The sequence below is a fragment of the Aquarana catesbeiana genome, linkage group LG07 (genome assembly GCF_042186555.1).
Source record: "Aquarana catesbeiana isolate 2022-GZ linkage group LG07, ASM4218655v1, whole genome shotgun sequence".
NCBI lineage: Eukaryota > Metazoa > Chordata > Amphibia > Anura > Ranidae > Aquarana > Aquarana catesbeiana.
Genome location: NC_133330.1, coordinates 317,788,922 through 317,861,010, shown reverse-complemented (window position 1 = coordinate 317,861,010; position 72,089 = coordinate 317,788,922). Strand labels below are relative to the sequence as shown.

The 72,089-nt window shown below is 43.4% G+C and overlaps 1 long non-coding RNA gene and 1 other non-coding gene across 3 annotated transcripts; one reads left to right on the top strand and one right to left on the bottom strand.

The window, feature by feature from the left end:
* The first annotated feature begins 19,861 nt into the window (after window positions 1-19,861).
* Window positions 19,862-19,943, top strand: TRNAL-CAA (transfer RNA leucine (anticodon CAA)). The gene has a single exon. It is a non-coding gene; the product is annotated as a tRNA-Leu (tRNA).
* Window positions 19,944-20,582: 639 nt separating this feature from the next.
* LOC141102579 (uncharacterized) lies at window positions 20,583-62,448 on the bottom strand. Of its 2 annotated transcripts, XR_012235163.1 has the most exons (3): window positions 60,179-62,448; window positions 52,511-52,651; window positions 20,583-20,741 (listed from the first exon to the last, which is right to left on the bottom strand). It is a non-coding gene; the product is annotated as an uncharacterized lncRNA (long non-coding RNA). The 2 variants fall into 2 exon arrangements; XR_012235162.1 differs by lacking the exon at window positions 20,583-20,741 and having other exon boundaries at window positions 52,017-52,651.
* Window positions 62,449-72,089: the final 9,641 nt, after the last annotated feature.

Sequence of the window (72,089 nt, the reverse complement as noted above, 5' to 3'; positions counted from 1 at the left end):
GATAGAACAGGGGCACTCTGCACATGCTCAGTTTGGTGTGTGGTGTGTGAGAATTTCGTTTTTTCTTTTTTTGGAGGAGGGCAGGTGCATGGTGCAGGCCAGGTACATGTGAACAGCGCAGGGCCAATCAGCACTGTCCAGACAGAGGGTCGGGAGTCATGCAGCCTCATGGGACAGTCAGAGGAGAATGAAGACTCCTCCTACAAGCTTTAGCCAGTGCTGGGCCGGACACAGGGAGAAGTCTCAGGACTGCTATATACTGCTGATGAGAAAAGGTATTTAGCAGTTTATATTTACTAAAATAATTGCATTTCCATGTTCTGTGTACTGTGGGAGACCAGATATAGTGAATGCAGGGTCCTGGGAATTAGTAACACTTTAAGACACCAATATCAATACAAGCCCAATGCCTTTTTTTTCCACTGTCCTCAACAATTCTTTGGGCTGGTACCATTGTACCAGCCCAAAGATGGTATGATGGTGAACCATTCCCCTAATGCCCCAGATGAGCGCTCTTATACTTCAGTAACCCGGTTAACCAATCATACCTTGGGAAATATGCTTAGAAGCTAATCCCGGCACTTTTCTTTGTGCTTTTCTTGCTACTTGTACCGTATGTAAATACATACTTTTTATATATCTGCAATGCACATTAATCTTTAAATAGCTCATGGGGATTTGAAAGCTTAAAGCAGCGGGGAACTCTGGTTGGTATACATAATGTTCTAACCAGGCTTCACATACATCTATTCATAGTATGTGTTTTAAAGCCATTTATTTACCCATGAATTCTTGATTTAAGACCTTTTTTTCATAAATAATCTAAAAACACTGAAGCAGAAGTAAAATAGAAAAAAAAAAAAAAAAAAAAACAACAACAGATTATTCTACTACATAGCGTATAAAATGATTAGTAAAATGGAACGGCACTGTATACAGATTGGTAATTGGTGAATCAATCACTCCTGTCAGGGCGGCAATAAGATAAACAGCATTATCTGTATGATGCCTTGCTATAGGAAACAACTGAGAGAAAAGCATGACACCCAGTCATTTGTTATAATTGTTTGTCACTTTCTCACTATGGATATAAAAGAGAAGGATAGTGGCAGGAACAACAACAGGAAATAAATAATGGTAATTTCATGTAAAATTATTAAATTAAAGCTGAACTCTGGGCAGATGTTGCCTAAACAAATGCATCTCTCATTAACACATTCTTAACCACTTGCCGGCTGCCTAACTGCGAAAATACGTCTTGACTTTGACGTTTTTGGCTGCAGCTAGATGCCAAAACCGCGGTATTCATTTATCCCGCAGGCGCCGGTCTTTCTCTTAAAAGCGATCCAAGCGGCGGATTCACTGCTGGATCACTTATAGAAGTGACAGGAGGTGTCGCTCCCCCCCCTCCCTCCAGCCACTTTCAGGTGGTTCCCGGGCTTACCTGGCTGATCGGTAGCTCCGGGAATTCCGGCGCTGGCAGCGGCTGGTCACAGAGATCAGGACCGCTGATAAGGCAGTACAACCGGTCCTGTTGTACTGGGCCCAGGACTCATCCGCTAAACAGGGGGGATCTGGGCAGATTTACATAGCTCCCAACTATCTCTGATTTGGAGGGACTGTCCCTAATTTGGAGCAATGTCCCTCTGTCCCTCTTTCCCCCTCATTTTGGTCTGATCTATATAGTTGTATATAAAATGCACTTTTTTATCTTTCAAAAAGTGTTTCCCAGTGCTAAACCTTTCATCCAAAATCTAAATTGCTGCATTTGTAAATTTTAAAAGCCAATATAAAAGAATAGTAGTGGTAAAAAAAAAGCCTTTGTGGATTTAATTAGCCTTTTTTTTTTTTGGGTTAATTCTCCTTTAAGGGGGTGTGGCAGGGGGCGTGTCCTATGCCTACATACATTTACTAATAGGTGTCCCTCATTCCTATCTCAAAATGTTGGGAGGTATGGATTTATTGTTCATTTCTGCCTAAATGAATACATTGATTTTTACTCGACCACTACCCTCACTCCTACTTTCTTACCAGGACTTAAATTACATTTGCCCCATCAGGTCAACAGAGGGGCCCAGGAGGTGGGAGCAGAGGAGGAACTTTTTTTTTCATTTTTTTGGGCATAGACAGATAAAGTAAGTGCCTCTATTCTGCTGCACCTCGGGGTGGGGGTGGAGGCAAGGTTGGAGGGGGCCTCGTCAGGAAGGCTGTACGGGGCCCGTGAATTTCTACAGCAGCCCTGACAGAGAGGAGAGAAGGAAAGATGGCCCTCCACTCGTCTCTATGGCCTTGGAGGACCAGAACGACATCATGACGTCACTTCCAGTTCCGGCCCAACAAAGGCTTTTTTTTCTTTTGCTTTTAACGATAGAGGAGGAATCTGGGGTCTTATAGACCCCAGATGTCTCCGTAAAGAGACCTGTCATGCTGTATTGTTATTGTTTACATTTCTTGCGATAGCAATAAAAGTGGGCAATTTTTTTTTTTTTAATGGGACAGTGTAAAAAAAAAAAAATGTTTTTAAAGCGCTCTATCCCTCCCGTGCTCGCACGCAGTGGTGAACGCATACGTAGGTCACGCCCACATATGTAAACGGTGTTCACACCACACATGTGAGGTATCGCCGCAAACGTCAGAGTGAGAGCAATAATTCTAGCCCAATAATTCTAGCCCAAAAGCTCCTCTGCAACTGCAAACTGGTAACCTGTAAGTGTCGCCTATGGAGATTTTTAAGTATCGTCGTTTTTGCCATTCCACGACTGTGCGCAATTTTAAAGCGTTAGGTATCTATTTACTCGGCATAACATCATCTTTTATACCTTACAAAAATATTGGGGTATAAATTGTATTTTGTTTAGTTTTTTTCATTTCATGAAAGTGTATTTTTTCCCCAAAAAAATGTGTTTGAAAACCCCTGCGCAAAAACCACGTGACATAAAAAATTGCAACGATCGCCATTTTATTCTCTAGGGCGAAAAATGTACAGGAATGCACTTCTGAGGGCAGTAATCCAGCAATTTTATTAGAACAAATTGTTAAAAACACAGACTGATGTGGTAAAACAGGCTCATGGATTGCGTTCAGTGCTCCTGACATCCCATGTCTCTGTGCCGACCAGCGGCTGCAGGGAAGGAAGGTCCATGGGAGCAAGACGGTTGCCGCTCTTCCGGAACCACTGCGGAACGCACATGGGCCGCGTGGAATGCAACCACTGGAAGAGACATCAGGCAGCGGGCGGTGACGCATTTGTGCGAAAGCTCCTGCCCCGAAAAGGCATCACCGCCCCCTGCCTGACGTCATTTCCGGTGCTTGCGTTCCATGCAACCTACGTGCGCTCCACAACAGACTTACTGGCAGGATCATCAAGTAAAAATAAAAGAAAGAAAGACCAAAAAAGAAAACGAATGCAGCCACCACATCTAAGGATTGGTAAACTGCAATGTAATACATGTTTGCTTTTGGGTTTAATACCATTTTAATCAGTTTATGGAGTGTGCTGATAGGAGGAAATAGCAGAATGACGGAGAATGACTGAGCCTATTAGGTCATTGCTACTCTTTTCACAGTCCAATCACAGGCTGGGGGAGGAATAAGACCTGTAAGTGTTCCTGAAAAGCAACAAAGAAAAATGAGGTCTTCTGTCTTGCCGGACAAGACTGTGCTGTGCAAGGCAGGTAAAAATCACACCCGTCCAGTATTCTATTCCATCTGTGTATTTATCTCGGAGTTCAGCTTTAATGGGAATTTCCATCTTTCTGAATCTATTATAGTTACAGTATAATTAAAATTCAATACATTTAAATTTTTGGGAGTTTCATTTGTTGTCTTTATAATTATTGCCGCTTAGATTATTTAATAAATGCTCTGAATCCTGACCTTTATTTTTTTTTATTGGCTGTGCTGATGGCTGACCTTTACTTACTTGAAATTGCAGAAGAGAAGTCGATCCCTTTAATGTGAACCTTAAAGGAAACCTGTACTTAGTGATTCTGTGGACAGATTTTGCTGGCCTTTCCTTTTGCAAAGGGCCAGTCAGCTGGTTAATATCTTAAATAGTACCTAGCGCCAAAGAATTGTGATATCAAACATACAAATTTAAATAAACCAGCTGCAGTGTAAATAAGCTAAATAGCAAACTACAATCACTGGGTGCATAAATAAATGCACCCTAATACCAACCAGTGCATTTTGTTTAGCAAGTCATGGTGCAGAAAATGGAACTTAAGGGATTGGCATAGTAACCAGCTGCAATCACAATAATACATACCTCCCAACATTTTGAGATGGGAATGAGGGACACCTACTAGCAAATGTATGTAGGCATAGGGCACGCCCCCTGTCACACCCCCTTAAAGGAGAATTCATAAAAAAAAAAAAGTTAATAAAATCCAGAAGGGCTTTTTTTACCACTACTATTCCTTTATATTGGCTTTTAAATTTTACAAATGCAGCCATTTAGAATTTGGATGAAAGGTTTAGCACTGGGAAACACTTTTTGAAAGACAAAAAGTGCATTTTATATACAACTATATAGATCAGACCAAAGTGAGGGACAAATGATGGGGAAAGAGGGACAGAGGGACTTTTCTCCAAATCAGGCACAGTCCCTCGAAACCAGGGACAGTTGGGAGCTATGATAATATAAGTCACTGCACTAGTTGACAAACAATAGTAAGTCCTTGAAAAACGTGTAATTCTGCGTACACACGGGCGGACTTTTCGACCGGACTGGTCCGACGGACTTTCAAAGGACTTTTGAATGAATGGACTTGCCTACACACGATCACACCAAAGTCCGATGGATTCATACGTGATGACGTACAACCGGACTAAAATAAGGAAGTTGATAGCCAGTAGCCAATAGCTGCCCTAGCATGGGTTTTCGTCCGTCGGACTAGAATACAGACGAGCGGATTAGAGTCCGTTGGACAAATTTGAAACATGTTCCAAATCTAAAGTCCATCAGATTTTTGACCGAAAAAGTCAGCTGAAGGTCTGATGGAGCCCATATACGGTCGGATTGCCTGCCGAATTCGGTCCGTCGGACCAGTCGGGTCGAAAAGTCTGCCCATGTGTACACGGCATGAGTCCCTCAACAGTAAATATACAGTTCCAAAGTGCTTGTAAACATTAAAGTGCTCCTGCTCAAATACCGTATTTATCAACGTATAACACACACAGGCTTATAACACGCACATTCATTTTAAGAGGGAAGTTTCAGGAAAAAACCTGAAATTTTAAATAAGGAACTTTGAAGCAAAATAAGGGTCAGTGCCCATCTGCAGCCTCTCCATTGCCATCAATGCAGCCTGATCAATGCCCATCTGCAGCCTCACAAGTGTCATCAATGCAGCCTCATCCGTCCACATCAATTCAGCCTCACAAGTGCCATCAATGCAGAAGCCTCACAATTGCCATCAATGCAGCAGCCTCACCATTGAAACCAATGCAGCAGCCTCACCATTGCCATCAATGCAGCAGCCTCACCATTGCCATCAATGCAGCAGCCTCACCATTGCCTTCAATGCAGAAGCCTCACCATTGCCATCAATGCAGCAGCCTCACCATTGCCATCAATGCAGCAGCCACACCATTGCCTTCAATGCAGAAGCCTCACCATTGCCATCAATGCAGCAGCCACACCATTGCCACCAATGCAGCAGCCTCACCATTGCCTTCAATGCAGAAGCCTCACCATTGCCATCACTGCAGCCTGATCGATGCCCATCTGCAGCCTAGAGGGGACAGGGAGGGGGGCGGGACAAGCGGATTACATATAGTGAGAATTTCCTATGAAAGAAAGAGTCCAATGGCGGCCCAGGAGATGGGACTTCCTATTGCAGAGGTAAACAGGAGATTCTCACTGTATGTAATCTGATGTCCCTCATCCCGCCCCCCTCCCTGTCCCCTCAGAGGCAGCTAAAATTGAAGTATTGGCGTATAACACGCACGCTATTTACACCCGATTTTCAGGGTGAAAAAGTGCATGTTATATGCCAATAAATACAGTAATTAGACAGCCAGTGCTCTGTTTGTCTTGTGCTCAGACCAGGTACCCCACATGGATGTACACTCACCCCTAGATATTGACTAACTATCTCTAGTATGGTCACTTGCGCTGGTTGCGGCACCTGATAACTTCCGGGAACTGAGCCGAACCGCGAGCGGGGGTATTTAGCACATTGCGGCCCGAGTTCCCCGTTACCAGCACATGCTGTACACACTGGGTGCCAGGCTATCAGGCACCGCAACATGTGAGTGAAATTTTAATCGTTGTCAAATCATTAAATCTTATGGTTTTGCGCGATGAGGTTCTTTTCTTGTCATTTCCATTCGCTCATCTGAGGTTTTATCTATTGTAAGAGCTGCCAGCGAAAGATCTTATCCAGGGGTCTCCCCATAAGCGCAAGTGACCATACTAGAGATAGTTGGTCAATATCTAGGGGTGAGTGTACATCCATGTGGGGCACCTGGTCTGAGCACAAAACAAAAACGGAGCACTGGCTGTCTAATTATTTGAGCACAAGCACTTTACAATCATTACAAGCATTTTGGGACCGTATATATACTGTTAAAGGACTTGTTATTCAAGGACTTACTATTGTTTATCACCTAGCGCGGTGACTTACATTATTGTGATTGCAGTTGGTTATTATGCCAATCCCTTGATTTCAATTCTCTGCACCTGATTTGCTAAATAAAATGCACTGGTTGCTATTGGGGTGCATTTATTTATGCACCCAGTGATTGCAATCCCCTTACTGATTTGATAAAGTGTATGTAAGGGTGGTTTGCGAATGGCTAGAATTGGGGACCAAGAGCAAAAGTCCCTGCCCTGCTTCACCTTCTGCTAGAACAGTGGCCCTGCTGAGGCTTTAACCCTCCACAATCTTGTGCCCACTCCATACCAGAGGCCTCCTCCTGACATTCCCAGTCATTAACCTTTATATCCCTAAAGGAAGGAATGTCCACACAAAGTTGCTGCATTTTACTGATAGAACTTGGCATAGTTGTCAACATTCCCGATCTTCCCCGGCAGAATCCCAAATAATAGGCTTTGTCACGGAGAGGGGCAGGCTGGGCCAGGGGAGTCTGATCCTCCATAAAAAGGCTGCACTGCTCCACCGTCACCCTGTGCGGCCTGCCGATGGCCAGCAAAGGTGTTATCCCGGTCCGCCACATAGTAAGCTGGGTGGGGTGGGAGTCAGGAGATTATGGGTGATGTAAACAGGGAGTGATGTAACAGCAAAGTCTCTCTTTTCTCCTCTTCTTCCTCCCTCCCTCCCTTTTCATGTTTCTTTCTCTTTTTTTTTCGCTATATACAGTGAGGGTAAAAAGTATTTGATCCTCTGCTGATTTTGTACGTTTGCCCCACTGACAAACAAATAATCAGTCTATAATTTTAATGGTAGGTTTATTTTAACAGTGAGAGACAGAATAACAACAAAAATATTATTAATAGATTTGCATTTTAATGAGTGAAATAAGTATTCGACTCCTTCGCAAAACATGACTTAGTACTTGGTGGCAAAACCCTTGTTGGCAATCACAGAGGTCAGACGTTTCTTGTAGTTGGCCACCAGGTTTGCACACATCTCAGGAGGGATTTTGTCCCACTCCTCTTGGTAGATCCTCTCCAAGTCTTTAAGGTTTCGAGGCCGACGTTTGGCAACTTAAACCTTCAGCTCTCTCCATATATTTTCTATGGGATTAAGGTCTGAAGACTGGCTAGGCCACTCCAGGACCTTAATGTGCTTCTTCTTGAGCCACTCCTTTGTTGCCTTGGCCATGTGTTTTGGGTCATTGTCATGCTAGAATACCCATCCACTACCCATTTTCAATGCCCTGGCTGAGGGAAGGAGGTTCTTACCCAAGATCTGACGGTACATGGCCCTGTCCATCGTCCCTTTGATGCGGTGAAGTTGTCCTGTCCCCTTAGCAGAAAAACACCCCCAAAGAATAAGGTTTCCACCTCCATGTTTTACAGTGGGGATGGTGTTCTTAGGGTCATTCCTCCTCCTCCAAACACGGTGAGTTGAGTTGATGCCAAAGAGCTCGATTTTGGTCTCATCTGACCACAACACTTTCATCCAGTTCTTCTCTGAATCATTCAGATGTTCATTAGCAAACGTCAGATGGGCCCGTACATGAGCTTTCTTGAGCAGGGGGACCTTGAGGGCACTGCAGGATTTCAGTCCTTCATGGCGTAGTGTGTTACCAATTGTTTTCTTGGTGACTATGGTCCCAGCTTTCCTTGAGATCATTGATAAGATTCTCCTGTGTAGTTCTAGACTGATTCCTCACCGTTCACATGATCACTGAAACTCCATGAGGTGAGATCTTGCATGGAGCCCCAGACTGAGGGAGATTGACAGTTATTTTGTGTTTCTTCCATTTGCGAATAATTGTACCAACTGCTGCCGAACATTTTGAAAAAAAAAAGGTTTTCTTTGTTTCTGTTATAAAACTTTGTAAATACAGTAAGTACGTTTTCTCCTTTACTGATGAGCACTGATGAGGCGGCACTGATGATGAGGCACTTATAAGCAGCACTGATGGGCACTGATAGATGGCACTGATATGCAACACTGATGGGCACTGATAGGCGGCACTGATGAGCTCTGATAGGCGGCACTGATGGGCACTGATAGGCAGCACTGATGGGGACTGATAGGCGGCACTAATATGTGGCACTGATGGGCATTGATGGGCATCACAGATGGCCACTGACAGGCAGCGCTGACAGACACCTATAAGCGGCCCTGATGGGCACTGATAGGTGACACTGATAGGCGGCACTGATGGGTGGCACTGATTGACGGTACTGATAGCTAGCCCTGATTGGCAGCACTGATGAGGAGGTACTGACAGGCATCACTGATGGGCACAGATTGGCATCCCTAATGGGCACTGATTGGCACCCCTGGTGGGCTCTAGTGGGCATCCCTGGTGGGTCTGCACTAAAAATCAATACGCTGATTCACAGCGCAGACCCCCCTGTAAGCAGAGCCACTGATCGGCTCTCCTCTACCCGCACATTGTCAGCGCGAGTAGAGGAAAAGCCGATGAACAGCACTTCCTGGTTACCATGTGATTAGCTGTGATTGGACACAGCTGATGGGCACAAGAAAAGAGGAAAGTGCACCAAAAATGAGCCACGTCCATAAATCATTGAGGATACAAAATAAGGTAGTACTGAGTATTACCAGGGAGGCGGACTTTTTAGGCTAAGAAACAGTGGAGAAGATATAGCAGTATAAAAAATATAAATTTATTGAAAAATACTAATATCTAAAAAACAATGACAATTGTAACATATAGCATCTATGATTATTGTGCAGTGACCCTTGTATGTCTACGTGTTTCACCGTTGGACTTCCTCAGGACACGGCCAAGGTTCACAGATGAGACAGAGAAGGGAATATGTCTCTCTATCTAAAATGAGATATAATGTCATTAGACACACACAACTAACACATAAACAAATTGTTAATGATAGAAAATCATGCGCTAAGCAACTGCGAGCATAGGAAAGAACACCAAGCCAGTACCTTAAATTGGAATGCAAAATCATGCAGGACACGGTAGCATGAGAAAGTTCAATCAGCAGTGAGAAAGCTGAAATTAAAGCAAACGCAACCAGCGTCAATCAGCGAGAATATGCATTTGGGCAGAGAAAACTTTATAGGTTTATTAAAGAATGAGACTTACTATATTAGATATAGCTAAATATCTCGGCAGGGGCATGTAAACAATATTCCTAATTAAGGGAGCAGCCATTAGAGACACAGCTGATCACATGGTAAAGAGCCTACATCATAGGCTCTTTATCGGGACCAGAGGGACGGTGTGTCAGAGCGTCACACCACACTACCGATATCCGCTTATCCTCATGGACGTCATATGATGCCCAATCAGGATTCCGGCTGTCATTCTGCTATATGGCTGGCGGGAAGTGGTTAAATTGTATGTAGATAAAGAATGTCTCTTATTCGTTTCTTTTTGGTCTGAAAGTGTTTTGTTAAGCTAGTTCAATAAATGAAGAGAGGGGAGGTTTTCTGATGTCCAGTCCTTGGGCGGCAATACTGCTCTCCCAAAACAAATGCAGCCACCACATCTAAGGACTGGTAAGTAGGCATGTGCAATTCGTTTTGCAACTAAACGAAATTCAGACGAATTTTGCATCTTTCAGACATTCGGATGCATCCGAGTGTTCGAAGAAAAAACATAAGGAACTTCAACTAATACGAAATAAATTATAACGAAAATAACGAATGAATTCGGCATGATTCTTCAATTTGTTAGGGTCTAATGAAACAGCAGGTCGACTCGTAATGGCATAACGAACGATTTCAATCTTATCAATTCATTTTTATTCTATTAGTGAGCAAGTGGAAAGGAATTGAACCATCCGAGTTACAATTTTCTAGTCCAATCAGTTTATTCCTTTTGTGTTGGGGGCTTGGTTACTGGCACGGAGTAAGTCAAACTTTCCAAATTGTGAATCGGTATCACATATATACACACATAAATAATGAATTACCCTTCAATTAAACAATAAAACAAATCAATTCGTTATAACGAATATCTACATTCTACAGAAATAGCGAATTTTCCCGGAAAAGGAATTTATGTAACATAGCGAATATAACAGAATGAAATTATGTATTTTACGAATGAAAACTAAACAAAATTTTCTGTCATGCTCAAGTCTACTGGTAAGCTGCAATATATTTGATTTTTGTTCCTGGGTTTATATAATAAAGAGCATCCACCAATGTTCAACCAGCATGGAGGACCACACTTTATCAGAGATGTCCTATCACCGGACTGACAGGTTTTTTGTATGGTTTCTCTCATGTTGTACCAGCAATCTGAGCATTGCAATATCAGGCACCAGATTTATTTCTTAAAAGAGCAAATCAAACAGATTACAGAAAAATCAATAGAACAACTTTTAGGGTCAGTTCTAGCATTATGGCAAACTTGTGTCTTGCAACAGCAAGTTGTATAATTAAAATGTTGTCCATGTATAGAGCATTGTCAGGAAAGGAAGTATGATACAACCCAGGACACAGTTATAAGGGTGTAAAAAAAAAAATGTCTGAGATTTACTGTCCCTTGCAGAACTTATTGTAGCAGCCTTGAGTAAAGAACCGTCGGAACAGAATCCATCCTGAGAGGGTGTTATCATTTTTTAGGCCAGCCTTACCAATAAATTATACAAGAAGGGAGGCCATTAACTGGCAGCTAACACATTTTAACTGCATGAGATGAAAAATGGCCATCTCAAGGAGGGCTATACATCCATGGGCAGCCAACGGTAGAAAATCTATTAACTTGTACATGTGTGATTAAGGACAAGGATTAAGGGAGGAAAATGATACTCTCCACATTAGATGCCATAGCTCTTGTATGACACGGTGTAGCCAGTTTCATTCACAAAGCTGAATACATTAAGGCATTGATTTTGTGGTTAGAGATGTCATGAAAACAAGAAAGAATGCTTCCGTAGAGTCTAGTGGCAAAGTTTTCCCTGATAATGGGTCTAGGTACTACTGGATTGTCTAATAATGGATACTATAGACTATTTAAAGACCCAATTCCAGGCATAACATTTTCATTCATTTTATGATAAAAGAGAGAATGGTTAGAGCCCTTGTGGTGGTTTTTTTTTTTTTCTGTTGGTGTCCTCATTGGCCAGATTTTTCCCTCTCTTTCTGTCAGGACAGAAAGTGACAACAATATATTATATTTAGTGGATTGAGGAGGGATTTGGACGAATAATCCCTCCTCCACTCTCATGTCGATTACATAGAGTTCTTTTAAGGGAAGAAAAAGAAAGGATATAAAGTAAGGTACTCCTCCCACACATTACGAGACCGCCCTCATGATGACCTAGGAAGTCACAAGGGCCGGTGACGTAACAAGTGGGAGGAGCCGGGTGACGCTGATGCCACAAGAGCTGGATTGAGGCTGTAATACTTAGTTTAAAAAAGCATTTATCTGTTTTAAATGTAAGTACATTTCTTTAAATAAATTAATCCGGAATTGTTTTACATACTACACTATGGGTACCCACCTTGTGTTTCTTTGAGTGTTTGGGAGCAAAGGAAAAGGGACGGAGGGCCTCTTAAAGAGATACAAGCCCATTATTGCCACCAGGAATATCGTAACCCCATGAAGATACCTGTATTGAAGGAATACTTATCTATTCACCCCCCTGAGGGGTCCAAGTGCATCTGACCTAATAAATGTATGTTGTTTAGGGCCATCCCTTAAGGTGAGCATATTGGAGTGAAGGTGGTTGGATCACACCTGCATGGCGGTGGCGATACATTGTTATTATCTAAATATCTCAGGGTCTCATCTGGGCATTCATGCAAAGTTCTGTGTCAGTTGCTCTTCCATAAACGCTGGCGTTTCCCTCCTGGCAGAGCATCTGACATAGAACCTTGCAGGAATGCCCAGGCGAGACCCTGAGGTGCTCTATTGCCCGTGTTTGACCTACCACATGTGAGTGGTTTTTTACTTGTTTTAGTAACCACTTCCGGACTGCCGCACGTCCATATACATCCTAACTGTGAAGAGGGATATCTTTGTTATGGCAGCAGCTTGCTGCCATAACCCTGGTATCCTCTTCTTCAGTGGGTGGTCCAGTTTCCAATAATAGTGGTCTCTGTGGCTTACCGGAGCCGTCGGTAGCAGTGGAGGCGATCGGATCCTCTTCCTTGCTGGGTATGGAGACGAGTGAGGGGAAGATGGCCCCCGCCCGTCTCCATACTATTGCAGGGCGAAAGTACATTTCTGCCCATAGCTCTTAAAGGGACCTTTTTTTTTTTTTTTTTCTATTATAGCATTTTAGTGTAAATATGAGATCTGAGATCTTTTTGACACCAGATTTCATATTTAAGAGGTCCTGTCACGCTTTTTTTCTATTACAAGGGATGTTTACATTCCTTGTAATAGGAATAAAAGTGACACATTTTTTTTTAAAAAGAACAGTGTAAAAATAAAGAATAAAAGGTAAAATAATAATATATATATATATATATTTTTTTTTAAACGCGCCCCATCCCGCCGAATTCGCACGCAGAAGCGAACGCATACGTGAGTAGTGCTCCCATATGAAAATGGATTTTCAACCCACATGTGTGAGGTATCGCCGCGATCGGTAGAGCGAAAGCAATAATTCTAGCCCTAGACCTCCTCTGTAACTCAAAACAGGCAACCTGTAGAATTTTTTAAACGTCGCCTATGGAGATTTTTAAGGGTAAAGGTTTGTCACCATTCCACGAATGGGCGCAATTTTGAAGCGTGACATGTTGGGTATCAATTTACTTGCCGTAACATTATCTTTTACAATATAAAAAAAATGGGCTAACTTTACAGTTGTCTTATTTTTTAATTTTAAAAAAAGTGTATTTTTTCCAAAAAAATTGCACTTGTAAGACTGCTGCGCAAATACGGCGGGACAGAGTGTATTGCAACGACCGCCATTTTATTCTCTAGGGTGTTAGAAAAAAATGTATAATGTTTGGGGGTTCTAAGTAATTTTCTAGCAAAAAAATATGTTTTTAACTTGTAAACAACAAATCACAGAAAGAGGCTTGGTCCTTAAGTTGTTAAACCTATGATATATTGAACTTAGAGGCGCTCTCCCGTTTCTTTCTTAAGAATGCACAAGACTATTGTACTTTGGTTATCCCAGTGTTCAGCTTTAACCTTTATCATTTTTATTACCGCCTTCACTCCATCGCTGCGCCTTTGTTTTACCATTTTGAATTTGTAATACAGAGTTAAAGAGCACTATGGAAACAATATCTGCATCTTCTACAAGCATGCAATTGAACGTAGTTGGCAAGATTTAAAGCTGTGCAGGGAAACCTCAATGGATTTCCAGTCCATCGCCTTAACCACTCGGCCACAACTACTCAATTGGCTGGTTTTGTTTGCTTGTTTGCTTTGAAGCAAACTAGAAAGCACTTGGCTGTGCAAAGATTTTTCTATCAAAAAACTGACTGGTAGAAGATTCCACTGATATGAACTCAAATCACTAAATTAAGTCTTAGCTTTTACACCATGCCCCCCATATTTTCCTTGTATCTGATGTATCCTGCGATCTTGAGTAGCATTGAGTGTAGTTAAGACACATACAAAAAAATCTGGTTTCCACAGTCTTTACTTAAATCAAGAGCCAACTGTCCATAAAGCCTTTCTATTACCTTGAATTACGTTCCTTTTTTTTTTCATTTTCATTAGTGCTGTCCCTTTCTTGTGTGTTGCTTGTGATTATAGATTTAAAGAAGTTATTGGGGATGTTAAAGTGGAGTTCCACCCACTTTTACAACTCTTCAGCATCCCTCACTAAACTGTGCACTGTAAACAAATTGGATATTTTTTTATTTTTTTTCTCAGCACCTACTGTATATCTGCTGTATTCATTTTTCACTTCCTCCTCCCTGGCCGCGGCCCATCGCATCATTTCCTGCTTGCAATGCCTTCTGGGAAGGGGCGGCAACTTCCTCTGAAACTGCTGTTGCTATGGAAACCTGATCTGAAACCTATTACACTGCTTGTGCTGCACTGAGCATGTGCGAGATCTGCAAGGATGAGATCCAGGAAGAAATACAATCTGGCTTCAGATGCCCACACTTAAGATGGCCACGGCCTGCTGTAAGTTTATAAAATAACAAACTACTGCTATAAACTAACAAAACAGACCTTAGTTTACAGACTAACTTTACTAGAATACATTAAGCTTGTGTATGATAGGGGTATTTTTATTTAAAAAGTATAATTTCGGCCGGAACACCACTTTAAGATCCACAACCTCACATAAACACAAGAGCTGATTTTGAAATGAACTGAATTTTTCTTGACACCTAATTTTTTCTTGTCTGGACACTTATTATTTGGGGTGACATTGAGAAAGGTGACTTCTCCTTCCCACACCAAGACATTTTTTTTGCAGTTTGAGATTATTCTCATATATTGGGAGATCTTTCGCTCTGTAACTGTGAAAATCGCCACTCCATTTATTAATTCTAAATTTTAATCTTTACAGATTAAAGATGTTTTTTCACAAAGATCGATCTACAGCCATGCTGACCTAAAACATAAACTTGTTGGTGACATGCCAGACACTTTATTTTACACCCTTGGTCCCTTAAAGCTCTAAGGCAGCATGTTGTAATTGGTTAGCTGGTTTGGCTGTTAACAAGAAGGGTGCCTTTTAGAAGGCATTAAAGGGTCTTTAGGAGAATTGACCATACTTTCTCACCATAGAATGGTTGGAATCCCTGATTAATGGAAACTTTACCACAATCAGGAGACCGGGCACCAATTGTGGAGGTCATTCTGCAGAGGCAGGAAAAGAACCACGTACATTCCAGGTAAGTAGAGGCTGGATATTCAATACTATGGAAAGATTTTTAAAATTGTGTATTCTGCAAAATTTAACTTTTAGTTTGACAGCTTGGGTTCTGCTCTGCCCTACCCTCATTTATGAGGCAGCATAGTGGCTAAGTGGTTAGCACTTCTGCCTAGCAGCACTAGGATCATTCATTTAAATCCCAACCACGGCACTACCTGCTTGCAGTTTTCATGTTCTCCTTGTGCCTGTGTGGCTGGTAGGTTAATTTGCCCTAGTATGTATAAATCTTAGTTAGGGATTTTAGCTTTTAAGCTCCTTAAGGGCAGGGGCAATTGTAAATGCAGTGATGTATTTAGGTTTTGTGCTTCCCTAGGCCTGACTTAACTCACGCCCCCTCATTTAAATATGGCCCACCCCTTCCTGTCAAGGCCACACCCCTTCCTATTTAAGACACGCCCTGTAAACCACACATCTTCCTCTTTCAATTGATGGGCACAGTGGCGGCATTTGATGGGAACAGTGGTGGCACTTGATAGCACAGTGGCAGCAATTGATGGGCACAGTGGCTGCATTTGATGGGCACAGTGGCAGCAATTAATGGGCACAGTGGCTGCGTTTGATGGTCACAGTGGCCGCGTTTGATGGCACAGTGACTGCATTTTATGGGCACAGTGGCTGCGTTTGATGGGCGCAATGGCTACATTTGATGGGCACAGTGGTGCGTTTGATGGGCAGTGACTGCATTTGATGGCACAGTGGTGGCAATTGATGGGCATAGTGGTGCGTTTGATGTGCACAGTGGCAGCTATTGATGGGCACAGTGGCTGTGTTTGGGCGCACAGTAGCTGCATTTGGAGGCACAGTAGCTGCATTTGGGGGCACAGTGGATGTGTTTGAGGGCACAGTGGCTGCGTTTGAGGGCCCAGTGGCTGCGTTTGGGGGCACAGTAGCTGCATTTGGGGGCACAGTAGCTGCATTTGGGGGCACAGTAGATGCGTTTGGGGGCACAGTGGATGTGTTTGAGGGCACAGTGGCTGCATTTGAGGGCACAGTGGCTGCGTTTGGGGGCACAGTAGCTGCATTTGGGGGCACAGTGGATGCGTTTGGGGCACAGTGGATGCGTTTAGGGGCACAGTGGCAGGGTTTGATGGGCACAGTGGCTGCGTTTGGGGGCACAGTGGATGTGTTTGGGGGCACAGTGGCCGCGTTTGATGGCACAGTGGTGACAATTGATGGGCAAAGTGGCTGCGTTTGATGGGCACAATGGCTACGTTTGATGTGCACAGTGGTACATTTGATGGGCACAATGGCTACGTTTGATGTGCACAGTGGTACATTTGATGGGCACAGTGGCTGCGTTTGATGGCACAGTGGTGACAATTGATGGGCACAGTGGCTGCGTTTGATGGGCACAGTGGTACATTTGATGGGCACAGTGGTACATTTGATGGGCACATTGGTTGCGTTTGATGGCACAGTGGTGACAATTGATGGGCACAGTGGCTGCGTTTGATGGGCACAATGGCTGCATTTGATGGGCACAGTGGTGGCAATTGATGGGCACAGTGGCTGCGTTTGATGTGCACAGTGGTGCATTTGATGGGCACAGTGGTGGCAATTGATGGGCATAGTGGTGCGTTTGATGTGCACAGTGGCAGCTATTGATGGGCACAGTGGCTGTGTTTGGGGGCACAGTAGCTGCGTTTGGGGGCACAGTGGCTGCATTTGGGGGCACAGTGGCTGCGTTTGGGGGCACAGTGGCAGGGTTTATGGGCACAGTGGCTGCATTTGGGGGCACAGTGGCTGCATTTGGGGGCACAGTGGATGCGTTTGCGGGCACAGTGGATGCGTTTGGGGGCACAGTGGATGCGTTTGCAGGCACAGTGGATGCGTTTGGGGGCACAGTGGATGCGTTTGGGGGCTGCCTGGGTTACAGTAGTTTTTAAATCAATTACCTGAGGGTTCCCGCCATCGTCGTCCTCCTCTCTCTCACTCCTCCTCCTCCTCTGGTAACCAGAAAGACACGTCCCGACTCCCAGGGCTGGACTGCAGAGGTGGGTAGGCGGAGCATTAGGCTCCGGCTCCATCAGTCAAGCTGACAGGATCAGTCAACGTCCGTATTATGGGGGCGGCAGTCGCTCCCTCCCTCGGCCAAAGTACGTGCCCATACTGTGCCAGTATATAACAAGGCAAGCCGGCCGCGGGAGGCTACATCAGAGCGGGAGCTGGCCGCGGGTGCTGGCCGTGGGAGGCTGAATCTATTCGGAACGTGGGGAGGACAGGTTGGGGGGGTTTTTGCGTGGGGGGCAGCAAAAAAGTCACCGCCCCCCCGCAAAGTGCCGCCCTAGGCCTAGGCCTTGTCGGCCTAGGCCAAGACACAGCACTGTGTAAATGTATAATATATATGTAAAGTGCTGTGTAAATTTATGGTGCTATATAAGTACCTGTAGTAATTATTGCAGTAACTTGTTGGGGGGGGGGGGGGGGCAGTTTGGCATCCTTGCCATGGGTACCTGAGGACCTTGTTTCAATGCTGATGAAGTTGGGTGGACGGGGGGGGGGGGGGGGGGGGGTAGCAGAGAACACAATGAAGTTAACATTCTTTATCCTTGCAGTTCAGCTCAAAGTGACAACGGATTTCTGGGAAGATCAACAGGTGTTTTCTATCCTTGCTGAAAATGTTCTTAGTTTGAAAAACAAATACTAATTCAGCCACCACAAATTATAAATGGTATGATGCATTATATTAAATTTTTGTTCTTGAATTTAGTTGTTGGCTTTAAAAAAAACAATCATTCTTACCCCGCCGCCTCTAAGCCAAATAACAGTTTTCAGTCTTAAGGAATACTTATCTATTCTCCCCCCTGAGGGGTCCAAGCGCATCTGACCTAATAAATGTATGTTGCTTATGTCCATCCCTTAAGGTGAGCATATTGGAGTGAAGGTGGTGGGATCACGCGGTGGCAATACATTGTTATTATCTAAGCACGAAGTGGATAATGAATTATTGTATTGTGGACAATTCACTGTGGAACTTGAATGGATCAATAATGGAGTCATAGATATTTATGGACATTTATCACATCATACAATTTGTGGTGATTTAATGTGGCTGTGGAGTATTACACTGTTTCTGTATTTATTTAATATTTTTGCACTTATTAATTCATTTATGGTATAAGTGATGTAAATATATATATAGATAGATGATAGATAGACGATAGATAGATAGATAGATAGATAGATAGATAGATAGATAGATAGATAGATAGATAGATAGATAGATAGATAGATCTATATATAGATATATAGATAGATATATACAGGTATATATCTATCTATATATAGATAGATATATATAGATATATATAGATATATATATCTATATATATCTATCTATCTATATATATATATATATATATATATATATAGATAGATAGATAGATATATATATATATATATATATATATATATATATATATATATATATATATATATATATATATATATCTATATACATATATAGATAGATATAGATAGATATACACACTATATTGTTAAAAGTATTGGGACGCCTGCCTTTACACGCACATTAACTTTATTGGCATCCCAGTCTTAATTGTCTGAAGGGTTCAATATTGAGATGGTCCACCCTTTGCAGCTATAACAGCTTTAACTCTTATGGGCAAGCTGTCCACAAGGTTTAGAAGTGTGTCTATGGGAATGTTTGACCATTCTTCCAGAAGCACATTTATGAGGTCAGGCGCTGATGTTGGACAAGAAGGCCTAGCTCGCAGTCTCTGCTTTATTTCATCCCAAAGGTGTTCTATCAGGTTGAGGTCAGGACTCTGTGCAGGCCGGTCAAGTTCCTCCACCCCAAACTCGCTCATCCATGTCTTTATGGACTTTGCTTTGTACACTGGTCCAAATCAGTTTGTGGAGGGGGGATTATGGTGTGGGGTTGTTTTTCAGGGGTTGGGCTTGGCCCCTTAGTTCCAGTGAAGGGAACTCTTCAGGCTTCAGCATACCAAGACATTTTGGACAATTTCATGCTCCCAACCTTTTGGGAACAGTTTTTGGGATGGTCCCTTCCTGTTCCAACAGTGCACAAAGCAAGGTCCATGAAGACATGGATGTGTGAGTTTGGGGTTGAGGAAATTGACTGGCCTGCACAGAGTCCTGACACCAACCCAATAGAACAACTTGTGTGTGGGATGCATTAGACACACCCCTAAAACTTGTGGACAGCCATCCCAGAAGAGTTGAAGCTGTTATAGCTGCAAAGGGTGGGCCAACTCAATATTGAACCCTATGGACTAAGACTAGTTTGACATTAAAGTTCATGTGCGTGTAAAGACAGGTGTCCCAATACTTTTGACAATAAAGTGTATCCTTTCATACAACACATAAGGTATCACAAGGGAGAGCTGCATAAATAGCTTTAACCATTACATCTGGAAAAGTTGCTTCAAGCAAAAAAAGCCAGTAGTTGTGGCTGAGTGGTTAAGGTGATGGACTCAAAATCCATAGGGGTTTCCCTGCACAGGTTTGAATCGTGCCAACTACATTAAATTGCATGCTTGAAGAAGATGCTGAAATTGTTTCTGTTGTGCTCTTTAATTCCGTACTACAAATTCAAAATGGTAAAACAAAGGTGCAGGGATGGAATGAAGGCGTTAATAAAAATGATAAGGTTTAAAGCTGAACATTGGGATAACCAATGTACAAGTCTTGTGTATTCTTAAGAAAGAAATAGGAGATCGCCTCTGAGTGCAATATATCATTATATAGAGCGATTTAAAAGTTTAATAGAGTGATTAAAAAGCCACTCACATGTGGTATCTCAAACACAGGCTCTATTTTACAGTGACAGTGAGCATCTCAGGGTTTCTGTCATCTGAGCATTCATGAAAGGTTCGTTATCAGTTGCTCTTCCGGGAGGCAATGCTGGCCACTCTCTTCTGGAAACGCTGGTGTTTCCCTCCCAGCAGAACCTTGCACCAATGCCTAAACGAGACCCTAAGATGCTAACTGTACAATAGAGCCTGTGTTTGACCTACCACATGTGAGTGTTTTTTTAATCGTTTCATTAAAGCGGTTGTATACCGCACATCTAAAAAAAAAGAAAAAAAAAACCCTGCAAGGCAAAGGCATAATGAGCTAGTATGCACCACATACTAGCTCATTATGTAATACTTACCTTGGATTGAAGCCCCCGTATTGCAGCCCGGTCCACGGCGAGGGAGCTGACATCTTGCCCTCGGCGCTTCTTCCAGGTTTACGGCTCCGTCGCTGTGAATGGCTGTCACTCCCACGCATACGTGCAGGAGTCTTCTTAATGGCTTCTTCTTAAAATGTTCTTAGTCTGAAAAACAAAGATTAATTCAGCCACCACAAATTATAAATGGCATGATGCAATATATTCCATTTTTGTTCTTGAATTTAGTTGTCCTTTACATTTTTAAAAGTATGGTTTTAAAAAAACAATCATACTCACTCAGATGGCTGCAGCACCAATCCCAGCTGTAGCGGTCCCCCCACCGCCTCTAAGCCAAAGAACAGTTCTCAGTCTTCTGCCTGCAGAGAGCCAGTAACTGTCAGTAACCAGCTCTCTGCTCTGCCCCTCCAGTGTTCACTGGAGTGCTGGGCTGTGTAGGGGGCGAGAGCGGTTTGCTGAGTCTCCCAGCGGCTTGGTGAGAGGCTGAGCCAGCTTCCGGTCCAGGCATCTGGGTGGATCCCGACTGTAAAGTTGGGATCTTTCCCAAGCCTGGACTGACTGAGCGATGTCAGCCTAAAATGGGTCACAGGATTGCAGAACGATTTGCACTCCTGTGATCCATAGGAGAATAGCCAAAATAGCTTTGGCTACACTGCTTCAATAAATATGTTGTTTTGTTTGTACATTGTTTGCACATTATGCCTCCTCTCTTTTCTTTGGAAGGCCTTTGCTCTCTACCAGGTGCCTTTTATTACCAAGTTTCACTACATACAAAGTTATATACAGTCCGATCACTATGGAGACTGAGGAAATTATTTCTTCTGCATGCATCATCTCAACCTAGACAAAGCCACTAGACTGGAGCTCAATGACCGTTTTTAATGATAAAAGTGTAGCACTACCCTTCCACTACTGCACAGCCAGGCGACAAGCATTTTCCACTTCCATCCAGACACAAGGAACAGTCTTTGAGTTTGGTTATTGATGTTTATTAGGGGTCTAATAACTTGGACGGGGAATAGGAATTATGGAATGCCCAGCTTGACTGCAAAAATTAACAGGGACAACTCCCTCCTTATGTACACAATCCTGAACTATCCTCCTTCTTGGACACTTACAGTCTCTGATAGTCAAAAATGCAAAAGCCCCTTAAGGACTAGGAACTCTCAGTCCCTTAGAAAGTCGCACAATGTGTTGTAGGCGGCATACAGGAGTATCTCCAACTCCACTGTAGAAACTGATCCCAGCTCTACTGCCTGCAGGAACTACCAGCCCACCAGGCTGCTTGTTCTCCAGGCCATGTGGCTCCTCCAAAGATCTTCCAGGGCAAGGGAAAGGAAGGGTTAAGCACAACTCACACAGTCCTCCTTGCTCCCTGCTGCTCCTTAGGCAAGAAGATCCTTCCAAGCCATCCTAAACCCAGCCTGAGTCAGAGCCGCCCAGACACATGACTGAGGGACCTGCAGATTGTAAAGGCTCCGATTTATCTATAAAACATTAAACACTTGACCAATCCCCCCTTCCAAAATGACCAGATGACACATTTTATTTGGAGTTGAATGGCCATAGCAGCCTTTTATTACAAACCATTAAATACAACATTTACAAGAAAACAAGTTTAATGCATATAATACAGTCAATGCATAACAAATAAACCAACCTCAGCTTATGCCCGGTCTAAAGTCTTTGAAGGCCTATATGCTCACGGTTGTATCTGCCACCCAATCAAAGGCCCCCAGCCACGGACTGTGTCAGTAGTGCAGTGGACGGTGTCAGTAGAGCAGCGGACAGTGACAGTAGAGCAGCGGACAGTTTCAGTAGAGCAGTGGATGGTGTCAGTAGAGCAGTGGACGGTGTCAGTAGGGCAGCGGACGGTGTCAGTAGAGCAGCGGACAGTAACAGTAGAGCAGCGGACAGTAACAGTAGAGCAGCGGACAGTTTCAGTAGAGCAGTGGATGGTGTCAGTAGAGCAGTGGACGGTGTCAGTAGGGCAGCGGATGGTGTCAGTAGGTCAGTGGATGGTGTCAGTAGGGCAGAGGACGGTGTCAGTAGGGCAGTGGACAGTGTCAGTAGTGCAGTGGACGGTGTCAGTAGTGCAGTGGACGGTGTCAGTAGAGCAGTGGACGGTGTCAGTAGGGCAGAGGACGGTGTCAGTAGGGCAGTGGATGTTGTCAGTAGGGCAATGGACGGTATCAGTAGAAAAGTGGACGGTGTCAGTAGAGCAGTGGATGGTGTCAGTAGAGCAGTGGATGGTGTCAGTAGGGCAGAGGACGGTATCAGTAGAGCAGTGGATGGTGTCAGTAGGGCAGCAGACGGTGTCAGTAAGGCAGGAGATGGTGTCAGTAGGGCAGTGGACGGTGTCAGTAGGGCAGTGGACGGTGTCAGTAGGGCAGTGGACGGTGTCAGTAGAGCAGTGAACGGTGTCAGTAGGGCAGTGAATGGTGTCAGTAGGGCAGTGAATGGTGTCAGTAGGGCAGTGAATGGTGTCAGTAGGGCAGTGGACAGTGTCAGTAGAGCAGTGGACGGTGTCAGGAGAGCAGTGGACGGTGTCAGCAGGGCAGTGGACGGTGTCAGCAGGGCAGCGGACGGTGTCAGTAGGGCAGCGGACGGTGTCAGTAGGGCAGCGGACGGTGTCAGTAGAGCAGTATATGGTGTCAGTAGAGCAGTGGATGGTGTCAGTAGGGCAGCAGACGGTGTCAGTAGAGCAGTGGACGGTGTCAGTAGAGCAGTGGACGGTGTCAGTAGGGCAGAGGACGGTGTCAGTAGGGCAATGGACAGTATCAGTAGAGCAGTGGACGGTGTTAGTAAAGCAGTGGACGGTGTTAGTAAAGCAGTGGACGGTGTCAGTAAAGCAGTAGATGGTGTCAGTAGAGCAGTGGATGGTGTCAGTAGAGCAGTGGACGGTGTCAGTAGGGCAGCGGACGGTGTCAGTAGAGCAGTGGATGGTGTCAGTAAGTCAGCAGACGGTGTCAGTAGGGCAGCGGAAGGTGTCAGTAGGGCAGCGGAAGGTGTCAGTAGGGTAGCAGACGGTGACAGTAGAGCAGCGGATGGTTTCAGTAGAGCAGTGGATGGTTTCAGTAGAGCAGAGGACGGTGTCAGTAGAGCAGTGGATGGTGTTAGTAGTTTATTTGTTTATTGACATTTTTTATTATTTCATTTTTTTATTATTTTTTACAATATTATTATTATTATCTTTTTATTTTACAACTTAATTCTAGGATCCCCGTTAGGGGGATTTGGTGAAATATCAGGGGTCTAAACAGACCCCTGATGTCTCACTTTGGAGACAGAGAAAAGGGACCGAGGACAGAGATGACTCCATCCTTAAACAAGCCCTGCAGCAGCCGACAGGAGAAAAAGGAAGCCGGCTGATCGGTTCCAGTAAATGGCACCTCTACTGCCCCTCCTGTCCAGGGGCCGACAAGGAAGGACTTTGGCCTACCTGTCACCTGCCCGTGATCAATTGGGTAGATCATGATTGACAGGTTGCCGCCCCCCCGGATTAGGGCATGCCCAAACACACTTGACACACCCCATGCGCGCACCTAAGATTAGGCAAACCCCTACTGATCTATTCTGATCCGCACTTTGCAGGGCCGAGCTAAACAGATGGCAGTGCCCGATCCCGTGGATTACCGGATGGGTTTGCACATACTTGCTTTTCATATTTCTACTGACTGCAGTTCTTCTTTAAGTATCCGTAATATTCCAAAAGTCATGCTGTGTTTTATTATTCATTGCGTTGCTCTTCTTGCAGGTTTGAGGTCTTCAGATTGTTACATCATTCTTCTCCATTATCCCGATTCTGAGCTATGACTCTCACCGAGAAACCCGGAGACAACAACAGGCATGTCACAACAAAAATATAATTTTTCATCATTAATGTGAGTGATTTGAGAATGCAGAGGATTGCCAATGTCCCTGATCTGGAAGGGTGATTATTCTAGTGCACAGCAATGATCTGAGAAAGATGAGAGGAGGATGTCAGCGCTTTTGATAATACGCTGACATATTTGGGCAGGAGCTGTCATATTCTAGAATTCACATTTATTTAGCCACGAGAAAAGAGCGGCGCACCAACCGCACGCACACGCTCTATCTGCAGATCAGTAACACTATCAGACCGGGAGCAGACCCGCGGATGATGATGACAGGGTTTTGGAACGCTTTAAATGAATGCTTAAGCAAGATAAAGCAGCGAGTTCTAATCACCGTAGACTGTTTAATATTGATGGATGAGAGATCTATGACTTGGATCTATTGAGGGTTTGACAAATGCATTCTGTACGTGGAGGATATTTCTTTGCTTTTCAGCTCAGGGGACAGGAAGAGGAGCTGATATTTTATACGGGTCATCCATCTCTCAGGACATCTGATAAATATTGCATGTAGCAATTTACTCCAGATGAGCAAAAAAATTAGATTTTTTTTTTTTCATTTAATCCTTTAACCCCGGAAGGTTTTGCCCCCTTAATGACCAGAGCATTTTTTGCTATACGGCACTGCGCCGCTTTAACTGACAATTGCGCGGTCGTGCGACGTTACGCCCAAACAAAATTGGCGTCCTTTTCTTCCCACAAATAGAGCTTTCTTTTGGTGGTATTTGATCACCTCTGCGGTTTTTATTTATGGCGATATAAACAAAAAATGCGACAATTTTGAAAAAGAATTTTTTTTTTACTTTCTGCTATAATACATATCCACAAGAAATATAAAAAAAAATGTATTTATCAGTTTAGGCTGATATACTGTATATTCTTCTACATATTGCTGGTTAAAAAAAATATCGCAATAGGCGTATATTGATTGGTTTGCGCAAAAGTTATCGCGTCTAAAAACTACGGGATCGATTTAGGGACTTTTATTTATTTTTACTGGTAATGGCAGCGATCTGCGATTTTTAGCGGGATTGCGACATTGCGGCGGACAAATCTGACCCCAAATTACATTTTTTGGGGACCAATGACATTATTACATTGATCGGTACTAAAAAATGCACTGATCAATGTAAAAATGACACTGGCAGGGAAGGGGTTAACACTAGGGGGCGATCAAGGGGTTAAGTGTGTTCCCTCAGCGTGTTCTAACTGTAAGGGGAATGGGCTTACTGAAATATGACAGAGATCACTGTTCCCGATCACTGGGAGCAGCGGATCCCTGTCATGACACAAGGCAGAACAGGGAAATGCCTTGTTTACATAGGCAGCTCCCCGTTCTGCCTCTCCTCGCTGCGATTGCGGACCGCTGGCGTAAATCAAATCCGCGGGACCCGCGGGCACGCTCCCACGGTGCTGGCGGCGCACGAGCGCCCGATATCCTGCTTTTACGGACTGACATACAGGTACATCAGTTTGACAAGGAGAGCCATTCTGCTGACGTATATCAGTGGGAGTTGGTCAGCAAGTAGTTCTGGGAAAATGTAAAGAATAAGTGTACCAGCAAATAAAGTGCACCTATTCTTTTTGCTCTCTCTGAGATATAATAACTGCGTCCTCCACTTTTTGTTTACATTGAACGGCAAACTCTCCTGGCCGCGCCTACATATTACAGCTTATACACTTCTACAGAGCTGTAGAAATGTATAGGTTGTACTGGTCGGGAGATGGAGGTAGATGGGCCTCATTAAAGTCCATAGGGCTCTGCTGTGCAGGTGTGGCCAGGAGAGGGAGTCTTTCACCATTCAATGTAAACAAAGAATGGAGGCCACAGCCATCGTAATGCACAGTATAGCTCTATGGAATCCTATGCGGACCGCCTACCTCTATCTCCCAGCTGAAAGACTGCCCCATAAACCTCAATGGCATAGCTACCAACTGTCCCTGATTTTGAGGGACTGTCCCTAATTTAAAACAAGAGTCCCTGTTTCCTCCCTCATTTTGGTCTGATCTATATAGTCTCTTTATCTTTCAAAAAGTGTTTCTCAGCGCTAAACCTTTCATCCGAATTCTAAATTGTTGCATTTGTAAATTTCAAAAGCCAATATAAAGGAATAGTAGTGGTAAAAAAAAGGACATGGGTGTTTAATCATTTCACTAATCACTAATCATTTTTTGTACAAATCTCCTTTAAAGGGGTTGTATGCCCTCAGGGTGAAAGACCTTTTGTTGTGCAGCAGCCCCCCAGAGCCCCCATTTTACTTACCTGAACCCAATCATTCCAATGACATGGATGAGCACAGCAGCTGTAGCCGCTGTCTCGGGTCCTCATTGGCTGGATTGATAGCAGCAGGAGTATTGGCTCCCGCTGCTGTCAATCACATCCAATGACGTGGAAGCTGGGGGGCGGGGCCGAATCCTGCTGTCTGTGTCAATGGACACAGCAACAGGACTCGGGAGCATGCCCGCACGAGTGCCCCCAGGGAATGCGGGTCTCCGTGGGGGCACTCAAGAAGGGGAGGAGCCAGAAGCGCTGCTGGGCGACCCCAGAAGAGGTGGATTGGGGCCCTTCTGTGCAAAACCCTTGCACAGAGGAGGTAAGTATGCCATGGACCCTTAAGGGGGGTATAAACACAAACCTTAAGGGGACATGGCAGGGAATGTGCCCTTTGCCTACATACTTTTGCTATTAGGTGTCCCTCCTTCCCAGTGGCGGCCTGTAATGCAGGGTGCGCCCCCCTATCAATGCGTCCGGCCCCCTAATCTACATAGAGGGATTACAATCAGCACCTGATTAGAGCCAGTGGGCTCTGGGCGCAGAGCACTGACCCGACCGACGGGGGGTGTGGAGGCTGTGTAGGCATTGTTTGCAACAGCCGCCACTGCTTATTCCCATCTCAAAAAGCTGGGATGCTATTGGTTTGGCATGTGCAAGTGTGGCCAGGAGAGGCAGTCTTTCAACATTCACTATAAACAAATAATGGAGGCTGCAGCAATCGTGTACTAAACAGTATAGCTCTATGGACACCTATGTGGCCTGTCTACTGACTGGAAGGCAACCCCATAAAAGTCTATGGGATTGTAATGTGCAAGAGAGGCCAGTAGAGAGACCCTTTTACCATTCAATGTAAGCAAAAAATGGAGGCTGCGGCCATCGTACTACACAGTATAGCTCTATGGACTTCTATGCGGCTCGTCTACCTCTATCTCCCGGCTGGAAGACAGTCCCAAAAAAAGACTATGGGGTTGTAATGTGCAAGAGAGGCTAGAAGAGGGAGCCTTTTACCATTCAATGTAAACAAAAAATGGAGATGGCAGCCATCGTACTTCACAGTATAGCTCTATGGACTTCTATGCAGACCGTCTACCTCAGTGGTCATCAACCCTGTCCTCAGGGCCCACTAACAGGCCAGGTTTTATGTATTACCTTGGGGAGATGCAGACTAGAATACTGCAATCACTGAGCAGCAAATGATATCACCTCTTATGTATTTCAGTTATCTTGCAAACCTGGCCTGTTAGTGGGCCCTGAGGACAGGGTTGATGACCACTGGTCTACCTCTATCTCCCAGCTGTAAGACAGTCCCATAAAAGTCTATAGGGATGTAAGGTGCAAGCTTGGCCAGGAGAGGTTCAAGCTCAAGCTTGGCTTGCATACACACGGTCACACAAAAGTTCTCTGAACTTTCGACCGCCAAGAACGCGGTGATGTACAACACTACGGCGAGCCGAGAAAATGAAGTTCAGTGCTTCCGAGCATGCGTCAAATTGTTTCCGAGCATGCGTAGGAATTTTGCGCATCGGAATTGCTACAGACGATCGGAATTTCCGATAGGAACTTTTTCCGTCGGAAAAATAGAGAACATGCTCTCAATCTTTTGCTGGTGGAAATTCTGCAAAGCAAAAAGTCAGATGGAGAGTAAACACGGTCAGAATTTCTGACCAAAAGCTCACATCGGACTTTCGCTGCCGGAATTTCCTATCGTGTGTACGGGGGATTATTCTTTGTAGATAAGAAATTTGGGGAGGGGAAACCCAATTAAAGTGGTTGTAAAGCCTTAAGGTTTTTCACCTTAACACACTCTATGCATAAAGGTGAAGAACCTTCTGTGCTGCAGCTCCCCCAGACCACCCCCTTTTTTTCAGCCCCGCTCTCCTCATTGGACAGATGGATAGCAGCAGGAGCCATTCGCTCCCACTGCTGTCAATCAAAAGCTGTGACACTGAGTGGGCTGAGTGACACTGACACTGTGACACTGACACTGGGCTGAGTCAATGGATGCAGCAGCGGGACTCGGGAGCAAAGCAGCTTTCCGTGGGGGCGCCCAGAGAAGAGGAGGGGCCTTGGGCAGTGGACCCCAAAAGAGGAGGTTAAAGGCTGCTCTGTGCAAAACTATTGCACAGAGCAGGTAAGTAGAGGCATGTGTGTTATTTAAAAAAAAAAAAAAAAAAACTTTTACAACCACTTTAAGTTTAAACTTTCTTTTTTTATTGTTGTTGTCTCTGTCCTATTGTGGAGATTTTCCTGTCCTGGACACAAAAGGAAGTAGGAAGAAATGTTTCCAACCTAAGGAAGATCCTCTCTTAAAATAAATTCACATATTTGCTTTGCAGTAATGTTACAGCAATACACAATAATGGGTGGAATGCGATGTTGTGCATTGCAATATAAATTCAATCATTTTGAATGGCAACCCAAATGGACAACCCCAGCATACCACAACAGACCTGGTGAGAACCATGTGTGTATTATGGTTGCACTGTAAAAGAAAGAATAAAGACGCAGATCTGCAAATACAGTAGGTCAATTGTGGTATGTTGGGAGCCCAAAAACGAATGGGCTGCCTTATCGAAATAATACACATTACCACATGTGCCACAATGCATCACAAATATGTGAATCTGACTTTGGACAATTATAACTGGAACTGATGATTGGAATTAATTTTGCTTGATGATTATGCAATGTTAAGAGACCTACCACTTATAACAGCTGATCTCTGAAAAAGGCGGAATCTATTTTGAGCCACAAAATGCATTGGTGGTTTTGTATTTTCCTGCTGTGAATCAAATCAAAGTTTCTGGACATTTGTTTGGCACTCTCATTAGACTATATGTACATGATGCCACAAGGTCTTCATTCTTCATCCAGCAGGTGTTCCTCGATGACGCAGAGAGCGCTGTGCTGGGTGTCGGAGGCAGGCCTATAATGCTCTGCAAAATTTGTTTGTGGACCCTTATGGACTTTATAGGCAGCAGAGTACACCAGTATGTTAAAAAATATATACATTTTATTACAAAATGACTAAAACATAATAATTCATATTAAAATTTCACAGTAGCCTGCTACCCAAATTGCACTAGGAACAACAATAAAAACACCAAGTGGACTCTGTCCTAGTCCGTTATAATTACGCCAATGGAATATGGCTGCTGATATCCAGGTGAACTTGGTGTAAGTTGATGTAACTTATCCAGGCTCTACGTGCTTTCTGTCATTGCGCTCCTCCAGGAGCTTTGGGTAAGTATTAATTTATGATAGCTGAACGATGATATGATATGTTGAACTGTAGCAGTAAGTTAAAAATTGTCTGGAGGAGCAGTAGATGCAGGGACAACCATCCATAGTATCAAATATCCAAGAGAAATAAAGGGCAAAGGTAGTCTCACAGGATGACACCCCAATGACACCCCAATGTCGTGTCATCCTGTGGGGCTGCAGATGACCCACATAGAGAGGCTGTCACTGACGTTTGAGATCTAGTTGGCTTGCCACTGGGGCATCTTTCCACTAGAGAATCTGATCTAGATGAATTGGGGAAGTACTTAAAGGAATTGCTTGCCTTGCAACTCAGGACATACATGCATCTAACTGGCATTATCTATTTGAACCCTATAATGTCCATTTGAACCTGCAATCTATATTAAGGCTGCAATACCATCCCACAACCTTTGCCCTTTATTTCTCTTGGATATTTGATACTTTGGATGGTTGTTCCTGCATCTACTGTTCCTCCAGGCGATTTGTAACCTACTGTTACAATTCCACGGTGTGCTTTCATAAATTAATACTTACCTAAAGCTCTTGAAGAAGCACAATGATGCAAAACATGTAGAGCCTGGACAAGCTACATCAGCTCACACCAAGTCTGCCCGGATACCAGTAGCCGTATTCCATTGGCGCAATTATCACAGACAAGGACAGGATCCACTTGGTGTTTTTGTTGTTGTTCCTAGTACAATTTGATTAGAATTTGAGATGTTAATATGAATTACTATGTTTTAATCACATAATAATACAATTTATATTTTTTTTAACATACTGGTGTATTCTGGTGCCTATAAAGTCCATAGGGGTCCACAAACAAATTTTGCTATAGACTTTGGGATGTGGCACTTTAGTACTGGTACTCGCATCCACAGTACCACCCTGTGAAGATGCAAATATACTTTATCTATAATGCTCTGCACTCATCTTCTGGAAAAAAAGAGAGTATATAAAATATAACTAAAAAAAATAAAATATAAAAATTATATATATATATATATATATATTCTCATAAGATTTGCACTTGAAATTGAACAACTATAGATCGGACCCCAATGTTTCACTCTTCTTTTATTCTCAGGGAAGTGGTGGGAAAGGTTCCTCCACCAAACCTATTGAATGGGGAAATAAAATATGATAAAACTGGTTGTCAGAACATGACAGCCTGTGCTTGAGTGATCCAACATTCTGCATGCTTAGTACAAGTGACATTGTAATCATCTCTATGGATTGTTATTCACAGTTTCTACTTACTTTGACAGATCATATCTGAAACTCACCGGAGCAAGGAGAGGAGAAGGGAGGATTTCAGACACACTGCCATATAACACAAGAGAAGTAGAAGTGGGGGGGGAGGCAAATCATTCAGGAGCCTTAAGCAGGATTTGACATTTTTGGACAGGTTAAGGCTGATCATGCAAACTCCTATAGAGCGGATTTTGTATGTCAGCTCCATTCTTTCTCTCAGAGCCGTCACGCTGGGCTTACAGAGAGTCGTAAAAATCTGTGGAGTCATTCTTGAGTCTGTTTTCAAACCTAACTATGGGTTTGTTCAATCCCATCTTGAATCTCTTGATAGTGGAAAAATAAATGTAGCCCCCTCCTAGGTAGGTGCTGGGATTAGATAGATTTAGTTCTGGCTCACTGCGTTCAGTGGAGCTGTATTTTTGTTAGGTAAATTTAGCTTGTCTCACTGTAATCAGTGCAGCTGCAAATGATTAGTTAGGTCTGTTCAGTGTTCCAGCTGCTGCTGGTTTGATTACTTCTTCTGCTTTCCGGAGAACAGTAGAACTCTCTTGAACATAGGTATGAAGCAATCTAAATGGCAGCATGGATGTTCATACAGCCCTGGCCAATCCCGGGGTGGGTGGCCCTGAAGGCTGCTAGGAATCTGTATAAATACTCTGAGACACAGAGCTGCGGGGTCTTTTCCTCAAGCTTGCTGCCCTCTATGCACTGCTGCCATGTGCTTGCTGTTTGTGAGGCCTCAGGTGGACAACCTGAGGACCTGGATGTTGAAGTTACAGAAAGCTGACTGAAGGGTTGTCTGCTGAAGATCTAGTCTAGAATCACAGGAGAAAGGTGTTGTATGGATGGAGGTGTCGTATTCTGTGAGAGACTCTAGAGACTTTTGGGCTGCTGCCAACCCTCTGGTACTAGAAACTCAGATGTGTATTTGTGTAAAGGGGAAATCGGCTAGTGTCCTGAAGAGCTCAGTCTATCTAGTTCTTTGTGAAGGGATTCTGCTATTGGTGCTCTAAAAAAAAAACTAGCTTTTGCTCTTTTAGCTGCTTCTACTACAAAGCTAAGTCCATAGTTTGCTTTTGCAAGGGGAGGATGAATAGGGCACTTCTGCCAAGGATCTTCCGATAAGCTGTAATCAAAGGATCATCTTGGGGAAGATGTATGGAGACTGGAATGGCACTGGAGTAGCACTTCAAAGAGCAGAAGCAACTCTGGTACGAAGATAAACAATGATTCTAAGTGCAGTATTCAAACAGTTTAACCGCTTCCAGACCAGCCGCCGCAGTTATACTGCGGCAGGTTGACTCCCCTGCGCGAAACCACGTAGCTGTATATTGGCTCGCGGGGTTCAGATAGCAGGCACAAGCGCGCCGCCGGAGGCACAAGTGCCGCTGCACAGTGGGGGTACCGATGCTCGTGGCCGACGGTCGTGATGACCAGGAGAGCGTGACCAGGAGAGACAGAACAGGGACGAGTGTGTGTAAACACACACTTCCCTGTTCTGACAGGAGTGACAGATCGTGTGTTCCTAATAGCTAGGAACCACGATCCGTCACTTCCTCTAGTCAGTCCTCTCCCCCTTCAGTTAGAATCACCTCCCAGGGAACATAGTTAACCCCTTCACCGCCCCCTAGTGTTAACCCCTTCACTGCCAGTGACATTTTTTCAGTAATCAATGCATTTTTAATCGCACTGATCGCTGTATTAATGCCAATGGTTCCAAAAATGTGTCAAAATTGTCCGCTGTGCCCGCCATAATGTTGCAGTCACGATAAAAATCGCAGATCGCCACCATTACTAGTAAAAAAAAAAAAAATAATAATAAAAATGCTATAAATATAACCCCTATTTTGTAGACGCTATAACTTATGCCCAAACCAATCAATATACGCTTATTGCGATTTTTTTAATCAAAAATATGTAGAAGATACATATCTGCCTAAACTGACAAAAATTAGCTTTTTTTAAAAAAATGGGGATATTTATTATAGCAAAAAGTACAAAATATTGTGTTTTGTTCAAAATTTTCGCTCTTTTTTTGTTTATATCGCAAAAAATAAAAACCGCAGAGGCGATCAAATACCACCAAAAGAAAGCTCTATTTGTGGAAAAAAAGGACGTAAATTTTGTTTGGGTACAACGTTGCACAACCGCGAAATTGTCAGTTAAAGCGACGCAGTGCCGAATCGCGAAAAACGCTCTGGTCAGGAAGGGGGTAAATTCTTCCGGGGCTGAAGTGGTTAATAAGTATAAGGTTAAAAACACTTACAAGATCAAGCATATAGGCAGGCTCATCAAATCAATAATTCCGACTCCTGTCACTTCACTACGCAATGCTATGCCAACCAGCAGCTGCAGAAGGAGGGGAGAGCGTGGGGGCCAAATGGCCACTGCACTTTTGGAACTACCACGGGACGCCTGCCTATGTGCTTGATCCTGTAAGTGTTTTTAAATGTATGCTTATTAAAATACTGCCTTTAGAAGCGCATTCTTGTTGTTTTGCTTTCGCCAGGACTTCTGCTTCAGCTCTACAGAAAGAAGTTCTTTTTTCTCAATATATACATAGTTCTTTGGAGTATCACACTCAAATTCCCTCAACACTATCCAAGTCACCCCACAAATAAAAACACCAAAAAGAACACCCCTGGACTTGTTATTGAGCCAAAGAGTGACTGTGATCTTGTGCCTGGCTGAAGGCCAATTACTGGGAAAATAAATCCAGGCAATTTCCAGCAGCTTCTTCAGGGGTAGTACTACATAAATGTACTATTTAATGCAAGATTCCAGTTTTAGTTTTTTACTCCTAGTCCACATCATTGGCTTACTCATTTTTCCTGACTGATGGTGGGCCAGGAGTTTGAGCAATGCAAGAGCTGAGACTGGAGGTGCTGGCCTCCTGCTGCCTCTATGTTAATGGACTTTCTGGGTTTTGACATAGACCAGTAATCAATTAAAGAGCTGTCCAAGGGTGGCTTCAGAACATTTCACAGTACCAGTCAAAGAAGGTCATCTAAGGAAATCTTGACCAGGTTTATGTAGACTCAGTTTAAAGTTTACAGGTAACAGTGAAAATGGGTTTGTGGTGTCTAATTCATGTTACAGCTCATATTCCATTAGTGCTTCATTTAACAACACATTTGTTGTAGGGTTTAATTGTTTGAAAACAGCATCTTTGAATATGGTTTCCAGTTTATGAAGAGAAGTTTATTTTTGTGGGGTAAAACTGCCATGAATTAATCAAACCAAGCCCCAAAAGCTAGATAGAACTCACATCCTCCCTATAAACACACCATTGTTTTGTGGGCTTTCACTAAAGAATCACACCAAGCCCCAAACGTTGGGTAGAACTCACATCCTCCCTATAAACACACCATTCTTTTTGAGGGCTTTCACCAAAGATGAGTAAAATAATGGAAAATCCTTTTAATTGGTTATTCCTGATTAGTTGCTCTCTCAACAGGGAAGTAAAGTACTTTTAATGTCAGTGATGTATGATGTGATCATCTATTAGGGGTGAGCTTGTATGACACTCTGTTGCATGAAGTAACCTACAAAGTTGCTTACGTCCCAACTTTCTGAGATGAGACTTTCTTTTAGCACAAAATAGGTCAACAACACCACCCTGTCAAATCCCATTTATGGGGACCACAAAGAATTCATATGAAATAAATGATTGGCTAAATCATAAATCATAAATGCTTGTGCTACAACACTTTTAGAATCGCTGCCAGTACTTTTAATGGCAATCACAGAATCCCCACCAATACTTCCAATGGTACTCCCAGAATTCCTGCTAGGACTTCCAAAGTTCCTTGAAATGATGCGGGCATTGTGCCTTCAAACCATTTACCTATAATTGCTATAATAATGAATCCTTTTTGTGGCCCGGGTCAGGGCCATGGTAAAAGGATGGTCATTATGTCCTCAATGTTCTCCCTTCTTGTTGGGTGCCAAGCAAAAGATCGCATGAGAGGCCTGTCCTGGGTTAGGTTCTTCTGGGCTATGCTAGACACTTTGTACAGGGTCACTACCATACACATGGGGTATCTTTTCTTGAGCCACACTCTCAACCCAGTAGATTGAAAACATGGACGAACTCTAGTAAACTCTATTGATGTCATGTACACCAATACGGTCACTTGAGCATTTAGGAGGGACAAGCAGTGCCAATGCCCTCTCAACCTGTCCAACGTATCACTGCTACCTCACTCCCAGTAATGGTAAGGGGTCCCACCGTGCACCTAGCGCAGACTCCATACGTGCACTTCACTTTACTTAGCTCTTCCTTACCTGTGTACAGGATGAGGACTCTGGCGGTGCAGATGTGCAGATCTCTTACTATGAGAGATGCATCACAGCTGAAGGAGTGCGGACCTGGTTGTGGTGAAGTGTTCCGAGGACCATCTCCACCATCAGGAGCAATGGTGAGGACCAACTGGTACTTAGTTTTAGATCCCTGGAAAAAGCTGGGTCATCTGCCAGAGGGTATCATAACAGCTTCAATTACCTTCATTGCTTTGGGGTCCTTAGGCTGATGAAATTTGATTGGTTGTCCTGGTTTTTTTTTTAACAGGCTTCCATGGCCATATGTGAAGAGTTAACTATGCTATGTAAATCTATCTTCACCCCAAGACTTATCAATTCACTATTCACAGATCGGATTGGAGTCTCAACATTTTTCTTGTCTATAGTCATTAAAGAATTGTTTACGTTCAACTCTGCCCTCCTGCCCCCTAGTCCTCCTTCTCCCCTAGAGCCCCCACTTTCAAAATGTATTTTTTTCCTTTTTGTTACTTACCTTTTCCAGATGCCCTCAGGCTGTTCATCTGATGGACAGGATACCCCCAGAAGAGTGAACAGTGAATCTGCAGGGCAGTGCAAGGGAGGAGGAGAGTATTGCAGCCACAGCTGATTTTTTTTTTGTTCTTATACCTGGTGGGACACAGATTTGAAAATATGTCTAAAGTTGAGTTGGGCTTTCAAGTTACATTGTTAGAAGAGACCAGCTTCAGATTGATGATGATGTAAGCTGCATGGAGACAGGGGCATCAGTGTTTGTATGCACGTGTACGTGTGTTTGCATATTTATATGTGTGTTTGTGTGTAAATTTCAAAGAGGTTACTGAAGGCATTTCAAATATAGAACAAAAACAGAGGATCTCCTGTATACACAGGCGCAGTGGGATACATATTATTCAGCTTAACCATAATATTGCCCACAGGGATTTTCCTGGTTTACAGATTTCAAACACTTTTCTCTGTGCTCAGTATAATTAGTTCTAAACATTACTGCAGAGCTTACAATCCACAAGCCTATAACAGAGACAAAATTACAAAGGCATAAGGAAGATATGTATTTTATTATAGCGTATCTACAACCTGCGTGTCTTTGCATAAAGATCTACTCTGCTTTAGTTATATGTTAACCTAATCACTAAAATGTTATGTATCCTTATACATGTTAATGTCATTGTAAGTAATTTTTAGGATTTTTCATTCTGCAGCATGCATTAAAATAATAACTGGTAATCCTGCCACGAAGATTCTTGTTCAGGCACTTCCTGTTAAAAGATGACAATGCTCGGTCTGTGTTTCCCAATTGTACTCCTGCGTTGTCACCCTGTCACATGGACTTCTGATGGAGACTACAAGTGGCTGTTTCAAAACACATTACACAGGCACGGTTTATTGTTGTCACTGTCAAAAAAAGTCACGTGAGAAGTACTATGCAACTTTAATTGGAGATCATGTGGACAGGAAGTGGGTACATATAAGCTAGAGGAGATCAGCATTGGGGTATGACTTTAGATGTATTTGTATGCCTTTTTTGGGGTGAGAATTACTAAAACTGTAACATTCAGAATCTTGTCTAGCTGTGCATGGTATGCAATCAGCTTCTAACTTCAGCTTGTTCAGTTAAGCTTTGACAATAAAACCTGGAAGTTGAATGGTTTCTATGCAGAGCTGCACCAGATTTTGCCCTCTCCAGTTTTAGTAAATCTCCCCTGTTGCTGTTTAGGCTCATAATGCACAGCTAAACTGCAGCTTGCAGCATATTTTAAAGACGTAAAGCCTAAAAATACTTTGGTGAGGACAGAACCCTGAAACTTGACCTTCAACCCAAAAATATATTCTTTGAACCTGGTTCCAGCCTCCTTCATCACCCAAAACTGGTTATTTTTTTTAAAAGACTTTTCTATTTTTTTTTATGCTGCAGGGCAGAACTGTTGGAAGGACAACAGCATGCAATGTAAAGTAGCTTTTTACATTGTGAACTATATATATGCATTATATCTTTCTATCCAGCAGGTGGCACTGCATTGTTATGGTGTGTATTCCATGGCAATGTAATGAGAGGAGTGCTTGTCTTTCCTCAATATATGTTCTTGTATCTTCCTGCTCCCTGTTTCTGTCTACATGATGTAAATCCAGGTAAAGATATCCTACATGAAAGTAAAGGTGTACTGCTGTATACAAGAAGCCTCCAGCACATTTTTCAATACTTTGCATAATAGGTTATGGGTCCAGGCATAGCCAGCAAGCTCAGCAGCACCCAGGCACTGGAAAAATAATTCTGCAAGTCTGTGAGTACTGTATGAAAGCTGCTGAAAGATGGCAAGCGATTCAGATGTGAAGTTTACGATTGCAAAGCTGAACAATGCCAATTACCAGCTGTGGAAGTTTTAACTAGAAATGATTGAATGATTGATAGAAGAGATGACTTGTGGCAAGTGCTAAATACAGACAGACCCACAGACGGAGAGACAGAGGACTGGGACAGGAAGGATAGACATGTAAAAGTGACTATAAGCTTATTAGTGGAAAATGACCAGATTATCCACATAAGAACAGAGAAAATGGCCAAAGGTATGTGGACTTCATTACAAAAACTGCATGAGCCTTCAAGCCTCAACAGTAAACTATTTCCACTAAAAAAAATTGTATATGATGAGACTAGAAGACCAGCAAATGTGTGACTACATGAAAGCCATGCTAGAGATCAAAGAGCAACTACGCACCATCAAAGATAACCATATTGTTGCCTTTCTCCTCTGCAGCCTTCCAGATACATATACTGCTCTCATTAACGCTCTAGAAACAAGACCTGAGCAGGAACTGACACTGAACTACGTCAAAGGCAAATTAATCGATGCATATGACAAAAGGAAAGAAAATACGCACCATGATGAAGAAAGCTCTTAAGATGTACAAAGGCACAAAGCACAACAAAGAAAGCAGAGCCTGTTTTTGCTGTAGAACGACCAGTCACTTAAAAAAAGGACTGTTCTATCTGAAAAGCCAAGCAGCAAAAGCTAGAGCTATCCACAAAAGAAAGAGTCAAAGCAGCCACAAAGGAAACTGTAGACACATGAAGAGGCCTTCCAAGATGGTGCCTCGTTGAGAAGGGGTGGGGCCAGAATTAGGGGACTGAAGTTCCTCTTTATAGGCCCATGCAACAAAACTCTACAGAACAAACAGGGGCACAGGTTCTAGACTTACCCTACTCTACTTCCTAGATTGTAAGTTCTAATGAGCAGGGCTCTCTGATTCCCCCCTGTATTGAGTTATATTGTAATTGTACTGTCTGCCCTAATGTTGTAAAGTGCTGCTCAAACTGTTGGCGCTATATAAATCCTGTATAATAATATTAATAATACTACAAAAGCATTTTTAATTTGAATGCTTAATCCATTAATTGCTGTCCCCATGATGAAATCCCCCCCAAAATGCATTGACTCCACGACATGGACATAAACACCCACAACACCCCCTTTTTAACTACTAAAAAAGTTAGTAGTTCAAATTAACAAATAACATGATAACTGTTGATTACAAGAAAGGAGTCTTTGGTGTCCACTAGCCAAAAAACAATGAGGCCATATCCAAAACTGAGCAGGGTTGACTTCCAAGGGACCAAGCCCCTGTTAAAAACAACTGACAGTGTAGCACCCTACCACCAGATGGGTTCCCCATTTGAATATTATTTCACATCTTTACAAAGACCTTCAAAGACCGCCTGACCTGCCATGACGCCATGACAAGCACATGTAATTCCAAATCCATTGTCAAAACATTCACTGGGAGGGACAACTTTCTTCCCCCGTTGACCTTCTGGAAAGAACTCCCAGCAATCCCTGCAGCACGTTACGACCACCCGACCCTTGATCTCCAAACCAGGTAAGCACAAGAGTCTTACACTCAACAATTACCTCTTTCTTTAGGGACTTTTCCTCAACCCAGTCCTGTAGCCCATCTGTTTATTTCCTCCGGCTCTGTCTTTTAGATTGTGATGCTCTGGTAATATTTCCTTTATTATATGGAGTTAGTGCATCTACATTTTTCCTTATATATCTGGTGAAAACATTGTCAGCCGCACAATAAGCAAAGGTAAATCTCCCTATGGGTGCCCTGGAAAGCAGTAAAACCAGACAGAACTACTAATCCTTTCCCACTGTATAAAATAACAAGTAAAAAAGGTTTTGGAAAGATTAATCATTTTTTATATCTTGACCTACTATACAGCGCAGTCAAACTCAATTGTATCCTGTATATGTACAGAATCTGAAAAATAAAAAATAATGGAGGCAGTTAAAACTTTCCTGACCTTGCCGATGCTCTGATGACCTTCTCTTCACCAGTAAAATAGAAGAATTAGTGAGATTCGGTCTTACAATGTGAGGGCTTTACTTCTTGTATTTATCGAAATGTGCTCCTAAAGATTTATTGAAGTGCTCCTAAAGATTTAATATTTAATGTGTGAAAGCTTTGGGTGTCAGCATTATATTCAGTATTTAGGGTATTCTCCTCTATTGTTCAATGAAATATTGGCTTTGAAAAAGGATTAAAGTTACTGCAGATCTTCCAAGTTCAATGGCCTGAAAAGTTTAGAGTATAACTAAAGGCAAAACTTTTTTTTTTTGGATAGAGTGGAGATAGGTTTGAACACATGTCAGTTATTATTGCAGTCTGTGCCCCCGTTAGGTAGATTCACCCTCTCTATTTGTCCTGTTTACCATTATCATTGAAACTGAAAGTAAAAGGAAGTCACAAATTTTGGGTTGTCCCATTGAAAGTATTAGAGGTGAAATCTTTCAATGGGGGACATTATTTCTGGTGACCTGGGGGTCCCTGGCACTTAAGGGAATTAAGGAATTCCCCTAAGTACCAGGGATTTCCTCTCACTTTCTGTTGTGGCTTTTGGTGGAGGAAGTGAAGGTATATCTCCCCAATGGGACAAAGATAGCTAAAAAAAAAAACAAACAAACAACGAAAAACCTTTCACGGGTTGTGTTGTAGGGTTATAACCCGTGAAAGATTTTTTTTCCCCAGTTTGGATAGAGTAAGGGAGGGTTCCCTTACTCTATCCAAAATGGGGAGAAAAAAAGTTTTGCCTATAGTCCTACTTTGAACATCAATAAGGATAAAGATCACCAGGAAAACTTTCATAGTATCAGAGAACGTTCATTTCTTGGTTTTCTTTTTCTTTGTAGCGCAACCAAATGCAATTTTTAAAAATATTCAGAGTAGGGGAGAACTATTTTTTGCCATCCATGTCCGATTGGGGAGATTTCACTTCCTGTCCCATAGCCAAACAGGAAGTGGGAGGAAAACCCTCCAAAGTGAGAGAATCCCTGGTGGTCACCAGAACCAATTCCCCCCATTGGAAAAGTTCCCCTCTATTCCTGTTCTGGTGACCACTCAAAAATTGGGATTTTCTTTCACTCTTTTCAAAGTATTGATTTAGGGGGGCTGAATACAAATCTACGCCACACTTTTTACATATTTATTTGTAAAAAAAAGATGGCCAAAGACTGACACCCAGCAGAAGTGATGGCGCCGGCGAGGGACGAGGACTATTGCAGAAAAAATATGTAAATTCTGGGATATAAAGATTCATCTCTGGAGTTTATGTCATTGTAAATACACTCCAATGTTCATATATGACCAAATAAACTATAAAAACTCTGAATATAGAAGCAACACTTATATGATTTTTTTTTACTTTTGTAACATAGAAGGGAAAGGAAAGAATATAAGAAATAAGAATGTATTGTTATTGATTTGTTAGAGAACTTTATATATAATTCAGATTGTCAGTAAGGAGGTTAAGATGTATCCCTGTACTCTGTATTGAGCATCTGTATTTTAGACATTGTTAAGTATAATGCATAAGTGTTGCAGACACTGATTGATTAATAGAGTTTCCCTATTGGAGATCTTTGACTTAAATATGTAAGGCAGAGGCACTGCAATCAGCCTAATGAATAATCACCTTTAGATGTGAAACACATCCAGGATTTGTGATCCGGCTGCTCTATAATGTCATGATTTTATACAATAAAAACCTCCAAGCCAGTAGACACACCCAAAGCCTGTTTCTTCATCTGTCTCAGTATGTAACTGTGGTAAAGCTGAGGTTCCTGAGGTCTTGGTCTCCCTGGTGGTACCAGAGTATGTTTATGATCAATACTATAAAACTCCTCTTCTTCTGCATTCTATAAATGTGCCCTGCTCAGCCTCACCTTTAATCTAGAGCTGTCCCCCGGCAGTGCTTCTTCTCCACCACAAGATGTCCTTAGTCTTCTAAGTTGGATGATGTCCAGTATGAATCAAATGGAAGGACTGAGGACATACTGTGAGTGATGGACATCAGGAGCTAGGACTACAGTGTCCTGCTTTGTAATGGTGCAGAAGTCACTGTTGGGAGTGGCACAGAATGTCAATGTTGGGAGGACCATCCAAATAGGAGAAGAGGTGAAGAGGATCATGCAGAATCATGTGACCTGCCAGAAGACAGTGAAAAAATAAAAAGCATAACATACTTGCAGGGGCCTGCTAAAGAGAAGAGAAGAGACTCGGGAGGGGTTGTCAGGAGCCCAGAGTTAGATTAAGGTTTACACTAGTCAATGCTCTGAAAAGTGATCTGCAGAGGATTTATTTCGAGAAAGCACTCAGGAGATGATCCTGCTGCCTTCTGAATGCCTTTCATTTTTGTTTTGTAATTTTTCCTTAGCCAAACGGCAGTTTAAATGTTGGGATGCAGCCCTATTGACTTTAATAGCCTTGTCAGATATAGAGTGGTGCAATCACCAAATCTCACGCACCACTGCAGCTTTAACAAGTTGCGGCACAGTCCCATTCAATTACATGGAATTAGGGGCATAGACTTTCTATGCTTCTGATGATTTCACATATGACGAAACGCATAGGGAGGAGCTAGATGCACTGATGTAACCACGTACAGAGTTACATGGACTGGGATCCCTACAGAGAGTTGGACATACAGACGCCTGCTTTTATGTCGTATGTCATGTGAGTTTTTTTAACTTGAATTTTGCTAAATTGTTCGTTGGCTAATTTATACAATTGGGGGGGGGGGTGCTTTCCTGTTTGCTTCATTTTTTAATGCACTTATGCAAAGTTAGCTGTCATGTGAGACCAGCAAACTTGTTCTATCTTTGTGGGCTTCCATACGCCTCTAGTTTTACATGAACACCCCTGCACTGGGCATGGAAAAGTCTAATTAAAACACACTGGCGAAGTAGATGTGACTGTGGCATTTTCTATAGAGGATCTTTTGATTCTGGACTTCACTTGCACTGACTTATTAATCTTGGAATTTTGTTGGTCTGGAGTATCTAAATATACTGTATATATTCACATACTCCTTTATAGGGTTAGTTGTGTTGTGGATTATAATTATATATTTTTTTATATGATATTAATTCTCTATATATTTTTCACTTGATACATAGGGGGAGATTTACTAAAAATAGCAGACACAGAGTGTGGTGCAGCTGTGCATAGTGGGCAGCACAGTGGCTAAGTGGTTATCACTTCCACCTAGCAACAGTAAGATTGTTGGTTTGAACCCCAACCCTGGCACTACCTGCATTAAGTTTGCATGTTCGCCCTGTGCCTGCGTGGGCTTCCTTGCTGGGAGGTTAATTGGCTCCTAAGTAAATTGACCCCAGTACTTGTATGTATGAATGTGAGTTAGGGAACTTAGATTGTAAGCTCCTTGTGGCCAGGTACTGATATAAATGTGTAAATTGATGGTTGTAGAAGTACCTGTAATCAGGGCTTTTTTTTTTCAGGGAGAACACAGTTTCGGCACCTCCAGTACTAAATATAATGACAAGGAGCTCTGGGGTAAGCTGAAGGGTCCATCCATGCTGGCTGCTGGGGAATCTATTGTCACTGTGGGTATGTATTGCTTCAGGTAGGGGCAGGGGCGGCCGCCCCCCCCATCCTCTCCACCCCCTATATGCAGTGGATAGATTCATGCATAGCATGAATCTATCCACGGCCGCCGCTGCCGCCCCCTATTCATGTGTCCAGCCCGGGCATATGAATTAGAGCGGCCAGGTTTTTTTTTTTTAAGAACCTGATTAGAGCCATAGGCTCTAATAGGCTTCAAAATAGGGTGGACTCGGGACGCAGAGCATTGCATCTGGATCCCACCTAGGTGTGTTGCAACAGCAAATGAAAATTTGCTGTTGCAACACTGATCCTCCTCCGGGCCAATCGGGAAGTAGGTATGAAACCTGTTTCCCGATTGGCCAAAACATCAGACAATTCTATTGGACGCCTGGCGCCAGGAGAAGGAGAGAGGAGATACCGCTGAAGCTGGTCCAGGAAAGGACACCGGTCATCAGAGAAGCCTTCCCCGAGCCTGCCACGCTCTCAGCGCCCGCATCCAAGGTAAGGACAGCAGGTGGCAGTGGTGGGCTGTGTTAGTGCCGCGCGGGGGGGGGTAGTGCCGCTCCACCAGCGGCCTGGCGGGGGGGGGATGTTTGCCGCCAGCCTTAAAAAAAAAACACCGCAACTGGGTGGGGGGATCTTTTTTTGCTGGGGGTCAATTGTTAATGGGAGAGACCTACTGTTGGAAGGAGGGGTCTACTGTTGCTGGCTTCTGGGAGATCTATTGTTGCTGGGGTGGATCTATTGTAGCTGGGGGAGGCTATTGTTGCTGGGGGGGTCTATTGTTCCTAGGGGAGGCTATAGTTTCTGGGGGGATTTTTTGTTGCTGGGGAGATCTATTGTTGCATAGGAGGTCTATTGTTGCTGGCAGTGATCTATTTTTGCTATGAGGGTCCATTGATGCTGGGAGGGATCTATTTTTGCTAGGGGGGGTCTATTGTTGCTGGGAGGGATCTATTTTTGCTAGGGGGGGGGGTCTATTGTTGCTGGGAGGGATCTATTTTTGCTAGGAGGGTCTATTGATGCTGGGAGGGATCTGTTTTTGCTAGGAGGGTCTATTGATGCTGGGAGGGATCTATTTTTGCTAGGGGGGGTGGTCTATTGTTGCTGGGAGGGATCTATTTTTGCTTGTGGGGTCTATTGTTGCTGGGGGATCTATTTTCTGCCTTTTGTTTGCAAATTTCATACAAACTACCTAGCACTAAAAAATATTTGGTTCTGTATTCTCTAAAAGGGTTGGTACTGGGAGGTGGGTAGGGGGGTGGAATCCGAGGGACAGTGCTTGGAAGTGGGTGGATAGGGGGGCGGAGACAATGGGGGACTTGAAAGGGGGGAGTACCTGCACCTATTCTATGAGAAAAAAAAAGTCCTGCCTGTAATAAATAACCAGGTTTTGTCGTCAAAGCTTAATTGAACACGCTGAAGTTAGAAGCTGATTGGTTACTATGCACAGCTGCACCTGAATCTGTGTGCTCCAGTTTTAGTAAACCCCCCCCCATGCATTCATGCACATTTGGGTTGGAATTTATTCACTGTAATACATGGGATTAGCATTGCATTTGGTTTACAAATCATACGTACAATTTAATAGAACATGATAAAACATAGAATACAAGAAAAATGATATATATGGCTGTGCATACATATTGGATATACCATCTAATTCTGCACACAAATTCACATGGAGGAATGTGTTTAAAATGATGAAAAGGCAAAGGCTTGAGTGGAGGAGTGAATGTGTGACTCAAAAGGAGAAATAAATAGGTAAGTGGATCAGAGCAGAGCATGAGACAAGGAGAAAAACCGTATGATAAAAGGCCCGATACGCGGCGGGGTGGCGTGGGAATCCGGCGTGCAGGGACGGTGCGTAGGCTGTGGGAGGCCGCTGGGAGATAATTACCTAAGGAAAATATATATACGTGTATACTGGGGCTGGCAGAGAAAACTGGACCAGTCTGGGAGGGAGAAAAGACATTAAATATAGATAGATACTTTTATTAACAGTCATGTTAGGCCTGTAACAAAGACATAGGCTTTAAAGCTGAAACCTATTGATTTTTTTTTTTATTAAAAAAAAAAAACAGCACTAGGGACGGTACTTACCATGAATGGAGAGTGTCTCATGTGTTGGTGGCTGCTGTGTTCGGTTGAAATTTGAAGTCCTCTACCCAAAGACGCCTCCCGCAGCTGTGATCCTCCGGTGCTGTGAAGGTTAGTATGAGCGGCTGCACCTGTGCCAACTATGCCCGTCCTTTCCACCCCCCTACTCCATTCATGAAGATGTACTATGAGTCTCACAGTGAAAAACAGTCTATAAATGGAGGATGGATAGAAAGAACACTAAGCAGGTACTTCAATGTGGCCACCTTCTAGGCTGTCCAAATCTACCCATGCATCTGGCTCTATACCTGGCTGCAGTTATGCCCCGTACACACGGTCGGAATTTCCGACAGAAAAAGTCCGATGGGAACTTTTGGGAACGTTGGGAACGATGGGAACGTGTGTATGCCCCGTCGGACTTTTTCTGTCGGCATTTCCGACAAACTTAGATAGAGAACATGTTCTAAATTTTTCCGTCGGAAATGCCAACGGAGGTTATCCCGTTGGCAAGTCCGACCGTGTGTACGCGGCATAGCAGTTTACATGCTTGTGTTTGGGTTTGGCGCCCAGCCTTCTTTGTAGTTATTGTATAAATGGAGGATGAGTGGATGAAGAAACAGTCCTCTTCCTCCAATCACACAATGCTTTTCATTGTGAGGACCTACTGTATAGTGTACAGCGCCTTGAAAAAGTATTCATACCCCTTGACATGTTCCACATTTTGTCATGATACAACCAAAATTGTAAATGTATTTTATTGGGATTTTATGTGATAGACCAATACAAAGTGGCACATAATTGTGAAGTGGAAGGAAAATGATAAATGGCTTTCAATTTTTTTTACAAATAAATATGTGAAAAGTGTGTTGTGCATTTGTATTCATCCCCCCTGAGTCAATACTTTGTAGAACCGCCTTTCACTGCAATTACAGCTGCAAGTCTTTTTGGGGATGTCTCTACCAGCTTTGCACATCTAGAGGGACATTTTTGCCCATTCTTCTTCTTTGAAAAATAGCTCAAGCTCCATCAGACTGGATGGAGAGCGTGTGTGAACAGCAATTTTTCAAGTCTTACCGCAGATTCTCAATTGGATTTAGGTCTAGACTTTGACCTGGCCATTCTAACACATGAATATGCTTTGATCTAAACCATTCCATTGTAGCTCTGGCTGTATGTTTAGGGTCGTTGTCCTGCTGGAAGGTGAACCTCCACCCCAGTCTCAAGTCTTTTGCAGACTCTAATGATGCGTACACACGAGCGGAATATCCGACAGAAAAAGTCCAACGGAAGCTTTTCATCATATATACCGATTGTGTGTGTGCCTCATCTGACTTTCTTTTTCGAAAAATCTGATGGACCTAGAAATTGGAACATGTTCTAAATCTTTCCGACAGGCCCAAACCGATCGTCTGTATGCTGGTCCGACGGACCAAAAACGACGCATGCTCTGAAGCGAGTACGAGACGGAAGCTATTGGCTACTGGCTATTGAACTTCCTTTTTCTAGTCCCGTCGTAAGTGTTGTACATCACCGCGTTCTGGACGGTCGGACTTTGGGTTGACCGTGTATAGGCAAGACCGCTTGAATGGAATTCCATCGGAGTTCCAAAGGAGAAACCGTCGGAGTTTATTACGACGGCAAAACCGGTCGTGTGTACACGGCATAACAGGTTTTCTTCTAAGATTGCCCTGTATTTGCCTCCATCCATCTTCCCATTAACTCTGACCAGCTTCCCCGTCCCTGCTGAAGAAAAGCATTCCCACAATATGATGCTGCCACCACCATGTTTCACGGTGGGGATGGTTTGTTCAAGGCATAGTGCGGTGTTAGTTTTTCGCCACACGTAGCGTTTTGCTTTTAGGCCAAAAAGTTTAATTTTAGTCTCATCTGACCAGAGCACCTTCTTCCACATGTTTGCTGTGTCCTCCACATGGCTTCTCACAAACTGCACTCAGGACTTCTTATGAATAATCTAAGTGTATTGGGCCTACTTACACTCAGCGCTATGAGACGGGAAAGTTAAAACAAACAATATAGAACATCAAATTATCATAAAAAGCAGCTGCTAAAATTATTTAAAACTCATAAACTAATAGTATCCAGTCCACAAGTACATAATAACGCACCATCTAATACTGAAGCAGCGCTCCTGTCAGTCCATAGTATGACCGGCATTCATATGGTTAAAACAAATGAGAAACAGATGAATGACAATTGGTGGTGAAAGTCCAGAGAAGCAGATGGTGGTCCTAGTGTTAAATGATAAAATGTGCATCGTACACCAAGATCCACAAACGTGCGTCACACTCCCCAAAGGGTTTCACACTCGCCAGAAATAAGTAAATCTCAGGCCTTGAGATACTCAAATAGCTGTCATCCGCATCACAGATAGGGCTGCATATCACTTCTACAGGTACTCAGATATAGAAGAAAAACTCCACATAGCGTAATCCTGTTTACCTTTTATTGTAGTCCCCAAATTCTTTAAAACAGCACTTTCCAATAAATTGGCATCAATGAACGAATGTACAAGAGATGTCAGCGGAGGTTACTGTGCTTTCTAAGTTTGGTCGTCTCTTATTCTAACGGACTGTTGATAACGCTGACATCTCTTATACATTCGTTCATTGATCCCTATTTATTGGAAAGTCCTTCTACTTCACAATTATGTGCCACTTTGTGTTGGTCTCTGTCACATAAAATCCAAATAAAATACATTTACGTTTTTGGTTGTAACATGACAAAATGTGGAAAATTTCAGGGGGTATGAACACTTTTCAAGACACTGTAGCTTCTATGAATAAAGCAAGAAGGAAGAAAGTAAAGCTATGAGTAAAATAAAAAATGACATGGAAGGAATGCCCTCCCCCCCACCGCGATTGTCGGGAGACAATATGGTTGTTATATTTACAACCCCAATTCCAAAAAAGTTGGGACGCTGTGTAAAATCTACATTAAAAACTGAATGCAATGATTTGCAAATCTCTTAAATCCATATTTTATTCACAATAGAAATCATATCAAATGTTTAAACTGACAAAATGTACCATTTTAAGAAAAAAAAAAAAAAAATAAGGTAAATTTGAAATAGATGGCAGCAACATGTTTCATCAAAGTTGGGACAGGGCCATGTTTACTACTTCTTTTAACAACACTGATCTGGGAACTGATGAGACCAGTATCTGGAGTTTTGCTAATATAGGATTCTAATGCCAACTTTCCGACAACAAAACCATGGATTTTTTTCCGACGGATGTTGGCTCAAACTTGTCTTGCATACACACGGTCACACAAATGTTGTCGGAAATTCCAAACATGAGAACACGGTGACATACAAGACGTACGACGAGCCGAGAAAAAGGAAGTTCAATAGCCAGTGTGGCTCCTTCTGCTTGATTCCAAGCATGCGTGAGCTTTTGTGCGACAGACTTGTGTACACACGATCAGACTTTTCCACAACAAGTGAAGTTGGAGGTAAATTTGAGAACCTGCTCTCAAACATTTGTGGCCGGAAATTCCGACAGCAAATTTTCGATGGAGCATACACACGGTCGGACTTTCCGACAACAAACTCACATCGAACACTTCCCGTCGGAAAGTCCGACCGTGTGTACGCGACATTACTGCTCAACAGTCCTGGGTCTTCTTTGTCGTATTTTTCATTTCAAGATGTTGCAAATATTTTCAGATAGTGAAAGGTCTGGGCTGCAGGCAGGCCAGCTAAGTACATCCGACTTTTCTACTATGAAGCCATGCCGTTGTCATAGATGCAATAAACGGTTTAGCATTGTCCTGCTGAAAAATCTTTTCCTGAAAAAGACGTCATCTGGATGGGAGCATCTGTTGCTTTAAAGAATGGATATATCTTTCAGCATTGATGGCACCTTTCCAGATGTGAAAGCTGCCCATTCCAAACACACGAATGCCCCCCCCATATCAACAGAGATGCAGGTCTTTAATCTGAGCGATGATAACAAGATAGCAGGTCCCTTGCCTTTTAAGTTTGGCGGACGTGGTGCCCATGGTTGCCAAAAAGAATGTCACATTTTGATCAATCTGACCACGGAACATTTTTCCACTTTGCAACAGACCATTTTAAATGAGCTTTGGCCCAGAGAAGACGGTGACGTTTCTGGATCATGTTTAGATATGGTTTCTTTTTTGCATAACAGAGCTTTACCTTGTACTTTGGATGGAACAGCGAACTGTTTTTACAGACAGTGATTTTTGGAAGTATTCCTGAGCCCATGCAGTGTCAATCACAGAATGCCTGTTTTTAATGCAGCGCCGTCTCAGAGCTTAAGATCACTGGCATTCAAAATTGCATGTCGGCATTGTCCCTTGCAAATAGAGAATTCTCCAGATTTTCAGAATCTTTTGATGATTTTATGTACTGTAGTTGATGACATATTTAAAGTTGCAGCAATTTTACATTGAGGAACATTATTTTGAAATTGTTTGACAATTTTTAGATGCAGCTTTTCACAGATTGGTGAACATTATATCTACTGCCGGGACAAAGTCATCTAGTCTCCCCCCCCTCAAAGATGTATGGGCATTATTTGTCAGCAAAAGTCCCCCGACAAAAACACTTTTTTAGCTCCTGTTTGAAGTGCTCTCCGCTGCTACCCTTGCAGATCAGTCCTATGGACCAATTGACCATAATGTAAGTATGGGTACCTCTTAGAGGCCACGTGCTTCTCCTCTAACCATAATTATCATTGAATGTTATATCTTATCGATACCTACTATTTTCTAGATATCCTGCATATACACCAACTCCTGAGGAAGCGAGCAGAGCTCACGAAACGCGTCGAGTACAAAAGTTGTATATGTATACCATGTGTTCTATTACTGTAACCAACATGTCAATGGTCAAACCATGCCTCATGATGTTTTTATGCTCATTTATAATCATGTTCTTGGAACTTCAATAGATCCTTATATTTACTTGTCATGACCTCTATGACCAACTCATTTAAAGTCCCATGGGCTAATTCGTTTTATATTATATATTTTTATACCCAACAAAAACACTGAGCACTAATCTGCATTCTTACCCCCTAAGCATAAATTCCCCTTCCTCCCAGTACAAATCTGCCCCTCTGCTGAAATCCCCCTTCTCAGCACAAACCATTGCCCCATCCCCCAAATCCCCCCAGCTCAAATTTCCCACCCCCCCCCCCCAAAAAAAATGTTTAAACCTCCTAGCACAAATCCTCTACCCCTAAAAATTCCCCTCCTACTACACATCTTCTCTTCCCAGCAAAAATTGCCCCCAGCACAAATCCCCTTCCCCTCCTAGCACTCCTTCCCCACCTAATTTCCCCTTCTTGAACAATACTTACCCCCTGCCACTCCCCAAATTCCCCCTTCCAACACAAATCCCCTCCCCCCCAATCTCCTTGTGGTGCCCCCCCACCTCACATGATACCACAGTGCCCAGTGCAGCCGCCCCTCCTGCCCATCCCTTGTCCCGGCCCTGCTCCCATCTTTACTTCTGAGACACTCTTACTCTATAAGATGCTCCTTATTCAATAATGAACTAAGAGCCTTGTTAAGGTGTGCTAAATCCATGTCCCAATGGCATCCCTCTGACACTCCTAGACCAAAGTCATGGCAAGTGGAGTGATTTGTCCTGAGCCAGGGACACTGATTGGTCGAATGACCTTGCTCTCTCTCAGTGTGGGGTGTATCAGCGCTGGGAAGTGCTGCCAAAGTCCATAGTTGAGACTACATGTGCCTGGTGATTTTGGTTGGTCGGTCCGCATGGCAATTTCTTAATGAAAAACTGAAGGGCTGTGCTTACTGGTTAATTACTAGAACTTAATTACTAGAACTGACAGCCAACAAATGATCATATAGGGATGTAAGGATTTATGTCTCATGGACAGCCTATTAGCTGAGAATTCATAACAGCGCAAACTGTGCATGCACAGTTCAGAGTTAAAAAAGATTACTGGAATGGCAAAAGTCTCTGAGGCTTATTTATATATATAAAAAAAAAAATATCTGCTTTGTGAATGTCTCAAGAATTTGCACAGTAATCACATGTAATGTGTAATATGTTTTTTTTTCTTATGATCATCAGCTCCATCTAGTGGCCCAAATGTGCTATATTCCTGATTGAGGTTTTTCAGAAAAAAATACTACATTATGGCCACTAGATGGAGCTAATGATCATAGGAAATAAACATATAAAGGCAAATTATGGGGATTCTTAGTGACTGCTATGCAAATGCTTGAGACATTCGCACAGCATTTTTTTAAAATAAATAAACTTTTATGTTTTGCTGTTTATGGCGCCAGCTACTTGTATTCATCTGCAGAAAATGGGCTATGAAACCGGGCAAGGATCCATATAACGACATTCCTGTAGATTTTTCCAACTTCTTGCTACACTTGCTTCCTGTCCTATGCTAATCTCTTGCAATATGTATTATTTGTTTGTTTGTTTTTTTTCAGTGAGCCTGCGGTTTAGTTTATTCTCTATAAAAGTAATTTTTTGCTCTGTAGCGGAGTTGCTGTCGGATGCAGAGCAGAGTTGATCTGACACATCTCTTTGTGGGCGCAGTGCTGTGTTTCATGGCTCCCCAATAAGAAACGCCCGCTGCTTCTCCTTTTTTTTTTTACGATGCCTTAAAATCTCCCTGTGCTTATAAACCTCATTGCTCCTTTGCGAGACTACAAATAACTAATGCAATGCCTGCTGAGCTTAAAATAAGCTACTATTACAATTTACTCGCCTGCTTAATATGCCCCAAATACAAATAAATGACAAAGCTGAAATTATTGGTATGAACTTAGGATACTCGCTCGGTTCCTATCTACTATATTGCGGAATATTACTGCCGATGACTCAGTGTCTGCAGAAATATGTATTGTAATAAGTGGGTTTGGCAATATTACACTGTGTACAAGCTTTCGACTCTTTATAGGCTTACCGTTGGGAACTCCTTGTGCATGGAACACAATAAGAAGACTTAATCCTGAGGTTAGGAGGCCGCCACCTCTGGCGCGTTTCATCCACACGGAACGAGGCGGCTTACGCAACCGGTATTAATGAAAACTTGTACACCATCAGCCTGCAAAAAAAAATATTTATATGGCACAAGGTGAAAGTGGAGTTTTCAGCAATCTTGTTTGAATTCCCTGACTGATTAAAGGTAAACTCAAGCCCAAGGTTAGAATTAAAGTAGTAATAAACCTTCAGCGATTTTTAAAATAAACATTTCCGAGTAAACTTTGCGTTACAATTCTTACCGGAGGACTTGTAGTTTATAACTTTCAATGCTGCTGGCTCCTACTCTCTCAGAGCTGCTTCCCTGAACTTTTGGTCTTCACAGGAAACAATTAACAGTGGGCAGTGCGGTCTCCAGAAAAAGCTTGGAAAATATTGCCCTCCCGGGGAGCATTTGTGTGGCCAGGACTATGTCACTAGTGCCTTCAGGGGAACCAGAAACTGGATGTAAAAAAAGGTACTGTATATACTCGAGTATAAGTCGTTCCGGGTATAAGTCGAGGCCCTAATTGATCCGAGTATAAGACGAGGGTGAGAAATGCACAGCTACTGTAAGTGGAAAAGAGGGTCAACAATGCCCATTTGCAGCCTCACTGTGCCCATTTGCAGCCATAGGTCCCCCGGACTTCAAACTCGGTAGTTAAGGGTTCCTGGATGCCCCCCTAGCTGCAGCCAAAATTTGGGGTCTCTGAACACAAATGGTCCCGAAATGACAGCTGCAGATGGACACAGTTGACCGACTTTGGGGCCCTGTATCTCGGGGACACTTAGTGCTAGGAACCCCAAATTTGGTGTGCAAACTCAGTGGAACTAGCACCATAAAATATCCAAACCTGGGGTTTCTAGCACCAAGTATCCCCGAGATACAGGGCCCCAAAAATCGGTTCAGAAAATGTCAAGCATTTTTCTGCAGCAGAGAATGACTTTGGGGCCCCGTATCTCGGGGCCACTTAGTCCTAGGAACCCCAGCTTTGGATAAGTTATGATACCAGTTCCGCTGGGTTTGCACACCGAATTTGGGGTTCCTAGCACCTAGTGGCCCTGAGATACGTGGCCCCAAAGTCGGTTCAGAAAATGTCAAGCACTTTTCTGCAGCAGAGAATGACATTTTCCGAAACGATTTTGGGGCCCCATATCTCGGGGCCACTTAGTGCTAGGAACCCCAGCTTTGGATATGTTCGGAAAATGAAAATTTTTGCTGCAGAAAAGTGCTTGACTGGAGTATTAGACCCCTTTCACACTGGGGCGGTTTGCAGGCGTTATTGCGCTAAAAATACACGCCTGCAAACCGACCCAAAACAGCCGCTGCTGTTTGTTCAGTGTGAAAGCCTGAGGGCTTTCACACTGAAGCGGTGCGCTGGCAGAAGAAAAAAACTTCTGCAAGCCGCATCTTTGGAGCGGTGAAGGAGCGGTGTATTCACCGCTCCTACACCGCTCCTGCCCATTGAAATCAACGGGGCAGCGCGGCTATACCGAGCCAATACCGCGGCAATAGCCGCGCTATATGAGCGGTTTTAACCCTTTTTCGGCCGCCAGCGGGGGGTTAAAACCGCACCGCTAGCGGCCGAATACCGCGGTAAAGCAGCGCTAAAAATAGCACTGTTTTACCACCGATGCCCCCTACCGCCCCAGTGTGAAAGCAGCCTAAAGGAGGGGGGCACTTTCAGCACAAAAAAATGTGCTGAAAAACTCGACTTATACTCGAGTATATACAGTAAGTAAACCAGAATTCGTTTTTTGTTTATTTAACCAGCTTTAAATGATTTTACTTCATGCTGATGTAGCACACCTCTGACACCCCAAAGACAGGATCATAGGAGCTCAGCACTGTCCCTGATTTGGAGCAATGTCCCTCTGTCCCACTTTCCTACTCATTTGTCCCTCATTTTGGTCTATATAGTTGCATATAAAATGCACTTTTTATCTATCAAAAAGTATTTCTTAGTGCTAAACCTTTCATCTGATTTCTAAATTGCTGCATTTGTAAATTCCAAAAGTCAATATAAAGGAATAGTAGTGGTAAAAAAAAGCACTTGGGTTGAACCAATCTTGTTTTTTTGTACAATTCTCCTTTAAGGGGGAGTGGCAAGGGGTGTGTCCTATATCTGCATAAATTTGCTGATAGGCGTCCCTCATTCCCATCTCAAAAAGTTGGGAGGTATGCTGGATAGCACTTCTAGAGGACAAGAGCGGCTAACATTTCAACCAAGGGCTGAGTTCATGGCTATAATGGGGGAACCAAGGAAGGAAATTGGGCACCAAGTTTATTGCGAAACGTTTAAGAAGGTGAGGGTTGGGGGTCCCAGGTACCATAGCAGATCACCTACAGACTCTACAGATCCATATCATTGTTCAGCTTCACAGTGTCAGAACCTTTATGCCCTGTACACACGGTCGGACATTCCGACAACAAAATCCTAGGATTTTTTCCGACGGATGTTGGCTCAAACTTGTCTTGCATACACACGGTCACACAAAGTTGTCGGAAAATCCGATCGTTCTGAACGCGGTGATGTAAAACACGTACGTCGGGACTATAAACGGGGCAGTAGCCAATAGCTTTAGTTTCTTAATTTATTCTGAGAATACGTGGCACTTTGTGTGTCGGATTTGTGTACACACAATCGGAATCTCCGACAACGGATTTTGTTGTCGGAAAATTTTATAGCAAGCTCTCAAACTCTGTGTGTCGGAAATTCCGATGGAAAATGTGTGATGGAGCCTACACACGGTCGGAATTTCCGACAACAAGGTCCTATCACACATTTTCCATCAGAAAATCCTATCGTGTGTACAGTGCATTAAGCTGACCCCAAAACATAAGCATGTTCCCGAATTTCAGTGTGTCCTCCAAGTGAGTCACCAGGCCCTTCTGAATGACCAGCCTTCTTCATGGCTCTCCAGCAAGGGACCTCCCCTTGGTCTCCTCCTTGGCACAGCTTGTTCCAAACCAGGCAGGTGTCTGGGCTGGGCTCTTAGCAGCTTCCTTCTCTGTGCTCAGGGTGCTCAGCTGCCAGATAATTGTCAGCAATCATTGATCCCTCAGTGGCTCACCTGGTTATCATTATCTGCTCGTCAGTCCCGCCCTACAGCCAGCCTCTTTTGGTTATTTAAACTGCCATGTTCATTCCTTCCCTGCCTTTGCCTTGGTCAACATATCTAGGGCCGGATTAAGAGCATTATGGGTCTGGTGCTGAGGATTTTGGTGGGCCTTTTTAAGGAAACAAAATGAAAATGCAAACAATTTTTTGCTAAAACAAATTAAATATACTCTCACCAGTAACACCAGCCATGCAGCCTCTCAGCAGCAGCAATGCCACCAGTACCACCTGCTATGCGGTCTCTCACCAGCAGCAACATAGGGTGACCACATGTCCAAACTGCCATTTAGGGAAGACCAGAGCAGAGCAGAGCAACACATACACACAATATTAATATTATATGGTTTATATTTAATTGATTTTTTTGTTACAGTGACACATTTATTGAGCTGATTGTGATTATTATATTTTTTTATACTTAATGACATACGACTTGTAGTGTCGCATCATTTTTCCTATGCTCTGAATTTGTTTTAGACCAAATAGGGCCTGGGGTACATTGCAGAGAATATGGGATTGACCAAGTCCCATCATTGATATCAGTGTAAGTAAAATAAGACCCATCGTTGGTGTTTGCGGGACAAAATAAGTCCCATCCTTGATGTCAGCGGGATAATAACAAGGCCCATCATTGGTATCAGTGGGATAAAAAAAGGCCCATCATTGGTGTCAGTGGGATGAAATAAGCCCTGTCATCACTGTCAGTGTGAGTAAAATAAGTCCCATTGTTGGTGTCAGAGGAATAAAATAGATCAGATTTTTGGTGTCAGTGGGAACAAACAAATCCTCATCATAGGTGTCAGTGGGATAAAATAAGTCCCATCATTGGTGTCAGTGTGAGTAAAATAAGTCCAATTATTGATGTCAGTGGGATAAAATAAACCCCGTCATTGGTGTAAGTGGGATACAATAGATCCCGTCATTGGTGTCAGTATGAGTAAGATAAGTCCCATTGTTGGCATAAGTGGGATAAAATAAGCCCCATGATTTGTGTCAGTGGGAAAAAAGAAATCCTTACTGCAGAATGAGGGTACATCTACCCACGCACCAATGACCTAATGGGATAAAACGTAACCTTTTAGGACTTTATTAAAATTATGTATCTAGGACTGAATGTGTACTCATTACTTATGGGGAGGGGTATGGACTCCAAAAATTGGTAATTACCCAATCAACTGGTTGTCACTTTAATAGCTGTCCATTAGGAAAAAAGAAAACTCAATCCCCAATAGTCCTCAACATTAAGAATGTTCCACAAATTGGGAATATAAAAAGGGAATCACAGATATGTGTCCCGGAATGTCAGTCTCAGAATGCAGATATACGGTAGTAATGAGCAGATAATGAGCAGATTTTCACAATTTCTCTCAATGGGGAAACCTGGCCCAGTAGAATTTTGGAGATATTTCAGGAGGTTCCTTCTTGCTTTATGTAAAGTCACCAAAATAACAGGGACACAGGTCCCTTAGTGCATTCTGTCATAATTATAATAGCGTTGACTGTTCCAACCCCCCAAACCACATTGCTGCATTAGATGCTCCTGACCAGGGGTTTCTTTCTAAACAAAGGGCCAGTTTACTGTCCTTCAGAATTAAGGGGAGGGCGGGGGGCAGACTGTGGGTATTGGGAGTAAAAAGGGTCCCAACATCAAAGGGAATAAGCAATGTTCCATCGCTGGTGTCATTGGGAGGAATTGTATCCCATTGTTGGTGCCATTGGGTCCCATTGCTGGTGTAACTGGAAGGAATTGTGCTCCATCTTAGTTGTCATTAGGAGGAATTCTGCCCCTTCATTGGTGTCAGTGGGGGGAATTATGCTCCATTGTTGGTATTAGTGAATGAAAATAGTGCTCCAAGGAATGAAAAGCAAGCAAGGGGCCACATATGGCCCCTGGGCAGCAGTTTGGAGACCACTGCTCCTAACCAGTAAATGTTTCGAAAAGCCCCTTCTAGTGGGATGATCTTTTGTATTAGGCGCTCCTTGGTGCTCATTTAACAATTTACCATCTGACGAATGCATCATTCCTCGCCATCAGAGAGGTAGCAGCGTAGGACCAGAACAGGGTCCACCTATATGATCTGACTCTTTGAAGGAAAAATACTTTACTGGTAGATCCATCAGAACTATTTTTCACTTCTATCTGACCAGTGCTATCACACACCCATCAGGCAATAGGAACCCAGGCAGGAATGCACATCAGTCTGAGGTTCTTGCCCTCCCCCACTAACAAGGAAGATAATTATTTGGGATGGAGTTTCTTTTTACACATATTCATGACGATAATTACTTATTTGTTAGCTAAGGATACTTTCCACTTCACATTACATTCACACATTTTATATTTTATTCGTATACTCATATCCACCTCACTTTCACATTTACACATTCTTTATTTCATTATTATACATTGTTTTTTCACACACCATCCCCCTTTGTCACATTTATGAGATATATTCATCCATCTCATTAGATGTTTATGCACTCCCTATTCACAATTTTGAATATGCAGGGCTTTCATTCACATATGAGTTTAAGCTCCAGTCTTGCGAGGTGACACCTTGAGAAGAGGTGGCATTTTTCCACTATGACTTCCTGTTGTCCCCTGTTTCAAGGCCCACCACTTCCGTGTATTATATGGTTGGGTAACTCTCTTTACGTACAGCTCTGGGTGCGCTGACGTATTAGATCTGTCCATTGGCTCCTGGGGAACATGTGACTTCCATTTTTAGATAAGTCACTTGTTCCCCTTTTCCGGATTCTTATAGCCGAGAAGCTATTCGTTTCTCTAGACCCTGTGACCATGTCAGGTGACAGGTCACGTGATCCTCCCTGTCTCCGCTTTTCGCACATTGCATTGATCCGATACACGCGACTGAGCAGAGCGGAGCATGAAGGTCACGTGGCCGCGTCGGAGGAGACGCGGTCATGTGACCCTTTGTTTATTTTTATATATGCAATGGGGGAATACCTCTCTTACAAGGTTTATTTTTATATACACGATCTTGTAGTTATCTCTATACATTATATGGATGAACCCCTTCATAACCTCCAGAATTGGGCACAGATGTTTATAGCACTGCTTAAATTCCATTTTTGCTGGCTTTTTCCTTCCTGTTTACATTGTTTACTAATCCCCATTGGTTTATGGATACGTTTTCTCCCCTCTCATTGGTGGGTGGTCCTATTGGATACTTCACGGCAGTCAGCTGACCCCTCTCTGCCCTATCAGGAGTGGATTTATCATGTGACCCTATAATTGATGTTTGATTGGTCACACTATTTGTGTAGTTTTTATATATATATATATTTGTACAGTGTAGGGGATGAGTTTGATGCCCCAGTTGAAGTCCAATTGGACGAAATGCGTCCGGCGAGCTACACTCTTTCCTACACTTTATTTTATCTTTTTACGTGATCACGCTATTTTATACTGTTTGTTGATTATTGGTGTTTTCCAATAAATACATCATTTGATCTGCACCATTGGCGCTTTTATATATATTTTTCTGGGAACCACCTATACATCCGAGTTTTCCATGTGGCTGGGATTCTCTTTTGGCCTTCCGGACTGGCAATTGCGATTGGGACTTCAGAGGGAGGATTCCCCTCGAGATCTGGGGTTCCTTGAATCCATCACCCTCCATCTGTGATCTCTGAGCCTGTCTGATTCGGTGTCACCAGCATCCGAACGAACCTTGTCCCGAGAATCGTATTTCATCTGTTTTCTGTACAAGATTGTATAACCTATGATACGCAGACGTGAAGATTTTCCATGTATGCTGGACTTTTTCCACCAACTGTTTATTTTGGGACTATCATTTTCATCCATATGGACACCATTGAATTTCACTTGTTCAGTGTGTGACACGAGTTATATTTATGTGTTTGTCTTTGTGGTTAATATCACTGACTGGCTTACCATCATTTTCACTAGCTCTACATTTATTTTTATTACATGTTTAGAATATTGGTCATATTTTATGTAGCTGCTGTTCTTTACACATTGGGTTAGCGCAGTGTTATATATATTTTTTCTTTAGATAATTAATTGGGATGGAGTTTCTTTTTACACATATTCATGACGATAATTACTTTCCACAATTTCCATTTGCATGTGTATCTACTGTAAACAAGCTTTCAAAAGATTAGAGTTTCCCTATAAACCAAACAGCCTTTGTACCCCACTGCCATCTTGTCTGGCGTTCGATGTAGAGCAGGGTCTGTGCAGGTTCCCCCCGATGAGTGATAGTCCTAACTGGCGTTTATAAGTAATCAGCAGGATTTACAGGAGAGACAATCTTCTCAGTTCTTCTCCTCCATAAAACAGTATAACAAAATAAACATGATGGATACAAAGAGACAATTCTTTTTATGTTCAACTATATTAGATGGAAGGCAATAAAGCAGGCGGGAGAGTGGCCTCGATTGGCATTATTCTGCAATAATGTTCTCCATTATTGCTTTCCCGAAGACTTTCCTACAGTCCTCACCTTGTGTCACCCCACATCCAGCGCATTGGGGAAAGACCTCCGATCCTTAAAGGACACCAGTCACAATTACCTTGCAGAGGCTGCCATTTTTCAGCTGAAAAAGAAAAAATTAATGAGGATGTAGCTTACGGATTCAGCAGTTACTAGAGACATCACTGGGGCATGATGCAGAGTAGAGGGGTGCAGCTGGGGATTAAGGGTCCATTGGGTTACAATACAAATATTTACATTTAAAGCCAAACTCCGGGCAGATAAAGTGTCACTAAACCCACATCATAAAAACTATCAATAAATGGTGTATTATATGCTATTCATACTCACTCAGTCGCTATGAGATTTGTTTTCTGTGAAGTGACAGGGTACCCCACTGCTGTACATCCAGTCACACAGTATCCCCAATTTGCATCCAGACACAGAAAACAGTCTCCGAGCTCTGCTCACTGAGGGGATAACAACCTGGATGTTAATAGAAACCATGGGTTCCCAAACCGACAGCAACAAAAACCAGGGACAACTGTCTCCCCACACACACACAGCTCCACTCGATTCTCTCGCCCAATGACTTGATCTTCTGTACAACTCCACTTGATTCACTCCTTTTAGTAGAAACCAACAGTCTCTTGCATTCTCAGCAACAGCCCTACACAGGCCAGGAACTCCCAGTCCTCCAGAAAATTAGCACATGTGTTGTGAACTGCATCCCGGAGCACCTCCACTCCCCTGCAGACACTGGTCTCAGCTCCACCCCCGCCGGAAACACTAGCCCACCCGGCCGCCACTCCACAAGCCCACCCGGCCACCCCCTTACCAGTCCACGCGACTGACCCTCTTCACCAATCTTCTACCTGACTGACTCAGCATAGATCCCCCAGGGAAAGGCTGAAGACCCAAGCACAGCGCTGTCCCCAAGAGAGACCTGCCATATGTGGCAGCCTCTCCCCCGCATATCCCCGCACCATACTGCTGCACCCACACCTTCATCCCTGCTCTGGCTGCCTCCCAGGAAAGCCCCCACAGCAGGCCCTCCAGGCCAGCCACCTGACCACCAACCTGAGGCAGAGCACCCCCAGACTAGGGGGTTTGTCTCAACGGTCACCAACAGCCTCCCCAGCACTGCTTTTCCATCTTCCAGCCGACTTCCCTCCCGGCATGACCCATTAAAGGGGTCACTTAGTCCCCTGCCAGGCCCACCACCTGGGGGTTGGTTAAGGGCCCCTAAATATGCAGAACAGCCCCTCTGTCACGTTTCCACATACCTTATGGATGAGCCCGGTAATGCAGAGGAAGGCCTCCCTTACATATCTGACTCGCGGCCCCTGATAGAGCAGACAGGGGACCTGAGAGTACAGAATGGTATGGGTGCCTGACGGGTAGGTGGTCAGGAGAGTTGCTCCAAAGATCCTGATGCCACAGGAATGAGGACTGGTAGAGGCAGTAGAGGAGCTGGGTCAGCACAGCAGGCAGTAGAGGAGCTGGGTCGGCACAGCAGGCAGTAGAGGAGCTGGGTTGGCACAGCAGGCAGTAGAGGAGCTGGGTCGGCACAGCAGGCAATGCACAGCGGATCAGTCCTGGGGGATTTGGAGCACAGATAGGCACAGGCACACACAGGTTAGAGAAACCGGACAGGCACAGACACACACAGGTTAAAGAAACCGGCAGAGGCAGGTCGGAGTACAAGCTTGGTTGGCAACAGGCGGACAGTGTGGTAACAAGAGGAGCAAGCAGGATCAAAGTCAGGGACAAGCCAAGGTCATGTAGCGGGAGCAGGCAGGAATAGTCAAAGGCAAGCCGGATCAGAACACAGGAACAGGATCTCAAAGCAGATTACAGGTAGCAGGGGTCACAGGAAGCTGCAGATCAGACAGCACTGACTCTGTTTACAAGCCCAGTTTAAATAGTACATCTAGCGCCAAAACTCTCCCGCGTACGCACCTGCACTCGCAGACGTGCACCAGCAGCAAGATTCCTTCTGTACGGTATTTCCAGACACCCTCCTAGCCGCTGTCCACTAGTTTCTAGATTCTCCAACATTCTAGAACCAGGGGGACGCACCAGAGAGCTATCTGTATGAGTCAGGGTAAAGTTTGGCTACTCTCACACTAGCAGCACACACACTAGAGGATGCTACATCTGTATTCTGCAAAAAGCCTGGTTGATTCTGCTGCTCTCTATCTCCCCCTTCTGTTCATGTCCCCAATTCAGCTAGGGATTTTGCAGCTGTGGTGGCAGCTCTGCACATGCTCAGTTTCCACTGAGTTTCTATGCTGAGCATTTCCTCCCTATCACATCTGAGCAGCCCATGTGACTATAGAGTCACACACGTAGGCATAAACAGTGGTAAAGGACAGTCCACTCCCTCCCTCCTCCTCCATGCCCACTAACCAGCTAAACACAATGCGGTGGGGTATTACATCTTGATTGATGGAGGCTTCACCTCCCTGTTATTCTAAGACATAGGCTGGAGTAGCGTGACACAGCGTGTGACTGGCAGAAATACATCCAGACCATGTTATTATAGTAAAGATTTAATTTATATATATATTTGTATGACAATTTAAAACAGATTATTGATATTATTTATTTATTTTTACTCTGTATTCCAAAGGCTTTTTTTTAAACATGTGACCAGCAGCAGAGGACTAGAAGCTCCTCCTGCGTATGTTTCCCTGCAGACATGGTGGGAAAGATCTGGGTCATGTGACAGCTGTATATCAATTAGGAAAAAGGTACTTACATTTTTTTTTAAATTTATTTATTTAAATAATTACAGTGCCATCATCCATATACAGAAATAGAAGGGACAATGGGGGTTATTTACTAAAGGCAAATCCACTTTGCACTACAAGTGCACTGCAAGTGCACTTGAAAGTGCAGTCACTGTGGATCCAAGGGGGACATGCAAGGAAAATTAAAAAACAGCATTTTAGCTTGCACATGATTGGATGAATAAATCAGCAGAGCTTCCCCTCATTTCAGATCTTCCCCTCAGATCTACAGCGACTGCACTTCCAAGTGCACTTGTAGTGCAAAGTGGATTTGCCTTTTATAAATAACCCCCAATGTAAAGTAAACAGTATGTGTTTAGTATCACATTAAGGCCCTATTCGCACCTGAGCACAGTGGGAATGCGTGTTCCCACTCAAGTTTTTCCTGCACATTTTTTCGGTGTTAATGCGCATCACACATGGGAAGGCAATTCACTTAAATGGGTTGCCCTATGCTTGACAAACACCCCAAAGTAGCTCCAGAACCTTTTCAGTCGTTGAGCTTCTCGCTTTTTTCAATGCATGTTTTGGCACGTTTGCAGCGCATTTTGACGCATAACAATTCTGCTAACTGTGTTTGGGGTGTCATTAACAATTAATGGCACTGCAACCGTGACACATATGTGCAAAGCACTTTAAGTGCATTTCTGAAAGGCACAGCAAATTGTGCTTTGCTGTGTATTTTGTTGCACATTTAGGAAACGCTCAGGTTTGAATTCAGCTTAAAAGAAACAATTTACTTTGAGGGCTCGGTTACACCATGAGGTTCATCCAAGCATGCACTCTTTTTTTTGCGTTCCAGCGCATTATAATGCAGCCTGTAGGCAGGTGCCTACAAAGAGGACTTGATGTTGGGTGAGCAAGTTAACTGGTCTGCCCAGAAAGGGGTTAATTGGGTCTGGACTCCTTTGCTGGGCTTTTTGGGCCCTGCCTTCCTTCCCAGTGCATATTTAAATAGGGGGGAGGGGGAGCTTACACATGAAACGCTAAGAAAGGGAACGTCTGAGGAAACTGACAGCTTTGGAGGACACCAGTTATGGACTACACCTATTAAGGTATGCCTGGGCAGTCTCAGATTTATTAGTTAGGGTTGGAACTATATGGCACTAGTATGGACATGTTCACATACTTGCCTCAAGGTCTACAGCTGTGAGGCCTAACTGCTCAGAGACTTGCCTCATGGACCCCAGCTGTGAGGTCCTAGCCTGTTAAGAAAGTAATCCCATGGTTTTCAGCTGGGGGTTCCGACTGTCCAAGATTCATGTTTAGCATACCTCCCAACTGTCCCTGATTTCGAGGGACTGTCCCTGATTTGGAGCAATGTCCCTCTGTCCCTCATTTCTCCTCATTTGTCCCTCATTTTGGTCTGATCTATATAGATGTATATAAAATGCACTTTTTAACTTTTTATCTTTCAAAAAGTGTTTCCCAGCGCTAAACCTTTCATCCAATTTCTAAATTGCTGCATTTGTAAATTTTAAAAGCCAATATAAAGGAATAGTAGTGGTAAAAAAAGCACTTGTGGATTTAATTAACCTTTTTTGGGGGTTAATTCTCCTTTAAGGGGGTATGGCAGGGGGCGTGCCTACATACATTTGCTAGTAGGTGTCCCTCATTCCCATGTCAAAATGTTGGGAGGTATATTCTAGGAAGGAATCATTACCATAACAGCCTCTGCCTATTATGCTCCCAGTCTCACTAATGACTGCCGGGGCCTAAGGCCTTAATTATACAGGCCTATGTAAACGTATACCCATGTAAGGGCCATGTTTAAGCTCACAGGGTTGCACAGGTAGTGCTGTCAACTAGGATACAGCATCTGCATGGATATGGCTGCTGCTCCCAATTTGACAGTCAAACATGGACTGCCTGCATGGTGGGATGCATGGAACCATAGTTCCAAACTGTCCCTCTGTCCCTCTTTCCTCCTCATGTGTCCCTCATTTTGGTCTGATCTATATAGTTGTATATAAAATGCACTTTTTATCTATCAAAAAGTGTTTCCCAGTGCTAAACCTTTCATCTGATTTATAAATTGCTGCATTTGTAAATTCCAAAAGCCAAAATAAAGGATTAATAACGGTAACAAAAAGCACTTGTGTGTTTAACCAATCTTGTTTTTTTGTACAATTCTCCTTTAAGGGGGCGTGGCAAGGGGTGTGTCCTATGCCTGCATACTTTTGCTGATAGGTGTCCCTCATTCCCATCTCAAAAAGTTGGGAGGTGTGTGTTTAGTTAAGGAGAAGACTGTCCTCTAATTGCTGAATGAACTGGTGCTGGTGGTGGTGGGCAGCCTCTGTACTTTTAGGGAAGAACCAGCTATTACGAGGGTCCCCTGGGGGGGGGGGGGGGGGGGGGGGGTAGCGCCACATGAGATTTGTTGATTTGGTTTAGATCTACCTTACAGAAAGTTCTGATGACACTGAATAAAGGTTACTGTGTGTGGCCAGCTGATATCCTTATTTTTCTTTTTTGGAGTGTTTTTATGTGTCAGCTGATTCCAAGCAAAAAGCAAAATAAACCAGAATGACAGCTGTTCCCGGACAGATGGACAAGAACCCAATAAATCCAGGACACATTAAACAGGTGCTCTGTATATCGGAGAGAAGCTGCCCAACAGAGCAAAATAAAACGTGCAAATCCCAAACTCCGGCTGTTAGTACAGAGCGCGCTGCTGTCCCCTCGCTGGAATCTTCATGCAAAACATGTTACTGAGAATTGGACGATTTCACGCCTCGTAAATTTAACGTCAACTGGCAGAAGTCAAGAGAAATTAAGATTTTTTTTTTTTTCGGTCGGTGTCAAACTTTATTGCATTAGAGTTCAGCAAATAGCTTCCAATTACAGGATCTATAACTTTGTTGGACACCCAGCTGTACCGTTTTAATGTCCACAGTATGGGAAGGGACGAATGGGTCATTTAAAGGATGTTTTTCATCAAGAGGATAGACTGCGTCTAAAGCTACAAACCTTTGTGAGATGGCGGCTGTAACTTGTTGCTTCTGCTGTTAGTGAAAACTTCTCGCCAGTGCTAATAATCATTATTAGAACAGATGTAGATGGTTATTTAAAGCTGAACTCTGGGCATATTAAAAAGATGCAAATTAATGCAGTTCTGTATTCATAAAAATGATTTCAAAGGATTTTATTTTAAATACCGATACCCAGTGAAGTGAATAGCCTCAGATGATGCACAGGGATTAAATAAATCTCCCCACATAAGTTTTACATGTATATATCCTGTCTTTCCCTTTGGAAAGTGCAGATTGTGTTAGAAATCTTTCTTCCTGCCTGTTTCAGCAGTGGGTGTTGAGTCTGGGCTTACACTGTGTGAGAGCTGATTCGAGGAAAGGCACCCCCCCCCCCCCCACCTCCACCTCCACATAGGAATATGCAGAGCTGTGGTCTGAATAGACAAGCTACCAGCTTATCTACCTCTAAGTTCCCTCCCAGACACAATTTTTTAGCTGCTGTTATATTGTGTGTCGGAGAACTTGTCAGAAGTGACTCTTCTGATAACAAAGAAACGGAGCAGCGGAGAGAAATGGCACTTAGAGCTTTGGAGAGAGACAAGTAAACACTACAGATATACAGTATGTGCTTAGGTCAAATTTCATGAATGGGGTTTACAACCACTTTAAAAAAACATCTCATACTTATCTGTGCAATGGTTTTGCACAGAGCAGCATGACCCTCCTCTTGGTTCCCCTGCTAGCACTCCTGGCTCCTCCCCCCCCGATGCTGAGTGGCCCCATTGCATGCCACTGGCTAAGGGGGCACTAGTACATGCTTGCTCCCGAGCCGGCTCTGTGTGTCCATAGCTCCCTCCTCACTGGGTATGACTGTACATTTACAGCACCTGCTTTGTGCCACGATAATGTGCCTCAGGTGCACATCCATAGGAGTGACCTCATCACAGCTTGGCCAATCCAGCGGCTGAAAAGCTGGAACCTGAGCTAAGATGGAAGCGCCTGGGACCAGCAGGAGCAGTGATGACGCAGTGGAGTGCTAGAGGGTAAGTCTTTCATAATGTGCTAGTATACAGTGCTTACTGTTAGTATGTGGTGCATACTCACAGATTATGGCATAAATCGGCGGGGGTCACATTTAATTAAAAAAAATAAAAATAAAATAGAGTTGAATATCGCTTAAATGCATACATGTCGCATATATAATTTGTCATGTTGTTCTGGGTGTGCTGATTGAGCACCAACAGCCAACAGTCAACTACTGTCCACCAGAAGCCGGTAGGACAGGCTTCTAATAACGCAGGGGTAGGCAACCTTGGTGAAAATACAAATCCCATAATGCCTCTGCCTCTAGGAGTCATGCCTGTGATTGTTAGGGTCTTGCAATGTCTCATGGGACTTGTAGTTTCAAAAGAGCTGGAGCGCCAAGGTTCCACATGATCAGAAGCCCCTCCTACTGGATCAGCTGTCATGGCCCACTTAAACAGCAAAAGGCCCTTTCATACTTCTGCTTCATGACAACTCACCTGTGCATTGTGGTGACTTGCATTACAAGGAAAAATCCACCTCCTTCAGTCGTAGGTCACTTTTCACTGATGAAAGCTATAATACAGCATCTGTGAATGAAGGAGGGAGACAGAAAGGACAAGCATAGTTGGCACTCTAGATGAGTGCCTGTCACAGGTTCCAGCTCTGGTGCCAAGTAACCCCTGCAGCACCGAAAGATTATGGCTGCAGGCAGGGCTTTTTTTCTCAGAAAATGGCTGCACAAACTCAACCACAACCCCCTAAATCCCCTTCCCAGGAGTACATTATGTACAGAGTGCAGAGTTAAGGGGAGTGCTGCATACAGAGTGCAGAGTTCGGTTGTGCTCTACACACAGAGTTCAGGGGTGCAGAGTTTAGCCTTCTTCCATAGCTGCTTACCTCTGCATCCCCCATCCACATCTCACTTTCACTCCTCTTCAGCTCTGACCTCTGCATGCAACCCCCGCCCCCCTCCACTGTCCCCATCTTCTCCCTCCCCCCTTCCTTAAAAGCTTCACTATCTTCCATGTGTCTTACTTTTGTTGCTGTATTAAGCTGAAGAACCCAGCTGGCTCTAGTACCTCTCTGTAGGTGGCTCCGCTTCTCTCTAACTTGCAAAATTTAAAATCAACCAGTGGGGGTATTGGCATCCACACTCCACCCTGGGCACCTGCATCTCCCTTATCCCATTCTGAACTCAGTGGGAGCTTCTGAGGAGATCAGATCTGTTGGAGCTGTTAGGAGACAAGCTGTCACTTTAAGCACAAAAGCTGGATTTCAGTGTTTACAAGTGATAGTGGCGAGCAGGGAGTAAAAGGCCTGAGCCAGAGGTGGTGGAACCAAGTTCCACCAAGTTCTAGCTGAAAAAAAAGAATCCCTGGCTGCAGGGTACGGGAGGAGGCAGGGGACTTCAGCACAAGGGACACTTAAATGTAATGCCCTGTACACACGGTCGGATTTTCCGACGGAAAATGTGTGATAGGACCTTGTTGTCGGAAATTCCGACCGTGTGTGGGCTCCATCACACATTTTCCATCGGAATTTCTGACACACAAAGTTTGAGAGCTTGCTATAAAATTTTCCGACAACAAAATCCGTTGTCGGAAATTCCGATCGTGTGTACACAAATCCGACGCACAAAGTGCCACGCATGCTCAGAATAAATTAAGAGATGAAAGCTATTGGCTACTGCCCCGTCTATAGTCCCGACGTAGGTGTTTTACGTCACCGCGTTCAGAACGATAGGATTTTCCGACAACTTTGTGTGACCGTGTGTATGCAAGACAAGTTTGAGCCAACATCTGTCGGAAAAAATCCATGGATTTTGTTGTCGGAATGTCCGATCAATGTCCGACCGTGTGTACAGGGCATAAGTCACATCCTTTGTGCTATTTTTTTACCTAAACTTATACTTTAATATAAAATGACCCATCAAAAATACAAATGGACATACAGCTATTATCTGAGCTTCCATGAAGACTGTGAACTACTGTGATCCCCTTCTCATTAATAATAACACCATAAAAAAAAATCCTACCATAGTTGAGAGTGCCTGCAGCTAACAAAGGCAGCATGATGAGTTCCAATGATGCTATGAGAAGGAAACAAGACATCATTTCTTGGGTCAAGGTTAAAGTTGGCCCCTGAGAGCTCAGTAAGGGCTGCTTTCTCTTCTACCACTGTTGCTACGCCACTACAAATACGTCTACAAGTCAAGGTCAGAGATCAGAACCCACAGAAGCCCCACAGCAACAAAAGAAGGAATATAATTACCCAGCAAGATCAATACCACAGATATCATCTAAGAATGAAGTTTTGACCAGGGCACACAATGGGAGGGTTGATCATGCCGGTCAATACCCAAGTGATCTGTGTACAAGGGTCCTGAGTTCTGGGGCTAAGGAGAAAAGTGAATTGTTATGTGTAAGAGGTGAATACATTGCTATGCAAAGAAAATATACCAACATAAAAATAACACCTTATGCAACATTGCAAGTGTAATATAATGGGGTTTATAAAGGGCCAAACTATTTATATTATACAACAAATATTTCACTTGCTATAGCTTTGAACTAATGTTGGCCTGCCTAACACTACACTATATTACCAAAAGTATTGGGACACTTGCCTTTACATGCACAGGAACTTTAATGGCATCCCAGTCTTAGTCCGTAGGTTTCAATATTGAGTTGGTCCACCCTTTGCAGCTATAACAGTTTCAACCTGGGACAAAATCACAGGCCCAAGCAGGGCTTAGGGCTACACTAAAAAAAAACCTGTCTGAATTCTGGATTTTCTTGGACTGTTCTTTATTTTTATCCAGATTTTTTTTTTTCAAAACAAATTTCACTTAAGTTTAGGCAGCAAAATCAAGAGTTTCCAATTCAAATCGAGCAGTAAGTAGCCCCATTCAACTGGACTTGTTCTGTAATGTCGAAGACATTTTATAGCTTCTCCAAGCCACTTCTTCAGTTCTAAAAAACTAAAGAAGTGGCTTGGAGAAGCTATGAAATGTGGTAACTGCTAGATATACCATGACCTAGGTCAGTGTTGTTCAACCAGTGTGCTGTGGAACCCTAGGATGCCATTTGGATTCCCCTGGGGTGCTGGGAGCACGAGACCCAGCTTGCCCAGGATCAGAGATGGATGAGAGGACATTGTTGTGATGGGCTAATCTGCTGTGATGAGGGACTGTGATGTGATGGAAAGACCCTGTCATGGGGGTACTCTCATGTGATGGGGGCTCTCATGTATAGGAGTTACTGTGATGCAGAGACTCTGACTCTGTGATAAGTGGCCTCTGACTCTGTGGTGATTGGAGGCCTCCTATGTGATGTGGAAACTCAAATGTGACGTGGGGACTCTGATGTGAAGTGGTACTATGATGTAATGGGGGTACCTCTGATGTGAAGGGGGCTGGGGGGCTTTGGTTAGGGAGAGCTTCTGAACTTAATTTCATCAAAGTGGTTGTGTGCAGTGTCCCAAGCTCAGGTTTCCCATTGATAATATTTACATCTCTTACAGTTTAGACTGGGGTACCTCAAGAGTCGGGGTGCTAAGACTGAAAAAAGTTTGAGAAATGCTGACCTAGATAAATAAGGACCTTTGTAGACAGGTTCCACCTTTTTGCTAATGATGAAATCAATTTTGCCAAAATCACTCCGCTCCTCCCTATGTCCACCCTGAAATTGCTGTGAAGTTAATTTTCAGACAATAGTAAAAAATAAAAGTAGGGATGTCAGTAGCCCAGATTTACTCAGTGGCACACATCTGTTTTACAAATCTGACAAAATACAAATTTTTTTTATTAAATATTTAAAACAATTCCTTTACTTTATATGAATGACAAGGGGAATATGTAAATTTCCACCATCTGCCACTCTGATGTCAGGATGCATTGTGCACGGCATGTTGATGAGATATAAATAAAGTTCTTATTATTATTCAATTAATGTTCTGTGAAGAAGAAATCTACCTAATAATGAGCTAATAATATTTCGCACAAGCATCACTTAATCTCAAATTATACTTGATGAGGGTTTTTTTGTGTTTCTTTTGTATATTTTTTTAAGGCAAAATGAATACTGAGCAAGCTCAGTATTGTCTAGCCTCTAGCGGGAGATAGACTTTGAGTCTTCATGCTACAGCAAAGGCACTTCTGTGTCTGCAAAAGCAAGGGATTATGGGGAAGAAAATATAAACAACAGTCATGACCACAGCTCAATGGTTTTGAAGGATAATCATGATAGAGCATATTTTCCATAGGAGGGAAAAAATAAAATAAAATTATATATATATATATATATATATATATATATATATATATATATATATATATACAGTATCTCACAAAAGTGAGTACACCCCTCACATTTTTGTAAGTATTTTATTCTATCTCTTCATGTAACAACACTGAATAAATGACACTTTGCTACAATGTAAAGTAGTGAGTGTACAGCTTGTATAACAGTGTAAATTTGCTGTCCCCTCAAAATAAGTCAACACACAACAATTAATGTCTAAACCGCTGGCAACAAAAGTGAGTACACCCCTAAGTGAAAATGTCCAAATTGGGCCCAAAGTGTCAGTATTTTGTGTGGCCACCATTATTTTCCAGCACTGCCTTAACCCTCTTGGACAAGGAGTTCACCAGAGCTTCACAGGTTGCCACTGGAGTCCTCATTTGAGGATGCCCCACAGATGCTCAATAGGGTTTAGGTCTGGAGACATGCTTGGCCAGTCCATCACCTTTACCCTCAGCTTCTTTAGCAAGGCAGTGGTCGTCTTAGAGGTGTGTTTGGGGTCGTTATTATGTTGGAATACTGTCCTGTCTCTGAAGAGAGGGGATCATGCCCTGCTTTAGTATGTCACAGTACATGTTGGCATTCATGGTTCCCTCAATCAACTGTAGCTCCCTAGTGCCGGCAGCACTCATGCAGCCCCAGACCATGACACTCCCACCACCATGCTTGACTGTAGGGAAGACACACTTGTCTTTGTACTCCTCACCTGGTTGCTGCCACACACGCTTGACACCATCTGAACCAAATAAGTTTATCTTGGTCACATCAGACCACAGGACATGATTCCAGTATGCAGTGTGCGGCGTATGGTCTGAGCACTGACAGGCTGACCCCCCACCCCTTCAAC